The sequence below is a fragment of the Mytilus trossulus genome, chromosome 7 (genome assembly GCF_036588685.1).
Source record: "Mytilus trossulus isolate FHL-02 chromosome 7, PNRI_Mtr1.1.1.hap1, whole genome shotgun sequence".
Classification (NCBI taxonomy): Eukaryota; Metazoa; Mollusca; class Bivalvia; order Mytilida; family Mytilidae; genus Mytilus; species Mytilus trossulus.
Window position 1 is genome coordinate 56,133,782 of NC_086379.1, and position 67,698 is coordinate 56,201,479.

General features: G+C 32.1%; 1 protein-coding gene across 3 annotated transcripts; it reads left to right on the plus strand.

The window, feature by feature from the left end:
* Positions 1-20,736: 20,736 nt before the first annotated feature.
* On the plus strand, positions 20,737-59,339 carry LOC134725359 (activating transcription factor 7-interacting protein 1-like). Of its 3 annotated transcripts, XM_063589109.1 has the most exons (12): positions 20,737-20,899; positions 34,926-34,992; positions 45,561-46,158; positions 46,922-48,441; positions 49,682-49,894; positions 50,406-50,459; positions 51,023-51,052; positions 53,910-54,146; positions 55,520-56,302; positions 57,018-57,180; positions 57,752-57,870; positions 58,250-59,339. In XM_063589109.1, the coding sequence occupies exons 3-12, from the start codon at positions 45,573-45,575 to the stop codon at positions 58,406-58,408; spliced, it is 3,864 nt and encodes a 1,287-aa protein (XP_063445179.1). In that variant the 5' UTR covers positions 20,737-20,899; positions 34,926-34,992; positions 45,561-45,572; the 3' UTR covers positions 58,409-59,339. The 3 variants fall into 3 exon arrangements, with proteins under 3 accessions (XP_063445179.1, XP_063445181.1, XP_063445180.1); XM_063589111.1 differs by lacking the exon at positions 51,023-51,052; XM_063589110.1 differs by lacking the exon at positions 34,926-34,992 and having other exon boundaries at positions 20,797-20,899.
* The last annotated feature ends 8,359 nt before the right edge of the window (positions 59,340-67,698 follow it).

The window sequence follows — 67,698 nt, forward strand, 5'->3', positions numbered from 1 at the left end:
AAATTGCCGCCAACAGCATGAACAGTTGAACTTATTATATAATAGACTACTGACGTTGTACTACGTATTGATGACAAACAATATTCCTACGACTTTTGCAATTTGGGAAATCTTAACTACTTGTCTTTAGAGATGTTCGGCGATTAAATATTTCATAAATTTGTTCTTTGACATCTTAGCCAAAAGCTCAGGAGATAATAAACTACACAAGGATTCCTAATGTGCTCTACTTCCTATGTGCAACTTCAAAACTTTTGGGAAAATCGACGATCATTTAAGGTTTTTCTGGTCATATTTTTTTTTAATCCAGAATGTAAAGTATGAAAAAACAGTCCAATAAGTTATAAATAACATAGTAACCAGCTAGATGATAACAATGGAACGTATTTCAGCATTTATTGGGTAGGCCACAAATCCAGGGTGCTCGCATAAGGCAGCTTAACTGCCTAAAAATGTAATTATAATTATTGAATGCTTCTTTTTGTAACTTCATAGGGTTGTAAAAGCGTTGATCGTGCGCACATTTTTAGAATGAAGCGCTTCCGCGCTTCATACAAAATGTACTTCGGTCAACGCTTTTACACCCCAATGAATTTACAAAAAGAAGCATTCAATTCTTAATAACAGTTTCTGACTTTGTATGTGTATAGTTTTTTATGAGCGAACACACTGATATTGGTACACTCATTATCAAAGGGCAGTAACTCCTATGCTTATCATGTAATTTTTACTGTAAAATGACTAGCCTAGGCAAAATTAAGAGAAGTCGAAACATAAAAAGGCAACAACCTCTATAAAATAATAATAATAATTTCAAACAAACTATTTTTCACCTGGTCAGTTCGAACATGTAATCTAAACATAACTTCATGCTCAACATTTTGAGATATATGGTGTCAAAATGATAATCATTTACTTACCTTTCTGTGTCGGGGACATTTCTCTCCTTAGGATAGACTTATTTAACTTTTTGTTTCAAAATATAAACTCAGAAAGATTTTTAAAATCACATTTGCATATCTTCTTTACATTAGAATGCATTTATTCGAGTTTTATTTATTTAAAATAAATCAATTTCTATAAAAAAAAATTATTTGATTATCCTTAAGCGCATACGATACAGATCCCGTATTTACAGTTTGACGAAAATTTCCATATAGGCTATATTTTGTCTGGTTAAATCAAATATGTAATAAAAAAATATACCTTCATGTGCTACTTTTTGAGTTAAATGAGGTCGAAATTTTGTATATTTGATTTGTGGCTGTATTTTCCCTTTCGAAGGAAAGCCCTCTCTTTTTTGTTTTAAAAGATAAACACAAAACTGATGTTTTTTTGTTAAATGATTTGTAATTTGTATTTTATAAGTATCCTAAAAAAAATATGCATTTTTTATTCAGAAATAACTCATATTTATCAAATAGTCATGAATTAAGAAAACTAGAGGCTCTAAAGAGCCTATGTCGCTCACCTTGGTCTATGTGCATATTAAACAAAGGACACAAATGGATTGATGACAAAATTGTATTTTGGTGATGGTGATGTGTTTGAAGTTCTTACTTTACTGAACAATTTTGCTTCTTACAATTATATCTATTATGAACTTTGCCCATTAGTAACAGAGAACTATATTTGGTAAAAATTTACATAAATTTACCAAATTAATGAAAATTGTTAAAATTTACTATAAAGGGCAAAAACTCCTTAAGGGGTCAATTGACCATTTAGGTCATGTTGACTTATTTGTAGATCTTACTTTGCTGAACATTATTGCTGTTTACAGTTTATCGCTATCTATAATAGTATTCAAGATAACAAAAAAACGGCAAAATTTCTTTAAAAATTACCAATTGGAGGGCAGCAACCCAACAACCAGTTGTCCAATTCATCTGAAAAATTCAGGGCAGATAGATATTGACTTGATTAACAATTTAACTTCCTGTCAGATTTGCTCTAAATGCTTTGGTTTCATAGTTATAAGCCAAAAACTGCATTTTACCCCTATGTTCTATTTTTGGCTGTGGCGGCCATCTTGGTTGAATGGCCAGGTCATCGGACACATTTTTCAAACTAGTTACCCCAAAGATGATTGTGGCCTAGTAGTTTCAGTGGAGATTTTGTAAAAGATTACTTAGATTTATGAAAAATGGTTAAAAATTGACTATAAAGGGCAATAACTCCTAAAGGGGTCAACTGACCATTTTGGTCATGTTGATTTATTTGTAAATCTAACATTGCTGAACATTATTGCAGTTTACAGTTTATCTCTATCTATAATAATATTCAAGATAATAACCAAAAACAGCAAAATTTCCTCAAATTTACCAATTCAGGGGCAGCAACCCAACAACCGATTGACCGATTCATCTGAAAATTTCAGGGCAGATAGATCTTGACCTGATCAACAATTTTATCCCATTCAGATTTCCTCAAAATGCTTTGGTTTTTGAGTTATAAGCCAAAAACTGCATTTTACCCCTATGTTCTATTTTTAGCTGTGGCGGCCATCTTAGTTGGTTGACCAGGTCATGCCACACATTTTTTAAACTTGATACCCCAAAGATGATTGTGGCCAAGTTTGAATTAATTTGGCTTGGTAGTTTCAGAGAAGAAGATTTTTGTAAAAGATTACTTTAATTTACGAAAAATGGTTAAAAATTGACTATAAAGGACAATAACTCCAAAACGGGTCAACTGACCATTTTGGTCATGTTTGACTTATTTGTAGATCTTACTTTGCTGAACATTATTGCTGTTTACAGTTTATCTCTATCTATAATAATATTCAAGATAATAACCAAAAACAGCAAAATTTCCTCAAAATTACCAATTCAGGGGCAGCAACCCAACAAACGATTGACCGATTCATCTGAAAATTTCAGGGCAGATAGATCTTGACCTGATAAACATTATAACCCATGTCAGATTTGCTCTAAATGCTTTGGTTTTTGAGTTATAAGCCAAAAACTGCATTTGACCCCTACGTTCTATTTTTAGCCATGGCGGCCATCTTGGTTGGTTGACCGGGTCACGCCACACATTTTTTAAACTAGATACCCCAATGATGATTGTGGCCAAGTTTGGTTTGATTTGGCCCAGTAGTTTCAGAGGAGAAGATTTTTGTAAAAGTTAACGACGACGGACGACGACGGACGACGACGGACGACGGACGCAAAGTGATGGGAAAAGCTCACTTGGCCCTTCGGGCCAGGTGAGCTAAAAAAACGTATTTTTTTGCTGTATATTTATCAAAATAAAAAAAATGCACTATTTACAGTTTTATAAAATTTAGTCCACATAATCTCCCTGCTAATTGAATCAAAATGTCGTTTCAAAAATTAGAGTTCCATGCACTCGTTTTCAAATTAAATCAGTTTGAATGATAAAAATTAGTCGAAACATGCATCTTTTCCCCAATGTCATTTTACGTTAGCAACGTCATTATCTCCCCTGTAACTGTATCGTACTTTTTGGAATTTTGGTCCTCAATGCTCTTCAAATTTGTGTTTTATTTGGCCTTTTTAAAAATGTTGTATTCGAGCGTCACTGATGATTTGTTTTTATACAAAAAACGCGCGTCTGGCGTAAATACAAAATTTAATCCTGGTATCTATGATGAGGTATTTTTTTGCCACCACTGGATCGATGCCACTGCTGGTGGAGTTTCAATTCCCCCGACGTTATCACCAATACAGTAGTCAGCACGTATGTGCATGAATTATCATTGATATGGTCATATATACACATGGAAAAAAGTATTGCAACACCTTGATTTTTTAAAATTTGAAAAATCAGCCTCTTTTTTTGGATGAAATATAATAAAATATGTGTACAATATTATTGAAACATAGTTTATGATAACATTGGCATTGAAACGAACAAAAAAAGTTTGAAAAAAAATAATTTATAGAACCACAATTTTGATACCAAAATGGAGTGTTTTTTGTACAAAAAAATGCATTTTACAACTTTTACTGTAGTCGAACTTTACAATGTCAGACATTTCAAAAGTAATCCTTAGATGACTGTTCATATCATGGTTGATCGTTATACGCCAAAGAATTAGTACTTTGTGCGCAGCCTCCATTCAAACGGATAACCGCATCTAAACGTCTTCTGATTCCTGCCATAAATCGACTAATTAGTTGCTAAGGTAGCAGCAACCATTTCTGATGAGGTCATTGTTTATTTCATGATGTGTTTGAACTGGGGTGTCCTTTCGCGCACTTTCCGCCCAATAGTGTCTAAAATATGCTCGATATGGTTGAAATCCGGGCTACGATCGTGCCAAGGAAGATGAACCGAATTCCATTTGAACATTGATTCTTCCTCCACGATGCTAATTTCCAACTTTGGCGAGCTCTGCACTACATTGGATACGGAAAACTGTGTGTCTGTTCGTTAGCAAAGGTCTCCGAAATGGTCTTATCACACAATCACCAGTAGCGATGAGTCGATCTCGAACAGTTCTTGTTAAAAAGCTCCTATGTGGCTACCACTCTCTTTTTAGGATTGTCCTGTATGCAATGGGTTTCCTTCTGACCAACCTTCATTATGATTGATTTTCCTTAGCAAATGGTATAGGGGGTCTTCATTATCTCGGAATGTCTTTAACAGCGTTTATTGCCTGATTTATTCTCAAAACGACTTATAGTGAAATGGTGATGACCAACAATACGTGCAGTTTTTACATCGACATCCCTGCTACCCGTATGCTGATAATCTGCCATCTGGCTGCAGTTAAGAGTTGTCAAGGACCCATTATAAGGTGTCAATCACATAACTTTAAAAATTTGGTTATTTAAAGGCTTGAAAACAAAGAGGATAAAAACAACTGTTTTGCTGTTTACGGGTACAGTAGCTGCATGTGCAAATAAAAAATTATCGATTCGATATTTAGTGATTAAACTCAGGTGATACTTAAATAATGTTGAACTAGTTCTATTTTACCAATTATATCCCAAAAAAATGATAGTGTTTTTTTAATTTCAATTTCAATTTGGTGTTGCAATACTTTTTTCCAACTGTATATATAAATGAACTGTTTATAAAACTTTTGAATTTTTGAAATACTAAGGCTTTTCTGCTTTAGGAAGGATGACCTTAATTTGCTCTATTTGGCAAAACGTTTAAGGAATTTTGGTCCTCAATACTCTTCAACTTCGTGCTTTAGTGGGTCTTTTTACCTTTTGGGTATTCGAGCGTCACTGGTGAGTCTTTTTAGGACGTAACGCGCGTCTATAGATCTCTATAGATAATTAAAAAAATCAATCCAAACCATTTAGATAACCTGTCATATCTCTGAAACCAGAGCATTAAGAGCAAATGTGACGAATGTATTAAAAATTGTTCATTGAGTCTAGATCTATCTTCCCTGAAATTTCAGACCAATCAGACAACCCGTTGTTGGGTTTCTACCCCTGAATAGATAATTTTAAGACAATTTTGCCGTTTTTGGTTATAATCTTCAATAATATTATATAACTGTAAACAGCACTAATGCAAAGCAAATTAAGATCTACAAATAAGTCAACATGCCAAAAATGCCCTTTATAGTCCATTTTTAGCCATTTTTATAAATTTTGTAATTTTTTGTAAATTGTTACGAAATATTGTCCCCTGAAACTACAGGGCCAAGTGCGTTATAGATAAAAAAATAAATAAATGTAAGCACCAAGAGTGTTCAGTAAAGTAAGATCTACAAACACATCACCATCACCAAAACACAATTTTGCCATGAACCCATGCATCTATGTCCTTTGTTTGATATGCACATATACCAAGGTGGGAGACATAAGCACTTTGGATCATTGCATAAAGAGCTAAACAATTTAAAAATACATAAGTTAATGAACTGAAACATGAAAAATACAAGTGTTTTGCCCCTTTTTGGATCCTTACTCCTAATCAGTAAAGAACTTTACCTCCCAAAAACATTCGCAAGTCAACCTCTCTATCGTGGTATGGAACATTGTGGTACATTTTCACAAAGACATTTACTCAAGTCGACACTAAATGGTGACGACGAAGACGACGACACTGATAACTGTATGATGTATCTTTTTTTTTTAAATCATTCTAACAAGAAAATGATTATCATATTGTTTTTGAATAATTTTACATTTCGACCATTTTTTAAATCGTAAATGGTAACCCATTCCATACATTAACTGTGGAATAATAAACAAGAGTTTAAAAAAAAAGATTTGGTTTGGGCTGAGATAACTACGACACTACACATAGTTATAGAAGTCTCAAGTTTAGGTAAATCGTTAGAAGAAAATGATCATAAATTGTTATTTTGAACATCATTATAAGTTATAAGGTATATATCGTTTGACGATTTTGTCACAAGATACAAGCCAATTGTGGCGCACATTGCTTATCATAGTAATCCTCTAGAACAATAAAGGTGGCACGGTAGTATTTCCTGGCCCATAGGGGATAATGATAGCCTTTTTAGAATTTTCACCACTTTCTAACACTGCAAAAAATTCTACATTCACAGTTAACTGAAGTACTTTCATTTTACTATTCAGAAATGAATTTGAATATGTATCATGACCGTTTACTTTTTTTGCTATTTTTAAAAACCTAAGGCCACTAGTACTTTTAGGTCTTTTATGGTGCAGTGAATACAAAATTTAAAAAAATTCTCAAAAATTCATTTTCATCTGTATGTAAAATTATTTCATATTTTTCTACACCTGATTCATCCCTCAGTTTGGGAAAGTATGTTCAGTTGATACTGTACTTTTTGTCCAATCACACTGTTTAGATACATTTACCTAAGTAGGGTACACAAAAGAGCAACCTAAATTCTGGAAAGCAAATACTACCGTGCCACCTAAAGGCAACAATAGCATACCGTGTTCGAAAGTCATACTAACTCAAGAGAAAACAAATCCGGGTTACAAACTAAAACTGTGGTAAACACATTAAATATAAAAGGTAAGCAACGATAAAACAAAAACACTGAATTGCAAACAAATAAAACGACAATGAATGCAACACACACAGAAACGACCTTTAAGATAACAACTGCCATTTTCCTGACTTGGAACAGGACATTTTAAGTTGAAATCTGGTTTTGCGGATAGCCAAACCTCGCACATTTATGGCAATGTTAAATATAACATTAAAATGACAACACTACATCACAGGATTACAGTACAAACAAATGCAAGAACACTCAGTACAAATAAACACAAATTTTGAAAAGTCCTTGAACTATTGTTTAGTGTTTAAGTTAGCCTGTCTAGTAAATAAAACAATTGATTTTTTTTTTAATTGAAGTACCATATGACGTATATAGACAAAATAAAAATCTTTGATTAACAATTAGCAAGAATAAAATGACAAAATAATATGACAAAATGAAAACAAAATTTAAAACAATATTACGGCCCACCAAGGAGGGGGATATCCATAATTGTCAACTCTGCTAAGGGTTATTTTCCCGAGTGTTAATATCCAAAATTGTCAACCCGACTAAGATTATGCCTTGGAAGATGATGATTTTTTACAAGCCAATGATTTTTTTCAATTATACTGTGAGGTGTGATAATATCGAATTATTACTAACGATTTTTTTAAGATTTCAAGATTTTTTTTTAATACACTCTGACAGTTTACACTGTTACAAAAGGCAGATATACATAATATACAGCTCGAAAGTATAATATTTTTTTATTGTATTTCGGTATGTCTTTTTCTACATAAAAAAAGCATGAAATATTTTAACTGCTTCATTCCACAGACTATTTGCCAGTCTGATATAAATTGGTAATACAACATATATTAGCTATCAGAAGTCGCACTGCATAATACACCAGAATATATGCAACACTCCCAAACGTGTCCTCCCCCCCCCCCCCCCCCCCCCCCCAAACGTGTCCGATTCTCCCAAACGTGTCTTTTCTCCCTAAACGTGTCCGAAATTTACAATATTCCCCAAACGTGTCCGATTTCATAACCCCCAAACGTGTCCGATAATATTTATTCGCCAAAACGTGTCCAATATATAACGCCAAAACGTCACACGTCCTTTAGCGCTAATACATGTATCTCCTAAATAAAATCGCTGATAACGTTTACGGCAACTCTATGATGGGAGACACACGTGATGAAGTTGTCATTTATCTCAGATTAAGGCCGTGTTCACACCAAACGCCGTGTAGAGTAAACGTGTTTACAATTAGTTTAGTGTAGTGTACACTGGTTTCACATTACATTTGTTCACATCTATACACCTTGTTTAGCTACCTGTACATAAGATTTGTTCCCACTTGTAAACTATATGTCATTTAAATGTTCATTACGTAAACTGAATTCAAAATTTTTGGAGTATTTTTCTAGCGGTAAGGGAACAACCATTTGACATGAAAAAGGGGGGTGGGGGTGGAAATGGAAATATTCCGATCCCCAATTTGATAAAAACAAAAAAATGGTCATACAGATGATAAAAAAAAATATTATGAATCAAGAGTCTCCCCATACATTATAGTGTTAAATATTTAAAAAAAAAAAAGGATTTGATCACCAACATCGAAAAAAGGAATAAAAATGCGCGAAAAAAATCTGACTCAGATAAAAAAAATTAACTCTCCCCCTTTTTATAAGTTAAGTGGTTGCTACTTTATGAAAGCCATTTTTAAAATTTGCAGTAGTTTGAATATAATAATAATGATAATAATTTTATTTTCAAAATACTACAGATGTCTCGATTACGCATTAGAAAACGTTAGCTGCAGCAGCGTGCTACCAGCCGGAAAAAAGGATTAAATATATTAGGGATCACTAGTCCACATTTTTATCTTTTCTGTTTGTTTCAAATGATATTTCTTCTCCAAGGAGTATTTGGTAAAGATATAGGGTATTTTTTTTTAATTTATTTTAAGTGTTATTTAACGGATCTGAGAAACTAGACAAATATATCATTTACCTCACACTTTTTTTAGTCATGCATTTATGTGTAAATCGTTGTTTGAATAAAGACCAGTGGCGAATATTTCTGTGTACGTCAAGTCGATTCGGGAAGACCTTTTCAAATGAATTAGGCAGCCACAATTTACTTCATTTTTGTGGATGGGGAGGGGGGCGGTGGTAGGTAGCGTAGGCTATTGATTTTTTTCACAAATTTTGGTGACAATTCGAAATCAATTTAAACATTATATATAGTGGCAGCTGAGGGTGAAACAAACATTTTTTTTTCAGGGCCAAAAACTGGAAACATTTTTTGTTTCCAAAACAAAATCCATAGCTCGACACCCCACCCCCTTGCCTTTATATTTTATACTCAACTATAATAGCCCCCCCCCCCCCGAAAACCAATTGGTTGCTTCCTTGTGTGTTCGGCAAGGATGCTGCTTTGAGTCTTGATCAGGGGTTAATAAAGTACGTTATTTTTTTTTTTAACAAAAAAAAATCTGTAAAATTTAGACAACAATTTCTGTAAAGATCTATACTAATAATTATCAAAAATAATATCAATTTCACTCAAAATAGTTTCCTCCTTAAATATATACACGGTAAAACGTATGTCCTAAATGCCTAGTTTTGTGTACACTTAACCTACACAAGGCCAACATTGACTATCGACTGCGTGTAGATAAAACATGATTTAAACTACATGTAAACATTGAGTTTTATTAATGGGAACGCAATTGTGTTTAGTTTACGTGTGAGTTACACTAACACAACACCGAATTTAGGTCAATGTGAACACGGCCTAAGTTAGTTTGATGTAGGTTTTTAATGATTATGATAATTGCAAAATTAATCTGTTATTATTACGTAACTTTGACTGCAGATGCTTATTGTCCAGTAGCAAGTATTTTATATTCATTTAGAGCGAACATACACATAGTTCTGGAGTTGAATTAATCGTTAACTTTGTTAATTATTTTGTACTTATAAACTCCGATGATGCCTTTTATATTTATCCGAATATTGCATAGCGGGCTTTTAACAGCATTTCTCTCTCACTTTTTTCAAAAGTTTGTGTGTATTTCAAAAGCTCATCAAATTATAAACTTGTTATCCGGTTTTTTAAGGTTTCCACCATCACTAAAGACACACGATAAGAACCATAACGTCCACTGCCAAATATTTCATGCATAAGTTTTATAGATTCTTTTTTTTTATGAATATGACTGCATATATGTGATCAACGCCGGTTTTAATTAGGCTACCTTTTTTTTTTTTTTTTTACATTTGAACATAAATGTTTTAATATTTTTTACTGTTCTATTGTTAAGATAAATTTAGACTGCTGGTTGCGGATTGTCCAGTTGCAAGTATTTCATGCAAATTAGAGAAAACATACAAGTTTGAATGTTTTTTCCAGTTCTACTGAATAAATTAACTTTAGACTGTTGATTGCGAATCATGCATAATTAGAGAGAACATTTAAAGTTTAAACGCGCAGAGAAAGGGACACTTTGACCCGTTAACTGTACAGTTCAACTCAACATGTCTGCTTACAATTTACATACGATATAGTCGAAATGACGCCCCCACTTTAACCCAGTTTAATTCTTTCGGTTTGAAAAAGTACTAACGTGCCTTATGTATATTTTTAATGAAATGGCAAAATAAGTATACGTTAATGAAATAGCAATAACCAAATAAACGCTTGCATGATATCTGATATGGACACGTTTGGAGGTTAGTTGAGAAATGGACACGTTTGGGCGTTTATACAAATGACACGCTTTGGCGCAGTTTTCAACTAGACATGTTTGGGGGAATCGGACACGTTTGGGGAGAAAGACACGTTTCTGAGTGTTACATATGTATTTTGATACTTCTTTCGGATAATGAAAATTATTCCAAACTGTAAGAAGAAAACATAAAATTTGAATTGAAATGTAACGTTCAATATTATAATTATTCGTGTTGATCTTTTCTGGAATCATTTAAATCAAGGATTTTTTTTAGTATTAAAGTCCTATATAAACATGTTAAATCGATCCTTGTATGTATTAAATATTATATATACACAACATTTTGTACAAACATTTACGTTGAATTATTCAGAAAATGTGTCGTGTAAGTGTGTAATTTACATTTAACACGAATATTCTCATGCATGATAAATGATAATAAGAATACACACACAAAAAAATCATGTTAAAATCAAGGCATGTCACTCTTATGTGTTATGAAATCGTGTAACCATATTCGCTGTAACGATATTTTTTTCATTTAATACGATTAGTCGAGTCCGTAGAATGCAAAGACGTTGTCCATGCATGTTGTTGTGTCTTAGGACAATGAAACGTGTGTATATAAGTGTATAGATCCGATTACTATGAAATTGTACTCCATATCTGAAACGGATGGTTGGGAATGTTATGGTTATGACCCAAACTGTAAAGGAATTAGGGACAACAAATCTAGGACTTTCTGGTATACATGCAGACAATAACTTGAATATGAGTTTATGGATCTTTGTGAAATTGATCTGGAAGCTTCCATACCAAAAAAAAAGGGAAAGTTGGGATTGATTTTGGGGGTTATGACCGGAGTCATTTAGTAAAGGAATCAGAAACAATACTTTCTAATGCTTTTTATAAATTGTTTATTTCTTGGCCAAATGCAGGTCGCACTTCTGTAAAGATATAGATTTAGTAATAAGTTAAAAACTCCCTTAGCGGCTAAAACTGTTCCACTTTTACTTAAATTAAAGTTTCGTTAAAAAAAAGAGAGAGATCCTAATTAAGTTTTTATATGATGCAATTTTTTTGATTTGCTAACAACAATCTCGATCGGTCCTTTTGTAATTATCATTCATTACACAATGAAATGTAACATTCATGATGACACGACTTTCCACAAAAAACTAAAGGTAACTGAATCAAAGAAAAACTTTTCATGATTCCAGCTAAAAAATGTAATTATCAGTATTTTAAAATGCTTCTTTTTGTAATTTTATATGTTTGTAAAAGCGTTGACCGTGCGCACATTTTTAGAATGAAGCGCGAAAAAATGCACTTCGCTCTCTTTCAAGACGCTTTTACACCCCAATGAATTTACTATCAAAGAGCTGATAGTTCTGAGGTGGAAGAAGGTGAATAAAAGGTAACTTGAATTACCATAAAAGCAGCCCCACTAACCCAGGCTGCTTTGTTCCATAATCGTTTTGATGTATTTTTTTATGTATATATATGGCCGGCCCCTTATTCCTAAACTGTTGGGACCAAAACTCCCAAATCAATCCCCACCTTTCTTTTATGGTCATAAACCTTGTGTCAAATTTTCATAGATTTCTATGTTCTTAAACTAAAGTTATAGTGCGAAAACCAAATGTCTTCGGACGTGGACGACGCCAACGTGATACCAATTAATATACGACAAAAAAAATCAATTTTTGCGGTCGTATAAAAACACACGATAAGATAACACAATACGCACATACTTTTTTTCTGAAAAAAATCCTGTAATTTTTCCACATTTAAATGAAGTTCACTTTTTAGCTCATCTAGCCCAAAGGGTCAAGTGAGCTTTTCTCATCACTTGGCATCCGTCGTCGTCCGTCGTCGTTAACTTTTACAAAAATCTTCTCCTCTGAAACTACAGGGTCAAATTTAACCAAACTTGGCCACGATCATCATTGGTGTATCTATAGTTTAAAAATTGTGTCCGATGACCCGCCAAACCAACCAAGATGGCCGCCATGGCTAAAAATAGAACATAGGGGTAAAATGTATATTTTGGCTTATAACTCTGAAACCAAAGCATTTAGAGAAAATCTGACATGGGAGTTAATTGTTTATTAAGTCAACATCTATCTACCCTCAAATTTTCAGATGAATTGGAGAATATGTTGTTGGGTTGCTGCCCCTGAATTGGTAATTTTGAGGATTTGTTTCTGTTTTTTGTTATTATCTTGGAAATTATTATAGATAGAGGTAAACTGTAAGCAGCAATAATGTTTATCAAAATAAGGTCTTCAAAAAAGTCAAATTGACCTAAATGATTAGTTGACCCCTTAAGGAGTTGTTGCCCTTTATAGTCATTTTTTACCAATTTTTCGTAAATTTTTGGAATATTTTACAAAAATCTTCTTCTCTGAAACTACTGGACCAAATTAAACCAAATTTAGTCACAATCATTATTAGTGTATCTACTTAAAACAATGTGTGGGGTGACCCAGCCAACCAAACCAAGATGGCCGCCATGGCTAAAAATGGAGCATAGGGGTAAAATGTAGATTTTGGCGTATAACTTTGAAACCAAAATATTTAAAGCAAATCTTACAAGGGGTTTACTTGTTCATCAAGTAAATATCTATCTGCCCTGACATTTTCAGATGAATTGGACAACTGGTTGTTGGGTTGCTGCACCCCCCCCCCCCCCCCCCCCCCCCCCCCCAATTAGTAATTTTTAAGGAAGTTTTGCCGTTTTTTGTTATAATCTAGAATACCATTATAGATAGAGATAAACTATAAACAGCAATAATGTACAGCAAAGTAAGATCTACAAACAAGTCAACATGACCAAAATGGTCAGTTGACCCCTGAAGGATAATAGCTCTTTATAGTCAATTTTTAACAATTTTCATTAATTTGGTAAATTTTACTAAGTTTATACAAAATGTTTTCCTCTGTAAATAAAGGGTCAAGTTCATTAGAGATAGAGAAAATTGTAAGTAGCAAGAATGATCAGTAAAGTATGATCTACAAACACATCACCATCACCAAAACACAGTTTTGTCATGAATCTATCTGTTTCCTTTGTTTAATATGCACATAGACCAAGGTGAGCGACAAAGGCTCTTAAAAGCCTTAAGTTTTAATTGCTTGCTTCCAGGACCTTAGCGTGACCCTTCTCGTTAAAACCGGTGATCGCAATACGCATGTATCTATCACTGAAATAAATTACAATCTGATTGTATATGTTAAACACGTGCTCAATATCCATGTTTTTTTGTTGATTGTTTACAAACGGATGACAATCGTTAAACTTCGGCTTCAAAACACGATCTTTAATTACCTGCCATTTTTTCACAACAACACTGACCGATTAAAAAAAAGTTGACGATTATACGAAATTTATGCGAAAACAAATTATAAAATCGTGCACAGAAGACTTAGTTTATGTATGCATTGGTTCAAGAATTTACCATGATTAACATTATTTTTCACCGGTCGCTCGTTTCATGACTTTAAAATGCCTTGCGATTGCTTTTTGCCAATCAAAGTTACGGAATTTTATGAAAAATACATACATGTAAAGTAATTATACGTTACATTATTTTCATATGAATTATACATTACACATGTCGTGTAAATGTCATTATTTTGTGCACGTTATTATTTGTACAACCTGTACGATGATCATGTCATCAAACAAGTAAAATATGACTTGTACAAATATAATTGTTCAAATAATTACTTGTACAAATATGATTTTACAAGTAATTACTTGTACAATTTTTGTTGAGAAAAAGGTTATTACTTTAAAACTCACTATCTTTGAATTATATTTGTTCCTCCCTTCTGTTTTTAACTGTTTTATTCAAAAACTAATTTTTCTTTATTTGATTATTTTAGCTTTTTGCTCCTGATGCAAAGTATTTAAGAGGAACGATAATATAAAACCCTTCTACCATTTATTTTCAAACATAAATCGTGTTAAAAAGTTGCATACTGTATACATTTATGACATCATATATTGGAAAATCAAGCAAAAGTCAATCATTATAAATCAAATAAACCCAATTTTGTGCACAAGACATGAGAAGCTGGAATACCATCTTTTGGATTTACATATGCCTTTATTACAGCTGCAGTGAATATGACCTTGACCATCACTTAGAAAAAGCAATTGGAATTTTCGCGTGTGAGTACTGATGCAATGGCATCTCAAAATTTCATGTTTTCATCATGGAATATCTTTTTCTACACTGTTTTCTATTTCATTTCACCTATTATGCCTATTAAACTACATAGCTTAGCTCACATATTTTAGAACAAAAAGTTCTCACATGTTAAAAATGTATACCTGTTGACTTTGTATGAAATAAATAAGTTATTATAATTTTTCAATATTTTCTAACAATTACATACGGAATTACTTGTACAATTGTATTTGTTCAAAGTATTATACTTGTTTGGTGCCATCATACAAGTATTTTTTTGAACAAAATGTTTGTACAAGTAATAACTTGTACAAAATAAAAACATGTACACAACATATAAAAGAATTCATTTCTATGACAATCAGTCTATGGAAGAAGCGAAACGATAAAAACTTTTCTTATATCACATATAGCGATTTTGTCTAATATCAATTGTAAATATGCAGACATTCCATGCGGAAAATGTTGTTTTCGGCAACGAAAAATTAAGAAGATACTGACTTAAAAATTATTGTTCAAATATAAATAACAATTGAGTCTAAATATACATTCAGAAGTTATTAAGAAGCTAAAGTTTATGTCCGTGTAAAATTTGAAGTGCTGTGTTTTTCTTATATACATAAATAAACAAATGCTATTAGTTCTTATATCAATGCGATACTTTTAAAATATCATAGCAGTGTTTTTGTTATATCAATATTAGTACTTATTAGTAATTATATTAGACTGCTGTACCCATATTTTGACAATTTTACCTATTATGTCTGTCTTGTTCACGCATCGTTGTAAATTTGACAGAATTTGATGAGACTGTCATACACGTGAGAGGTTAACCGCTATAAAACCAGGTTCAATCCACCATTTTCAAAATTTGAAAATGCCAGTACCGAGTCAGAAATATGACCATTGTTATCAATTCGTTTGTTGTGTTTTATCATTTGAAGGGACTTACTGTTTTTAATTTTCCTCGGAGTTCATTATTTTTGTGATTTTACTTCTTAGTAGTATTGTATGTAAATAAACAGTTTAAGACCATTGCTTTAATTAAAATTGATGTTGGTAACATCTTACAAATTTGTCAATTGGTTTTGGAAGCAAAAGTAATCAAATAAGGGTCTAATAAACAATGTCGTAATCAAATAGCTAAGTATCAAAATGATTGTTCACATATATAACATTTAGCAAATTGTATAATGAACGCACCGAAATAGTATATATCCGATATGCTCGCAACGCACGCATGGAAGACTTTCTTAATTGATAACAATGAAACTAACTTGCGACAAAGATGAATCATACTGTCCTCGTTCAGATTGATTCGACAAAATCTGACCTGTACTTTTGAATCTTTTTTTTCATACAAATTATACCGTTGTTTTTCCTGTTTGAATGGTTCAATACTAGTATTGTTTTTGTTCCCATATATAGCGTTGTGTTCGCTGTGAGCCAAGGCTCCGTGTTTAAGACCCTACTTTGATTTATAATGGTTTACTTTATACAAATTATTACTTTGATGGAAAGTTGTCTCATTCGAACTCATGCACCATCTTCTTATATCTATAAATCTTTAAATTTTCCCCTTATAAAATAACTGCTTCCAAATCCTCCAACTAAACGATCTAAATTTATAAAATATAGAAAAGATATATACACATTTCTAACGTCAACAGACATTCACATCTTATTTATTTGTGTTCTAAACAATTTTTTTCGTACTTATTGAAGAAATGAATTTATAACAAGCGATACGGATTGTTATTTTTCAATAAGAAATGTTCGTATTTATACGATCGGTTACTAGTCAAAACTCTGTGGCAACAATACATTGGATGCCCTCACGGTCGTCGCTATGTAAAAGAGCGGCCAAGCGGCGAGCTGATTATGTTCATAGAGATATCGATTTACCAACGGGAAAAGTCTTTGATGTCCAAAAAGAACTGTTTTCCTTCTCAATATTTTGTTTTCTGTTAATAATTAATTAATTTTCTGTTTGACAAGATTTTTGATTTTCGTTGTATCTGAAGTTGTTCAATTTATAGTCTGAGTCTATTATTATAAATAGAATAACTATAGTCGGTTAATTCGCCGCGATATAGCCTTTTTGTGCTAATGCGGCGTAAAGCAACCAACAATCAATATAGTCGGTTAAACCATGTGATAGAAACAATAGATTGAACAGGTTGTTAACACTTTCAACTATCAATAGGGTCAAGCAACATTTTCGAAATGACAAGTTCATGTAAGCGTTAATTTTGTTACAGTTACGAAATTTAAGTGAAATTGATCCTAAAAATTAAACCGGTCATGATCTAAGTTTGTGAATTATGTTTGCAGTTTTTTTTACATGCATTGTGACGTGCTTCGTATTCCTTTTATATTAGAAAGCTATTGCAGTTATATCAGAAAAGTATCGCATTCATAAATTTTTGATATTAAAAAATCATCGCTATGATATAAGACAAATATTGCATTGATATAATAAAATATAGTAGTATCTTTGACTTATATTTACCGACCGTGCGAGGGCTGAAAAGCTAGTCAAGGTCGTTAAACACTTCCATATATATATTGACTTATAGGTGATTTTGGTTAGCAAACATTTGAATTCATCTCAATTGCATTCCACTGAATTTGCATCATGCTATTTATAGAATGTGTACATCTACAAATGATAAATCGTGCATTTATGTTTCATTTATTCAATAATTCAATTTTCTCGTTTAAATACACCTTGCTTGGTATTACATAAAATAATTCATGGAAATTATACACCAGACGTATGTCGTGTTAAATGTCACCCTGTTTAAAGAAAAGAGTCATTACTTTATACCGAGAAATCTGCCTTTCTCCGTACAAATGCTAACATTCGTGTAAAATTTCCCATAATGCAACTCGTTGATATAAGACAATATCGCTCGTTGATATAAGAAAAGTTTTTATCGAATCGCTTCTTCCACAAACTGACAATGTATGGTTAAAGAGCGTTGAACGAAGAATTTATATATCCGCGCTTCATATTAGAAATGTGCGCACGATCAGTGCTTTTCCTTCATATAAAACTATATAAAGAAGCATTAATGCTTATGAGCACATGTTTATTTTATTGCAAGACAACAAAACATGCAAATCCATAAACCATTCCTTTATAAAAGTAACATTATCGTAGTTTTCCCCCCTTACATGTCAAAGTTGAAAAACAAATTTAATCATTTATTTACACATATTTTGCATGAGTATCAGAAAGTAAAAAATATAACAAAACATATGTTTCTTTATTTAGATGAAATGCATCATTAATGAATAACATTCTCAACACAAAACTTTGCACTGTAAAGTAAGGATCTATATCGATTTTCTCAGTCTGCTTTCACAATCAAAGAAGGCGGAAGACTTCGCCATTATCAGCGTTTATAAATAAATTATTGTTAAAAACAATTGTATCCAATACCAATCAAGTTATAAATAGATCTCAGTCTGATATCGTTATGGTAATAGTGGTCTCCGTGCTTCTAAAGACGAGAATGAAAAAAAATATCTTACAGGTGGTAATTAGTTTGTTATTAAATTTCATTTATCATACATATATATTTATAGTTTGAGCCTTGTGAATAAATGTTGAAAGGCTGCATATACTTCATGACTTTTTAAATTGTACTGTCATTTTTAAATTGGCAAAACACTTTAATTTTTTTATTCATAATGAGAGGGGCAGAATTTTAAAATGCATACCGGCATTTGGTAGCATTATCTTGGAAATGAATACTTGTATCTAATCACACATTAAAATTGATATACAAAATATGTTTGGCTTGCTCTGCTAGTCAAATTTACAAGATGTAGTAAACAATAGTATTCATTGTCACTTAAAAATGAGAGAGAGAAAAATTGCGAGAAAAAAAAAACCACGTTAAAAAATCGTATGGAAGATGGCGAACTTTTTGTACGAGCAGAAAGTAAACTTCACAATTTCTGGTGCTGGGGTCAGAGTGCATAACGTAAACGAGTGATTCAAATTTCAGAATAAAATAGTTTTGTAGGTAATAGATCACTAGTCCAGATCAGGAACATAAATATTAACTTTAGATATACTTTTCCCAGTCAAGATATATCAATAGACCAATAGATCACCAGAATGAGATAGATCACTAGATAATATAACGCAACTTTATAGAATACTCTATGATATGTAAATGATTTATCTAACAGTTTTATTAGGTCCTATACGTGGTAACTGTTTATATTCTTTCGTGTAGGGTACTTGGGCTGGTATCTTGTGTTTTACGTACCCCATAGATGTAATACTATCTATGCGTACCCCGGGGAGTATATACATTTAAGTGTTGGGCGTGGTTAGATTTTGGGACGTAATTCTTTTTAGTAGAGGCTATAAAGTGCACTGTTCGAATCATTCACCTCATCATTTTCCCACGTCATATTAAAATAAAATGTGTTTTCTTTAATACAACAGACACATATTTATAAGTGATCAATACATTCTTGCATTTAAATCACTTCCCCAGTTAACAAGATTATACACTATAACAACTGACCCAAATATATTCTAAACGTGTTACTTCATGACATACACAATACACGTATGTGTTATGCACACGTACAAATGTAGCAGCGACAAGTACAAGTTGTATCTACTATTATAAAATTTACATGGCTTATCGCCTGTTGTGATTGTTTAAATTAGGTCCAATTTGTATATGATTTGATGATTTAGCTAACAAGATCGATATCTAATGTAAAATGTTAATAATCCCTCGGCTGCCTCTTACTGATGACTCATCATGTAGATAAATGTATTCCGACTTTTCAGTGATATTTTTTCTATCTCTGACATATATCTGCGTGTTTTATTAGTCGAATTGCTGGTCTTTATCGTAAAATTAACTTATACCTATTACACCCTACGTTATTATATTAGTATGACGGAGTACATGGAGACTTTTTGAGGTTGATTGGTTTATTATTGAATCGTTATTTTGATCAACTACATGGCCTATGAAATGGATCGACAGAATATAAAATGACTCATTTAAATGTTGTTTTTCGAGAGTTCAGTTGTAACTGTTACAACTCGGATGCACTATTAACTATGTTATTGACGTCTTTAAATTCCGGGTTTTGATCTATTTTTCAATGAATCGTGCCACGATAAATTCGGATTTACTGTCGGCTGCTCTACCATTAATATGAATTAAAACATACAATGAGAGTTATATTGATTTATGTGCATATAATACATTTTATATATAATTTTTTTTTTATAAACGTTACAGTACGGTACTCTTGAATTGAACTATAGTAACTAAAAAGTAAAAACACAAAAAGTGGTCGCATTTAATATACCAATGATGATAATGAAAAATGTTTGCATTGATACAATGACCTCGACCTTTAAACTGGTGTGTATTAATTAAGGTTTCAAACCAGATACACACGAATGTTTTGAACCTTGGGTAAAAATCAGTGTGGTGTCTCTTTTTGGGCCGATAGTAAATAAGTTTAACACTACAATTAATCAAAATATATGAAGATAGTAAATTTTAAAAAAAAAAGGGGGGGGGGGGGGCATTCCATAGAATATCATTACGAAACCTCCTTTATAAGAAATCTGCAAATGGCTGTTATTCAAAATTAAAGTATTCTTTACTCCCAGGAATTTGTAAGTCGACCCTACTCAAATCGCATAAATAAATTGATTTTGAAAGCCCATGTATCATTGTGTGTTGTATAGTCAACTGGGGCATGTTGTGAAACAGGTATGTCAATAAAGGCTCGGCCCCCCTTTTCTACAATATGTTAACTGCTTCGACAACCTCCGAGTACTGAGTACTGAGGAGGTAGAGTTGGACACTCCTTGAGCACTCGCACGTCACTGGATTCCATTGGTTGAGCAACAGATTTGCATATTGAATTTAGCGCATGCGCTTACTTATCAAATTGTAGCCATTTTGGACCTTTGAATCCGACCAGACCAACCAACCTGCAAAATGACAAAAGAAAATAAGCTATATTGACATGGTGAGTTATTATTTTATTACTATAATGATATTCATTTCAAAAGCGTCAATTATTGTGCGATCGTCTGCTGACACTTTCATCGTTTGCATTGTTTACACCAGCGACGTCGATAACATTACATGCCGACGATCGCCGACGCTGAAATTTGACGGTAGAAATGACAGAATACTTACAGTTACATGGGAAGGTATGAAAAATGAATGATATTTAACCAACCAATTCCACAAAAGAACAGCCATGTTGTTTTGATAACGAGCTTGTATGTTGTGAGTCGACCCCTTGTAAGCAGACCACGTGACCTTTGACGAACTAACACGGGCTACATGCAGGTTAAAATATTATTTATAAGACTAAATAAGAAATAGAAATATGTCCATATCAGACGCAAGACGGACCTTTTTATAAGGAGATTTGAAAATTGTAACAGTTGGACTATTTAATTTTCATTCCAAAAAGTGTTCTTTTAAGATATACTAACAGCCCCCCCTTTTTTTAATAAAAACAAAACATTTCTTGTTATATACTCATTTCAGGAGAGAGCTGTAAAATCTATTTGATAGAAATTTAATAAATAACTATTTCGGATATTTAAATCAATAAACGATGAAGATAGCTAAAATTTTGTTTTAATTATTATTGGCCAAAATAATGCATATTTAATATACATGATATAGGAGGGTGGTAATGCCCTTTGTCATCAGACGTCAAACTGTCAGCTTCGGCTACCGTAAGCATCAAATTAGTTAAAATGTTACTGTGATTCATCAAAATATCCTTACAGTGATTTGTCAGATGTCTCAAATAATTATCGTTACAAATTCAGCTGATTTTTTTATCGTCTAAAAGAAAGTATACATTTCATAGTCATGCACTGAAAATTATTGTCAACGTCATTTGGCAAGAATTTTTACCGTTATACGTCATGAAGGTACACCCATTACTACTGTAGTTAAAGTTATGAAAATGAGACTTTGTTAGTCATTTAAAGTCAGTAGAAAAAATTAATTCCAGGGAAAAGGTTCTCATTCGTTGATACAAATGTATTTCCTTATTTTAAAACTATTTCTCATTTTGGAAGTTATGTCTAATTTGATGAATATATAATCAACTAGAAAATTTCTAACACTAAAAATCATTATTTTCTGAAACCATTACAGTGGGGTAGCAGTGGTCTTATCCCAAGAAAATAAATGCCAATATTTTATTCGATAAAAAAAATGTGTCTGTTTCCCCATCACAATATTATTGAATCCATTTTTTGAAGATTTAAATGGCTGAATCCTGAATTTTCCAAAAAATCCTTCTGCCTCTAGCTGTCAAAATATGCAGAAATTAAAAAAAATAAATATACAATACAGCAGTTTCAAAACGACATATATATATATATACATTTGAGATAGATGGATCCTCATTGTTTTTACACACTTTTATGAACTTGCCGCTGTGTGATACAAATGTATTTTCATTTTAGACTATTTGAACTCGAAGCAAATAATAAAAGGTGTCTCCAAAGTAACCATCCTTGTTTAAATTTTCCTAATTTTTTTAGATTTCTCCCTTTTTTAAATTGGTAATACTACATGTAGTACTAGTACATGTATTTCCAATATTTAGTAGATTTTTTATTGAATGAAAGACATAGTCAGTTAACACCCTTTTCCTGCAAGGGAGGAGGAATAAAATATTTGTTTAAGTGTAAAAGACATTTATACATCATTTTACTTTACAGTCCGTGAGCTTAGGGAAGGCAAATACCCTAACAATATGTAAGGTAAGTATCTAACAATGGATTGTTGCTGGTTTGCTAACTAGACCATAATATCATATGTAATGTATATATATAAAATAGTGAAATAATAATTCAGCCAGAATGGTTCAATTTTGATAGAATAAGCTAAGAAACATGGCGGATGAATTATTCACTTGCAAGTGAATAATTCAACTTCATTGCATATATATTCATGTTACCTTTAATCTGACCCCTTAGCTAGAAATGGGCTACCCATGAATAAGGCTTGTTCTGTAATTTAAAGAAAAGAATGTCAAAATTGAAAGTGAAACAAGAGCAAACCATTTTAATATTGACAAACTCAATCTATAAAAACTGGTTTTTATACAGGTAATTTAAAATGATGATTAACCTAAAAAAAATCCAATGGCACAAGTTAGTTATCTATTTATAACTTATCTTTATGTTTATATCCGGTTATATGACCCCGTGATATGACCATCTGTAGTCTTCGGAGGACATCTTGATGGTAAATAGTTATCAAAGGTACCAGGATTATAATTGAGTACGCCAGACAAGCGTTTCATTTACATAAAACTCATCAGTGACGCTTATATCAAAATAATTATAAAGCCAAACAAGTATAAAGTTGAAGAGCATTAAGGATCCAAAATTAAGTTGTGCCAAATACGGCTTAGGTAATCTATGTCTGGGATAAGAAAATCCTTAGTTTGGTAAAAAAAAAAAAAGAAGATGTGGAATAATTACCAACAAGACAACTCTCCACAAGAGGCTTTCAATAATGAGCAAAGCCCATACCACAAAGTCAGCTATAAAAAGCCCTGAAATGAATAGACTGAATATACTCTTCAATATGAAAATTTGCATTTTAAATTGTTAATTTTAGACTTTTATAATAAGATATACATTTTAGTATGTTTCACAGTTTGTTACTATTAAATCAAATATGAGAATTTGAGACAAATTGGTGAACATGAATTTGACAGCTTATGCCCCTTTAAGATAGCCTTGATAGGTTTAAGTTTTTATTGTTAACACCCCTATCCAAATGTAATAATGTAATAACACAAGAAAAAATAATTGTTCATTTATATTTGCATATTGATTTAAAAAAAAACCACTATATAAATCAACAAATCAGAAAATTCTCTCTAGTTATTTAAACTTTCTTTATAAATCTACAATTATTTATTGTTGATCCCCCACACTACTCTCAGATGGACTTTCCATGAAATTTCTAAATAGAATACACTTTATGTTGCCATGAAAACCGTGCTTGAGCAACAAAGACATGTAGACATTTATAGGATTCAATTTGTCAAATTCAGTTTTTTACTTTATATGGTAGCTTTGATGATATTGCTAAGAAGTTTTAATTTATCAGGGTTAGAAGTGACCTATGTAGTTGTTAATTTCTAAGTAATTTGGTCTTTATGGGAGAGTTGTCTCCTTGGCACACAGCTTATTATATTTATATTAAGATAAATGTGAGGGTCGAAAAAAAGCTGAATTTAAACAAGCCATAGATATTAAATGGAATGAATTAATGTTTCAAACAGGCAAGGTATATCATATATGTTTGTCTTTGAAGAAGTCTTAGCAATACATGTATACATTTTTACCATAATTTATCTTAACTGAATTTTTGTAGCCCTTGACTGCTTCTGATACCCAGTCTTAAAAACCGATATAAGCCTATTATAAACTGGTCTTAAACCTTTACCAGAACTTGCCCTGCTTTCTTGTTAGCACTTCCTAACATTTTAATATTATAAATACTATTTTCAAGTCAGGCAAGCTTTTTATACGACCGCAAATTTTGAAAAAATTTTCGTCGTATATTGCTATCACGTTGGCGTCGTCATTGTCGTCGTCCGAATACTTTTAGTTTTCGCACTCTAACTTTAGTAAAAGTGAATAGAAATCTATGAAATTTTAACACAAGGTTTATGACCATAAAAGGAAGGTTGGTATTGATTTTGGGAGTTTTGGTCCCAACATTTTAGGAATTAGGGGCCAAAAAGGGCCCAAATAAGCATTTTCTTAGTTTTCGCACTATAACTTTAGTTTAATAAGTTAATAGAAATCTATGAAATTTTGACACAAGGTTTATGACCACGAAAGAAAGGTTGGGATTGATTTTGGGAGTTTTGGTTTCAACAGTTTAGGAATTAAGGGCCAAAAAAGGGCCCAAATAAGCATTATTCTTGGTTTTCGCACAATAACTTAAGTTTTAAGTAAATAGAAATCAATGAAATTTAAACACAATGTTTATGACCACAAAAGGAAGATTGGTATTGATTTTTGGAGTGTAGGTCCCAACAGTTTAGGAATTAGGTGCCAAAAAGGGACCCAAATAAGCATTTTTCTTGGTTTTCGCACCATAATGTTGGTATAAGTAAATAGAAATCTATGAAATTTAAACACAAGGTTTATGACCATAAAAGGAAGGTTGGTATTGATTTTGGGAGTTTTGGTCCCAACATTTTAGGAATTAGGGGCCAAAAAGGGCCCAAATAAGCATTTTCTTGGTTTTCGCACTATAACTTTAGTTTAATAAGTTAATAGAAATCTATGAAATTTTGACACAAGGTTTATGACCACGAAAGAAAGGTTGGGATTGATTTTGGGAGTTTTGGTTTCAACAGTTTAGGAATTAAGGGCCAAAAAAGGGCCCAAATAAGCATTATTCTTGGTTTTCGCACAATAACTTAAGTTTTAAGTAAATAGAAATCAATGAAATTTAAACACAATGTTTATGACCACAAATTGGTCTACATTAAGATCCAAAGGGTCCAAAATTAAACTTAGTTTGATTTTGACAAAAAATGAATCGGTTGGGTTCTTTGATATGTTGAATCTAAAAATGTACTTAGATTCTTGATTATTGGCCCAGTTTTCAAGTTGGTCCAAATCTGGGTCCAAAATTAAATTTCATCAAAAATTGAATAAATGGGGTTCTTTAATATGCCAAATCTAACTGTGTATGTAGATTCTTCATTTTTTGTCCCATTTTCAAATTGGCCTACATTAAGCCTAGTTTAATTTTAACAAAAATTAAATTCTTGGGCCTCTTTGATATGCTGAATCTAAACATGTACTTAGATTTTTGATTATGGGCCCAGTTTTCAAGTTAGTCCAAATCAAGATCTAAAATTATTATATTAAGTATTGTGCAATAGCAAGTCTTTTCAATTGCACAGTATTGTGCAATGGCAAGAAATATCTAATTTCACAATATTGTGAAATAGCAAATTTTGTTTTAATTAGAGTTATCTTTCTTTGTCCAGAATATTAAGCAAGAAATATCTTTTTGCACATTATTGTGCAATAGCAAGATTTTTTTTTAATTGGAGTTATCTTTCTTTGTCCAGAATCAACTTAAATCTTTGTTATATACAATATACAATGTATATTCACTTTTTACTACCAACTGATAAATTTAAAATAATCTTTACCATTCAGTGATAACACGCAGTTTTTTTACATCTTAATATTTTATGATGTATTTAAATGAGTATTTATTGTTGCAAACTCCAATAGAATATTTTAATTGAGATTAGTTTTGGAATAAGGGAAAGGGGGATGTGATTAAAAAATTGGGTTCAATTTTTCTCATTTGAAATTTCATAAATAAAAAGAAAATTTCTTCAAACTTTTTTGAGAGGATTTATATTCAACAGCATAGTGAATTGCTCTAAGAGAAAACAAAAAAAAATAAGTTCATTAGAACACATTCATTCTGTGTCAGAAACCTATGCTGTGTCAACTATTTAATCACAATCCAAATTTAGAGCTGAATGCAGCTTGAATGTTGTGTCCATACTTGCCCCAACCGTTCAGGGTTCAACCTGTGCGGTCGTATAAAGCTACGCCATGCCGAGCATCTGGTTAAAAAGCTTATACTTGTAATAATTGTATTAGTAAAGCAAAATCTGACAGATTAATTCTAATTAAATTAGTGTGGGTGCATTCTCAGCCAATGACAGGGGACAGTAATCTTATATTGATAGAAAAATATGCATGCATTCATCTGTCTTGAAGCAGGGAAGAAACTGAGAGTGGATACTATTTCTTTTCATCCAGTCCATATCATTTCTTGTTAAGACATACCCATGTTAAAAAAATAACACTTCATTAAATTTTTGTAAGCAAGGCCTAGGTGTGCTGTTTCTGGTGTATGCAGAGTGGAGTGAAAAATGAATGACCAGACCTATTATTGCTTACATCCTCTATATTTGAACTTTGATGGATATAGTTATGTCTCATTGGCAATCTTACCACATCACCTTATTTTCATTTTAGTTTATGATTATTTTATTTTCTTAGAACGACTAGCAGTAGGTCAATGATATTTGGTATGCAGTTGTATAAGCATTGACACATTTCATTTCCATGGGTAATATTTTGCCCCCACCTTAAGCAACTACCCTTACTTAGTCTATTGACCCTGAAACTTTTGCAATACGTAATTTAGTGATGTGATTAGGTCAGTGTAAGGGGAACTCATTTAGTAATTTTTTATGTTTGCATAATTTCTATTTAGGTGCAAAAAAAGAAGTTGTGGTGTTTTACATGTATGATTGTGAACTGTCCATCAAAGCTAAAAATATGAGAATCAAGGCTTCCTAAATCGTCATATAATCTGGACAATTTAAAAATGTTTGGACAGTGTAAATGTATGTTTGAGAAAAACATGAACCGCATCTACAATTTTTTTCAGGGCTTTCTAAATAAGAGATGGTCATTTTAACATAATTCATACATAAATTTTGAAGTTTATGTTTTATTTAATGTATAAATTGTTACCAAATATAATGAAAAGAGGATACACAAAGGACATGGTGATAGATGTAAAAAATTCTTAACAAACCTGTTCCAGACCAGAAGAAATACCTGTTTCAGGTCATTATAGAAAAAAATACCTGTTCCAGGCCGTAAACGAAGAAAATACCTGTTCCAGGCCATAAACAAAGAAAATACTTGTTCCAGGCCTTAATAGAAGAAAATACCTGTTTCAGGCCAGAATCGGAGAAAATACCTATGCCAGGTCATAATGGATGAAAATACCTGTTCCAGGTAATTTAGATGAAAATACCTGTTCCAGGTCATAATAGAAGAAACTACCTGTTCTAGGTCATAATAGAAGAAAATACTTGTTTCAGGCCATAATAGAAGAATTTACCTGTTTCAGGCAGCCAGGCCATAATAGAAAAAAATAGGTATTGCTTTAGGTCATACAAGAAGAAAATGCCTGTTCTCGGCACTAAGTATCAATAACAGAAAAATTCAATTGTAACAAATCAGCCATTAGGATAGTATTTGAATAATACAGGCTCTTTATAGCTTTAGACACTGAGACCATGGAAGTATTATATTCAATATAATACTTCAGAAGTTCCATGCTTAGACAATGCTTAGACATATATACATGTACATTCAGCGAAAGACAAGACACTCAATTTCCTACCCAATCTTTGACAATGGCATAACTGTAATAGCAAATTATGAAATCATCTTTATATGAAACCAGAAGGGCAAGGAAATCTGAAGAAAATAACAGGCCAGAAATAAGAATTACAGATTATAATTTGAATAACGGATTGTTCTGCACTTCACTATTTATATTTATGTTTCTGATACCAACACAGATTTTCAAATTGTTATCTGTATGAAGGACAAGAATACTTAAATAAGCACTGGACAAAAGAACAGCAGCACTTTTCACCAAGAAATATGACGATAAAAAATGTACTGAAATATTTATAAACATGAAATCCAAGAAATGAATGAACCGGTGCAATGTTCAATTTTTGCATTGGATACATGAATAAAGCTTCTTTTTTATATACCAGTGGCGGATCCAGGATTTTTCATAAGTGGGGGCCCGCGCCAGTCACGCTTCAGTGATTCCCTATATAAGCAACCAATTTTTTTCCCAAAAAGGCGTGCCCCCCCCCCTAAATCCACCCCTGTATACTGGTTGCAATCAACTAGACATTTAAGTTTTTTTAAGTGAGACCAATTTATTTAATGGGGCGCATTTCATTTGCGCCAATTTTAAAAAATCCAACCTTTCATTTGCGCCACAAGGTTATATATCATTTGCGCAAAAAAAAACAATCTTCATTTGCGCCATTTTACAGGTATGACAGGTAATATAACGGAAAAGTTAAATATTATTTTTACGATTTATTTTGTTTTTTGTTTGTACATATATGTGTGAGTTCATACTAATTTCTAATACAAAACTGAGAGGTCACTAGGGTTATAATTATATATATAGTGTTCACATGACCAGACCAGTGTGAGGTGTCAAGATGGACATAGTCAAATTAAGAAATAATTCCTTCATGTCATGCTCTATGCTCATTTTAACATGGGTAGGCATTATATTTGTCGATATTTTACACTGAGCGTTAGCGAGTTTTAAAATGTGGTCTAATATAATGCCTACCCATGTTAAAATGAGCATAGAGCATGACATGAAGGAATTATTTTGATTCTAATAGGACGAATATAGTATTTTTATAGGTCGAAGCGTACGAAATTACTGTAAAAATGTTTGGCTGTTCCCGTTTCCTTCTCGAGGAATCTGTGCATTGCATTTCATATTTGATAAGTTTAAAAACTACTAGCAGGATAAATATATGTTGTTTCATAAAAATATATAATAAAAGTTTATGTTAGCTGCCTAAATGTATATATTTTAAAGGATAACGATGGAAATAACGTTAATATAAGCAGTAAGTCCTTGCGCATGTGTCAAGCATATTTTTTGTGCTCATTAGAACACGGCTTTGTTAACAAAGCGTAATAAGGACGTCATATTAGAATCGGAGACAAACAGAAGAAATAATTTTAGTATTACTTGTATGATTTTATCGAGGTTTTAGCATAACTTGTATGATTTTATGATAACTTTCTTTATTATTAAAAGACTTTTTGAAATTTTTTATGTTTTATACTTCATTACCTGTATCTACATGTATTTACCTGTATTTACCTGTACTTACCTGTAATATTGGCGCAAATGAAAGATTTAGTTTTTGGCGCAAATGAAATATGGTTTGTGGCGCAAATGAAATGCCAATTGGCGCAGAAGCAAAGCACCGATTTAATGGGCCTAAGATTATCTTTTTAAATTGTCAGGTTTCAGACCAATTGGAAAAAAGTCTCAACTCAGAACCCAGGTATGTCTTATGAAAAAACTTCACAATACATCAAAGCATTAGCATGAAAGAAAACAAATCTTGATGAGGTCTTAGAGAAACAAAATCAGAGATCACTTCCTTAAAAATCTAATTTCCTAGTCACAAATTTGAAAAATTTACTTCTTCTCCTTGAAGAGATTTTATCTTATAAGAGATGCTAACTGTATATGTTTTATGAATTCATTTAAACATCCAAACAAACATAGCAAGAAGTTTATCAAAGGTTTGCTTTGCATGCTTTTATAAAAGAGCTGTAAAATTAAATTATCTTTAATATGTATATATATATAAAAAAAACATCTCGAAGTTGGTATATTTTGCTATATTAGAAATAAGAAAAGCAATGGCATGATTGTCTTTGCTAAAATTCATAAAAGGTAAAGAAATATGGAAGACAGAAACCAACAACAACATACTAGTATTATTTTATAGGATCACTAGTTCTCAAAATTCAATATTTTTCATTAAAATATAGATACAAAAAAATATTATAAAATATAAGAATATTGATTTTTATTTATTATCAATTTTTAAGAAAAACTAATTATTTTTCACTTTCCTTGTGAAAAAAAATCAATTAAAAAAAAATCATAATCAAACCTGTATTACACAAGAGCATCTCTCCCTTCAAATTATAGCTTGAGCTTCAAGGATGACAGGAAAGTTTTAACTTTTGTAGCTGGTCCATTAGTCTCGATGACACTGCAGATAAAAATTGTATGCTTGTTTTGAACCCCATGGCACACCTTTGTAACATACACTTCTGAACAGTTGTTTAGTTTTGAAGAAAGTTTTTTTTTTTTTTAAATATTCTAACCTCTTATCAAAACTTTTATACAAAATGTAGAAAATAGAGAGATACGTCTGCGACAAAACTCCTCTACGTCATTTACAGAAGGTGGTAAAGGTTTATTTTCGTGCAACGTGATCGCCGTTTTTTTTACGTTCAACGTGTTTTGCTTATTTAATTTTACGTGCATCATGATTTTCAAATGCTTGTTTTGCGTGCTCGGTATTTTTCAAATAAAATTCAAACACTTGGCAGGAATCGTCAAGAAATACTTTTTATATCAAGACAGTGACTCAGTCACAAAAGTTTATTTTCAAAGTCTACATTTCGTGCAACGTTCATGACAGAAATTATTTCACGTTCAACGTGAAATTATGTCTTATTTCACGTTTTTCCGTGAAAGCACACCCCTTTACCACCCTGTTTACAATATTTCTGCCAGATAATACGCAATGGAGGAGTATTCGGACTTAATTCGTACACCTCAAAATACTGTCACATTATTATCAGAATAAAACGGGATTGTGGACATAATGGGACCAGGAAGCTGGCGTCTGTTTTTGATATGTATGAAAACAAATAAATTAATGTTATACTATCATTGACTTCAGACATGACATTATCTTTAACGCTTCATTATAATATCGACACCGGAAGGTTAAAATGTAACCGATGTTTGGTATACGCATCAATATTGGACAGCAACCCTGTTTTCTCAATGACAACAATAAACAATATAATTAGAGTTACACAAGAAATTAAGGATCATTAAGCGTCTGCAGGAAATGTTTAGACAGAAAAATATCGAACGCAGTTTTAGATTATACTTGGGGTATATCTCCGTGTGAAGTTTTGTGCAATACTGTATGTGTGATAATGTAATACATCTATTTATTGTTAATTTGAATATTGATTCTCAGTCTGTTTCGCGTTGGAAATTCCATGCGATGTGCATGCTCAGTAGGTACGGTAATAAATGTCTGATATATATATATATATATATATATTGATCTCATTTATTTTTTTAATTTCTTCTCTACTGACAACCTTCATTAAACAACTTTGTAAGATTAAATGTCTATTACAGAGTTGAAATGATATGTTATTATGTATCCTAAGATCTATTGAGTTAAAGAAATAGGACTTTGTATTGTAAATAATGTAAAAAACTGATGTTATGTAAATAACTTTATAAACGTTGGAGAGAATTTTCAATAGCCAAACGTCTGATATACCTTGCTGGTACACACAAAATACAGATAACTTCACAAATAAACGTTTAGCAAGTTTATATGTTATATATACTACTTGGCATTTATAAATACGAGGGAAACGTCAGAAAAAAAATGCAGATTTGATATGATCTAAGTGGGTCATGACCTCGTTAACGTTTATTTTTAGCATGCAATATCGCCATTCGTCGACATATTTAAATGTTCAATGACCTAAAATGGAGATTTTATCATGTAAAAGCTGAATACAGCAAAAAACCGAAACTGTTTTAAAAAAGAATAGTGTACTGAATAATCTTATGAATATATATGTATCGTACACAATTATTTAAATTTTCATTTTTTTTTTGTTAAAGGTTTAAATTTCCGACATTAATTTTACGTGTGTTACGTATCTTTATTAATTATATATTCACGTGAAAATCTTGTCTAGTTTAAAGTCTTGGATCATTTTGAATTGTAGAAAAAAAGGCTTTCTCTAAAATCCCTGAACATTTGGCCACTCTTCCTGTTTGAGATTTCCCCCGCATTTTGCTGCCTAAATTGTCAATGCGATCCGCATGCGCAGACAAATGACCAATTAGAAGATCTGAAGCAACTGGCTTGGAAATTAAATAAAAAAACAGCTTTAATTAAAAAAGAAAAAATTAAGAACAAGAATTTTTATTTTGGTATGGTGTCAGTTTAGAACGAACCACAAAAAAAAATAAAAAATGTAAAAAAACGACTTATCTAAAATATCGCATACCGCAGTGTCATGTTTTATTATGAAACCTGAATTGAGAAATTTTGAAATGTGAGCAAATATCTCGCTTAAATGAGGACATATATTATATCTGAGACTACTATAACACATAGTAGTCTCAGATTATATTAATAATCTGAAGCATAAATCGGAAAGAAAATACGATTAAACAAAAAAAGAAATATCAAATAAATTGGATATCGATCAGATCGATGTAACAAATCACAGAAAATAACGAAGACTTGCATATCTTTAGAATTTGGTTTATTTGCGTATTGATTAACTGAAGCAGTTGTCAAGTTGGTCTTATATGGTCAGCACACAAACAAAAATATTTTATGAACCCGGTTTTATTGTGATTGTGTACATGTATGGTATGTTGATAAAAGTCTGATTTTTATTTTTGCAGTTACACGTCATCATATTATGTCTCTGTCGTTAATATAAATTAGTTGGTACATATCTGCGGTTATTTTACCATCATTATTTATTTTAATTCATCCCGTTGGTAGCCCCATTGAAAATCTTATTTCTCTTTGTGTATTTTATAGGTGTGCTATTATCAGCCGGGAAATCAATATGGCTCTGATGTCACGTGACATGCCTCTGTCGAGATTGACGAACAATTAATGAATAAATAGGGTTTTTTTTAAAACATGTTTTGTTTCAATTTTGCTCAAAAAAAGGATTTTGGTTGTCGTACGAACACCTTTGATGAAATTTTAACAAAATATTATGCTTGATAATTTTGGATGTAAGATCAAGAGTTACGACCCCTAGCGGCGACGGTGAACATTTTTAACAGACGAGGGAATTATGGAACTGACATCCCTTTGAATAATTTTACTATTTATTAAAAAAAAAGTAATTGTTTTCAATTAGTGTAAAATCCAAATAATCGGACTGTATTAAGTGTGTAACTAAACATGTTAAATGTATACACACACAAAAGTACACAGATATAGAAAAAAACAATTAATACAGAGGGGATAAATAAGCATGCGTAGCAATAAATGAAAATAAATGACTAATCCGGACAAATCCCCCCCTTTTTCCCTCTTCAAATAAACATTATTTTTAAGAGAGCTGCTTGTGATTAAGGTATGTATGAATTCTTGGTACTGGGATATCGTGCGCCACATCTTTATCAAAAACGGTAATATGTTTTCAAAGATGCCCATTTTGTCCGTTTAACGCTAATGGTAGCTCAAAATATGATGTGAGCGGCAAATGGCGGTATTGATATTCAGCTCTTTTGACGCTAACGGTCGAGGTTTTATTTTCGCTGGAGTGTGACGATATTGAGCTATCATACTCTGTTAAAAAAGATAAAACTTAGAAAAAAAATCATAAAAAAAGTAGTGACCTTTTTAAAAAACCTATTTTAAAGTCCGTGTGTCAAAATAGGGAATACAATTTGGGTTTAAACTATATTGGACGGCAATTGTATTCCATAATATACAAGAGTAAAACAAACGAAATATTTCACCAATTTTTATAAAATATTAAATATTCAGGAACATCAGTTTCCTAAGGAAATATTCTCAATTGGAGAGAGAGAAAAAATCTTGCTATATGAAATAAATTTGATCTCAAACGATAACAAGCGGTACCAACATCATGAACATGCGGTAAATAAAGTGACGGTCCGGGTTTATTGCGGTGACTACGAAGTACGCGGTTGAGTATTTTAACATTGTGGAAAGGGAGGCAACTCGTGCTTTTTTTAATTTAAATGTTGATATATAATCATGCCAAAAAAAATGAAATACACATATCAACAAGCACAAAAAAAGATGTTTTAGTCTTTATTTTATTGATAAATATTAAATTTTACGCTGACATAAGACACTGAGCAGGCGAGACACGGTTCCGAACAACCTTGTAATTTTTCTTGGAATCTATTGATGCAATTCCTTAATAACATCGAGTACCTAATTGTAGCGTGGAAGGTTGCATAGTTTGTTGGTATTAATGTTGTGTAATCTTCTACGTACAAACGGCACTCCCTCCCCAATTTTAAAACTAAAAAGGCAATTCTCTACTTCCACGTGCATTTTTAATGCAATGGGCCTCTTTGTATTATGCTTTGATAAAACTAATCATATTGTATTAAAAAAATGTAAGTTTATTGCGACATAAAAGAGAGACATATATATGCGTGCTGATTTCGTCAGCATCTACGATTGTAAACAAACAAAATTGATAAGAATTATTTTGTGAAAAGAACTTTTAAAAACGAACTATTGAGTGTTATATATAGTTTTTACCTAAAAGGATGTTTTTCTTTTACAGATATTGCAAAAAAAAAGGACATGGTTTTATAGAAGTACATGTGGACTTTGATTACTTTCAGTTGAAGGTACGTTACTGAAGTGTGTTTGCAGAATTAAACTAGGTCGCATGAATCAAATTTCGGAAGAAGAAATACGGCCGAAATAGATTTTTTGAAAATAAAAATAAATACTGATTTACAATTGTACTTAAGCAGATGTTGCTTAATACATATGTCATGCCATCTCACGTTCTATTGTATAACAGAGGGGGGATAAGACCTTTATCGGGACTCCGGTATCGGGTGTTTTTAAGCTCGGGATTTCGGGATTGACCCTTTCGGGATCCGCGAATTCTTGTTTTCGAATTTCGGGACGTCGGGATTTCGTGTTTTTAAGCCCGGGATTTCGGGATCAGGACCCCTCTTATCCCCCCTCATAACACTCCGTAGTTCGAGGAAGAAGTCAATAATCAGATCTACTCTTAACATCGGTTGATTTTCTAGTCGCTTTACACATTCTGTGCGGGTACTGGATATGTATCACATTTTTGGTGTTTTACTTCTTAGACAGAACAAATTATTTTAGTCAATTTATAAATAAAAATCGAAAACGCGAAAATAATTTCTTCCTTAGGAAAGAAAGGTCCAAGGGAAATGACCATAACAGATGAACAAGAAAGACCAAAAACGGATATTTTTACGACCATTGTGTTGAAGGTAATAGGCGACGGGCGAATCATGCACTCATGGCATAGCTCTTTATCAAATTTTAATATGTTGTTACTGGTGACGAAGTTTAGGTTAAGTTCGATATTGGTGATTTTCCCTTTAACCGTTCAGGAGTTTTTGTCCTTTGATAAATTTGACAATGCCACTTCGTATCCTCTCCACGGATTAACTTTTAATCGGATAATCAATGATCTTCAAATTTAATATGTTGATAGTGATTTCCACATTTACTTTTCCTGTTAATGAGTTATATTTCATTTAAACCTATGAACCGTTCAACCAATGTTTTTCACATTTTATTCTGTTATTCTGTTTTCATACTTATCGTTCAGGAGTTATAGTTCTTGATTGAATGGAAAGTAGTCGCATAACGTAGCAGGTCAAATAAACTGTCAATTTGATAGGTTATTTCTTGCTCTTATAGTAACTTAATTAATTTTTAATCAACATTTAGATAACTAACCCCTCCCCCCCCCAAAAAAAAAAAATGAGTTGCTGCATTTATTTATTAGGTCAAACAGTGTCCATCAACATGATAACGCTTTGACGATTTTTATCTTCAAATTTAGATATCTTGTATCCTGTGACTTAATGAAGGACAACTTCAATTTTAACGATTTAAGCGTTTCTCGTTGTTGAGTTGTCGTACTTTTTTGTAGCCAAAAGTGGTACTTATAATGTGAATGGATTATTTCCCTTTGCACAGAAATGGTTAATTATGTATAGTATCAAATGATGTTCAACTGTTATCAGATTATGATTACATTATATGTATGTTTCATTATAACACGTTATTCTGATTGGCTACACTGCAATCTCGCGTTATTCCTTAATCAACTTCATTACACAATAAAATTTACCATTCATGATGACACGAGGTCCCACAATAAAGTGCACAGGTAAATTAAAAAAATCATGTTTTCATGATCCTAGATGAAAATGTAATTATAAGTATTGAATGCTTCTTTTAGTAACTTCTTAGGGTTGTAAAAGCGTTGACCGTGCGCACATTTTTAGAATAAAGCGTAAAAGCATTTTGGTCAACACTTTTACACCCAAATGAAGTTACAAAAAGAAGCATTCAATTCTTAAGCAACACATGTGGTAAATATATTTTCATAAAATTAAAATTGGAGTCACATTTTTTTTTTTTAATTTTCTGTTTCCTAAGTGTTGATGATTAAAAGCTATGTATGACTGTATAAATATAGTTAGAAATTTACTGTCAATTATTAGACATTTTGAAGATAATTACAGATAAGATTTGTAGAGTTTTAAAAGACTTTGTAATGCAAATTTGGAGTTTTTTCCTGTTCTTGTGTAAATATTATGAAGAATTTTGTTGTAGTTTAATTGTTATTCGGTATAAACTAATTTCTGAATGCTATTTATGGTATGATTTTTTTATGAAGTGACTTTCTTTAAAAACAAGGCTGATATTGCTTTTTAAAAAACAAATATTTGTATTTCTCAAGGCATATATTTTCGTTCCCTTGATCTTTGATACAGAATTGAAAAGTTTATGGATTTGCTAGCTTAGGACATTTCATAGCGTCAATGGGAAATGAGTTCGAATATGCCCAGCGTATTTAGTAAACATCCAACATGTTTGATTATCATCTCTACACTTATCTGAATAACCATAACTTTACTCTATTTCCACATTTACCATACAGCTACACACACTGGAAGGAATAGTTTTAGTCCTAAAGTATATTTGGAATAAACGTATATTTATATTAGTCTGTCATGTCCCAATAATCATAGCAATCTATTGAAGCTATTCCAATATTGGCTGTGACTAAGTTTTGTCGTGAGAGTTATAATTAATTACCCACATTAGATTTCTGATCTGACATGTGCTATTATTCGGTCCAATTACCTGTTTCAGTAAGTGTGATCCGACTGAATAATGGTGATAAAGCGTGTACTGATCAGTCGGATACTAGGTTGAAATCGAAGCTCTTTGTTAGAGAAGGCGATAAATGTTAACTGTATTGTTAATATAGTGACAGAAATTTTAAAAGTTAATAGAATCAAACAAAATTACAATTTTCTTCTCAATTACGAGGTGTTTTATTTTAAAAACACCATTTGCATAAATTTTCAATTTACCTAGTACATAGTTAAGCAGAACAATTAGATATCAAGTCGACGACATGGGTATCTTTCAAGTTGGCGAAAGAAAATGCATAACCTCCGATTTTCTTGAAAAAATAACAACGGACGGAAAACATATCAATCTATTAGTTCAGTAATTTTCGTGTCTGCCCTTCCATTATGTGACTGAAGAAAAAATTCCCAAAAATGTGTATCAATTGCATCGAAAAGAGAAAATAGAGTGCTCCTTTTTATGTTACGGCGTGTTTGAGTTGAATATTTTGTCTTGATATCGTACAAAGTAAGAATATTTCAAACATCGTCTCGCTTCAGATTCTATCATTTTTATACGACCGCAAATTTAAAAAAAAATTTCGTCGTATATTGCTATCACGTTAGCGTCGTCGTCGTCGTCTGCGTCGTCGTCGTCGTCGTCGGCGTCCGAATACTTTTAGTTTTCGCACTCTAACTTTAGTGAAAGTGAATAGAAATCTATGAAATTTTAACACAAGGTATATGACCATAAAAGGAAGGTTGGTATTGATTTTGGGAGTTTTGGTCCCAACATTTAAGGAATTAGGGGCCAAAAAGGGCCCAAATAAGCATTTTCTTGGTTTTCGCACTATAACTTTAGTTTAAGTTAATAGAAATCTATGAAATTTTGACACAAGGTTTATGACCACAAAAGAAAGGTTGGGATTGATTTTGGGAGTTTTGGTTTCAACAGTTTAGGAATAAGGGGCCAAAAAAGGGCCCAAATAAGCATTATTCTTGGTTTTCGCACAATAACTTTGGTTTAAGTAAATAGAAATCAATGAAATTTAAACACAATGTTTATGACCACAAAAGGAAGGTTGGTATTGATTTTGGGAGTTTATGTCCCAACAGTTTAGGAATAAGGGGCAATAAAGGGACCCAAATAAGCATTTTTCTTGGTTTTCGCACCATAACGTTAGTATAAGTAAATAGAAATCTATGAAATTTAAACACAAGGTTTATGACCATAAAAGGAAGGTTGGTATTGATTTTGGGAGTTTTGGTCCCAACAGTTTAGGAAAAAGGGGCCCAAAGTGTCCAAAATTAAACTTTGTTTGATTTCATCAAAATTGAATAATTGGGGTTCTTTGATATGCTGAATCTAACTGTGTATGTAGATTCTTAACTTTTAGTCATGTTTTCAAATTGGTCTACATTAATGAATAAGGTCCAAAGGGTCCAAAATTAAACTTAGTTTGATTTTGACAAAAAATGAATCGGTTGGGTTCTTCGATATGTTGAAAATGTACTTAGATTCTTGATTATTGGCCCAGTTTTCAAGTTGGTCCAAATCTGGGTCCAAAATTAAACTTTGTTTGATTTCATCAAAAATTGAATAAATGGGGTTCGTTGATATGCCAAATCTAACTGTGTATGTAGATTCTTCATTTTTGGTCCCGTTTTCAAATTGGCCTACATTAAGGTCCAAAGGGTCCATAATTTAACTAAGTTTGATTTTAACAAAAATTAAATTCTTGGGCCTCTTTGATATGCTGAATCTAAACATGTACTTAGATTTTTGATTATGGGCCCAGTTTTCAAGTTGGTCCAAATCAGGATCTAAAATTATTATATTAAGTATTGTGCAATAGCAAGTCTTTTCAATTGCACAGTATTGTGCAATGGCAAGAAATATCTAATTTCACAATATTGTGAAATAGCAAATTTTTTAATTGGAGTTATCTTTCTTTGTCCAGAATAGTAAGCAAGAAATATCTTATTGAATGTATATTCACTTTTTACTACCAACTGATAAATTTAAATGATCTTTACCATTCAGTGATAACAAGCAGTTTTTTTTACATCTTAATATTTTATGATGTATTTAAATGAGTAGTTATTGTTGCAAACTCCATTAGAATATTTTAATTGAGATGAGTTTTGGAATAAGGGAAAGGGGGATGTGATTAAAAAATTGGGTTCAATTTTTCTCATTTGAAATTTCATGAATAAAAAGAAAATTTCTTCAAACATTTTTTTGAGAGGATTAATATTCAACAGCATAGTGAATTGCTCTAAGAGAAAACAAAAAATTTTAAGTTCATTAGAACACATTCATTCTGTGTCAGAAACCTATGCTGTGTCAACTATTTAATCACAATCCAAATTTAGAGCTGAATCCAGCTTGAATGTTGTGTCCATACTTGCCCCATTCGTTCAGGGTTCAACCTCTGCGGTCGTATAAAGCTACGCCCTGCGGAACATCTGGTTATGTATTAAAGTTACAGGTTGAGTTTATAACACAAAAAAATCACAGTACTTGTAAAAGATGAAATATACGGGTCAAGTGAATTACCTATCTAATGAGTCACAAAAACAGAGAAGGGGTGTTCGAATAGTTATTTTTTTTACTGAGAGTACTTGACGACAGTCTTTCAAGTTGGATGATGAAAATGCATATCTCGAAAAATTATAATTTTTCGTGTATGATAACTAGGGTTTATAGTCCTCATATACTAAAAAAAAATCTAGTCTGCCCTTCCACGAAATATTTAATTTGAATTTTTTTTTAAATGTTTATGAATTTTCGAAAATTTCACCTGACAACCGATCAGACAATAGTTTTAAGTTGAATCAATGCAGACAAGATCATAAACTGATGCTTATTAGCTATTTGATACATTTGTCTTTTAAAATACAACTGAAATATAAGGATCGTAACGGTGCAATGTAGATAAATTTATTGGTTTCCAAGAGCATAATTGGTAGCGCCTCTTCCCTACAATGGCTTCCATTTCTACGAATGTGAAAATGAACTGGCGTAATGGGGAGATAATTTTGACGAAGTAGTATCCTGACTGTGATGCAGCGGACTAGACAGGACTGTGATTGTCACGATATGTACTTCTGATGCAAGTTATATTTCCTCGGTCGAGGGGCGTGCCCTTCGAGGGAAACATAACATGTTGAGGGTGAACAAATTGTCATGTTTGGTTCATTGCAAGGGTCTTGGAATGCTTCTATCATATCGAAATTATCAGTCCTATTTGATACTTGTGCCAGACTAGTCGCTTTTTAATGTTTATTTACTGATCAAAGAATTGAGAATGGAAACAGAGAATGTATCAAATAAACATCAACTCTGCCAAAGATCAGAAGCACAAGACCCCCAATGGGTCTTCAACGCAACGAGAAAACCCGCAAATGAAACTGACATTATTTAAAAATAATTGAAATGTTAGCGCATTTTACAATGTGGTTTTAAAGTGTATGAAATCAGGGATGCGCATTGCTACTTCTGATGCATAACAAACATAAACTGATTTTGCCTCCAGATAAGTGCGTCCGATGTACTACATTTATAAAGCTTTTTTTTTGAAAATGAAAACTTGGAATGTGTCAAATAGACAGCAACTCGCCAAAAACCAGAAGCCCAAGACCTATTTTATCTTCATTAAATAGTGTTCTTTGAAATGCTGAATCTACAAAATCATACTTCGAAACGTTCATGGTGATTTCAAAGTCGGGCTCCTCATTTCCATTTGTGGCAACTACAATATCTAAGACGAAGATGACATCAGAGCACCACTAATTCGAGAATAAAAGCTCAAGGCACACTGTTATTTTCAAACCTCAACATCTAAGGAGAGATCTTGAGTATTTCATGAAAAATATTAATACGGCATTTGTGTGGATTTGAATTGAGATGGAAGTGTTTATGTGGAGTAAAAAGACGTTTATCAATTATTAAACTACTTGAACTCTCAAATGTTGAAAATATTCCGAGAAACAGTAATTGTAAGTAAGTGTGTAGTCTGCAACAATGGTTTTAAAAAAATAAGAGATTAGCGACCTACATTTCCTACTTGAACGATTGTGATTCATAGATACATATGATGCAACCGTCAGCCTAAGAAAAAACAGTTATATATAAAAATATGGATTGGTGGACACTTGGATCAACAGAATAGGAGATTTAGTGTAGATTACAAAATGTAGGTCTAATGCAAAATGATTTCCAAATAACCATTACACAAATAGAAAAGTAATGATATGTCGGGAATGTATATTTAAAACAGCAAGTACATTTACTGATTTCTTAAAATCATCATCAGTATATGTACCATTTTAAAAAAATCAAGAACATGGAATCAATATTAAGATTTATTATGAGCCGAAACGTCTTTGAAACTGTTCAATGGTAGGAAAATAATGCATTACGTAATATGTTAATTAACATATATTAACTGCCATTATTTGTATTTGGGATTGAATCTCTATTTTCTTCTTGTAACTTGTGTTTTTCTATAGACCCGTTACACACTGCCTGATGAAAGTTTAATTTGTTTCTTATATCAGTAAAGCTATGATCAAAGCCAATATATTCTCACAACTGCAAAACGTTCCTTCATAAAACAAGATTGAAACACTGAATAAAAACTACCAATCAGAAATATAAAATAAAATATACATCACAACCTTTGTTTTATGTCCCCGCTGTAGGGGCATTACAATTTACCCATGTCCGTCTGAACGGCCGCACGTACCGCAATGGGCTTCCGTGATATCTCTAAAGTTAGTTTGCTGCAACCAAATTTTATGAAACATATACTTTAAACAAATCATGTACATGGCATACACATATGAATTTAATGATACAATAATACTAAGGGATTCGGATATAATAATCCGTCTCCCTATGAAACATATATACTAGTATACAAAAAGCTAATAACAAAACACAGATAAAGTTTGAATTTTGGTGGCGTTACTTTGGCCTTTCCAGAGTAGTGTCTGTAATCAACTGAAAAAATGCTGATTTTTGTATTCCGTTCTTTCATCATATACTAGTATTGCCCGCAACCAAATGATATGGGAAAAAAATACTTTTACTGATTTGGATGCTGTTTAAAAATGGACAACTTAAGTATGACCCAACCAGATGTTATTAAACCTGTACTCAATGCTTACTTCTACAAAAAACAAAACAAGTAAGAATTAGGGTAGCTTCAGTTTTACAGTTCTTCAGTTATGTTCCTTTACAATGTTCAATGCAAGAGGGGACATAATCTGTGTTCCATGATCACATTCCCCATTTATTTAGATATAATTACGGTCAAAGAAAGATAATCCAATTTAAATGTAATTTCTTAAAGTTTATTTCCTTCGCACAATACAAAATGAATAATAAAAGCAATCTTTATCCTGTCGGTGCGTAATGATTAATGCAGTACATTTAAGACATGCAAGGAACCAGTCATTAAACATAATTAAAACTACATCTCAGTGTGTGAGATATTCATGAAATATTTTCAACTGCATCATAAACAATCAATAGCATTGGAGATAAAAAGATAACGATAGAGATAGTCTATGGTGAGAGTTTTAGAATTTCAAGTGCATTGAAAGAAAACAAAATGACGAAAAGAATAGTTTGTTATATAAGGTGAACGTTCGTCTGTAATCCCCACTATAGACATGCTAACTGTGGGTCGCCAAAGGTTCTAAACAGATAAGGTAATAGGTAACAGGAGAATATACTATTGGTATCGGTATCGGTTTCGACCCGGAACTTGTTAATTATTGGCAATATTAATTATGTGGAAAACAAAAGGGTCTGGAGTGGTGTAATTTTTAAACTACACCATTGTCCTATATTAGCTATATATAGAGTTGAATTCTGTGATTTGTCGTTTTTACCCGATAACGGCTGACAAATTGGACCTTGTTATTTTAGTATTATAGATATAGATGTGGTCAGGGATTAATATAAGTGCAATAGATTTTTAAAACGCATCATCGATAATCACATTGGAAAAATTCAAAACACAACATATAAATAAATAGCATGTTTGAGGCAAAGATCGAACAAAGTGCAATCGAATTCGTATTGTTATTGACTTGAACAATCAGGCCTCTTTTTTTACCTGTGTTTGTCAGTACACACAACAGTACAATGATTTGAACATATCCAATATAATGTCAATTTTAAACAATTGATGAATGATAGTGCAATGGATATATGCATATGACCAAATTACGTAACTTTACTAAAAACAATACAATAAGTTTATTTGGCCAATGAAATACAATGTACTACTATTTTGGTTCACTTTGATTTAGCTCATCTTTCAGATTATTTCTGAATTTCAATTTGATTTATGATGTTCTATATATGCCTTATAATATTGTTTAGTCATTGTAAATCGATTAGACAATGAATCTAACAAGTATTGATACACATGCTTAATCAAATTATTTGTAAATTATGAGATTTAAAAATTCCTCAAATCTAAAAAAAACCATCAAAAGTAAATGTCACCTTTTTACTTGGACAACCAAACAAAAAGGAAGGGTATGCATGTTTTGTTCAACCTTACTGTACTCGGCCTATAAAACACCTTGTAGCGGCTTGCAACAGTATCATGTCTTCCCTTGAAATATTACCAAACATCGGCACATGATACTCTTACATAACCAGGAACACAAACAGTATAATAGTATAGATTTGTCGGTCCTAGCCACTGAAAATGAAAATAAATAGGAAATTAGCTAAGTTACCGTTCTATAGTTATGCCCCTTTACAAATGGAAAAATACTGATTTTTTAGGTTCAGTTCACTCACTTGAGTTTGCCTCAACCAAATAGTATTAGACTTATCCACATTGCTAATTACCACAATGAACAGATCAAGTTTAAATTTCGGTGGCCACGGTCACTTCAACCGTTCTAAGATCTTCTAACGAATTATAGATCATTGTACCCCTTTACAATTGGAAAAAAAAATGATGAATTTTTGTTTCTGTTCTCGTACTTAAGTTTGCCTCAACCACATGATATAAAGTTTAAACACAATGCTTACTACCACAAAACACAGATCGAGTTTGAATTTCGGTGGCAAATTGTATGCTTGCAGGGGCATCACCTGTGTCCATGGGGACACATTTCTCATTTATCTATATAATATCATCTCGACAAACCACGAAATCAGTGAAGCATCCATCTTTATAGTGATTATCCTTATTAATGGGATGTTTTGTATCGCCTCAGCCCTGCGTTGAAAATTTCGAATGCATAGGGATTCCAATCACCAACGACGGCGCAAACAATTGATTTAAAGCTAAATATTTCTGTAGACAGTACTTGATGCTTCATACCTTGTTTGCTCTACCAGATATATTAAAATTTCCATTGTCCTCGATGGAATTTTTCTTGGTTCTCTCAAATATTTTATTCTTCCCTCGCCGGGATTCGAACCCATGCTCCTGAGATATCGTGACACCAAATCGCCTGCACCGTAACCGGCGCGCTAGATCTCACGACCACCTGGTTTTATGAAGCTTTTGGTGGCCGGGTGTTACCTTTCCTCGTCATTTATAAGGCATGAAGATGTTAATTTTTTGCAGATCAGATATATATACATATAGCTTTTTGGGGGGCTCGCTGAATTCGCCACTGAAATTTACATTAGACACAGTACATAATACATCACAAGAATAATATAAAGTTTAAAACGTTATATACATTTCATTTAGTTGCCGAGTCCACTCTCCTCAGTGCCCATGATTTTTTGTTAGATTTGAACGGCATGCTGCATAACTGACTGACGTGATAACAATGCATCAAAGTTATATAACTTATATATCTTATTACTGCTGGTTGAGTTTTGATTCATTGTGTTTATGGTCAGACTTGTTGTGGTTGGCAATTATGTCAATGTTCATAGTGGACGAATCGTCCAATCAGGATTTATTTTATGTGCACGTGATAATGCTCATTCAAGCTTAACGCGTATTTTACCGGAACGGCCGAGAAGAACGTGCCAATAAGCATTTCTTTTATATTTACAGGATGTCTAGTTAATGGCCATGCCAGCGTCGGATTCTACATGTGATTCAACTTCACAACCAAAAGATTGTATGCAGGCATTAGACGAAGCTGATCCAAACAACGAGTTTAATAGGAACTTTAATCAGAGTTTACTTGGGTTAAAGGCACTCAACAGTCAGACAGGGCACGACTTAGACTTTAGTGAATATCTAAGTCTAAAGATGGAAAAGAAAGATGATGATTTGGTCATACTAGACGACACACCAACTATTCTTCAGAAAAATGGAAACGACCTTGATCTACTCTCAATGCCGAAAAAATTCACAATTAACGATAGTATCAGGAATTCATTCAAGGATATCATGACAAATGTCAAAAACGTTAAATTGAAACCCCAAGATAATTCAAACGATGCAAACAGTCTGGGAAATCTCCTAGCTCAAACAAAATCTATAGGATTGGAATCCAGAAATAAGTGTAATATTATCAAGAACAGTAATTCACAAAATGGTATGACAGAGAAGCATTTAGGAAACAATTTATTTGAAAATTTAAAAGATATTCAGGGTACACCAGAAAACTTAGACAAAGTTCAAAATAATTCAAGCTTAAAAACAGGTATGTATAGTCTGACAAAACTGTTGTATTTAACATATTGATAGAATTTTAAACCTTCATTTGTCATAATAAACATCAATAAAATAAAAAAAGTTCAGACATTTTTATAACTGTTACACATTTAGAATGGTGGGTGTATAAAGCTACAATGTAAATATACATGTTTGATTTAGCAAAAACTTGCAAATACAACATTGTTAAAAAATGTAATTCCTTATAAAACTTGGCATAATACTTCAAGATTTAATATAATATGAACACACATATTAAATTTTAATCTTTATAAATGATGCAATGAACTTATTGAATGGTATTAAACATTAAGTGTTAATGATGTATTTAGACTTTTATTTTGAATCAGTGTTAATGATGTAATGTGACTTGAGTTTTGAATCAGAGTTAATGATGTAATATGACTTGAGTTTTGAATCAGTGTTAAAGATGCAATGAGACATTGAATTTGAATCAGTGTTAATGATGCAATTAGACAAATATAAAGATGGAAAATTGTTAACAGTGATTTTTTTTTTAAAGATTATCAACCCAATTTCAATAATTGTTCAGAAAACTATAAATCGTATATATAATAAGATTATCTACATGTATGTGTTTGTAAAAAATCTAGTGTTTTGAAAACGGTTTAAACCCCCTCCCCCCTAAAAAAAAGAAATTTATTTGTAAATTAGATAAAAAGATATTGTTATGTTGTTCAAAATATTCTTTAGAATAATATAACTTTAAACTTATTTTAAATGCTATACAGCGGATACAAACTCAAATCCAGATGTTATAGAACTTGACGACTCCATTGAAGATGAACTTCTAAAGTGTAATGGAGAATCGCAGTCACAAACCAAAAATTCTGAAGATGAGTTGGATAAGAAAGAGGAAGATAAACTTCTACAGATGGAAGCTGATATGGACTTAGATAGTAAGGGCAACACTGATGATCTCAAAGATGAAAATAAACTTTTAGAGTTAGACAATGAGAATTCTAACCATAGTGTGACTAGTGTGAAAAGTAATCACAGTATAACTAGTGTAAAAAGTAATCAAAGTGTGAAAAGTAATCACAGTATAAAAAGTAATCATAGTATGAAAAGTAATCATAGTGTGAAATCAGAAGCAAGTGTTAAGTCAATAGATAGTGATAAATCTGTAAAAAGTATTCATAGTGTGAAGTCTGAAAAAAGCAATCATAGTGTGAAGTCTGAAAAAAGTAATCATAGTGTGAAGTCTGTAAATAGTGATAAGTATGAGAAAAGTAATCATAGCATCATTTCAGAAACTAGTGTCCATAGCATAAGTTCAGTTCATAATAAAAAACAAGATGATATTTCAACTCAAAGTGATTCAAGTAATCATAGTCTTAACTCAGACATTAGTGAACCATCTAATACTAATCATAGTCTTAACTCAGAAATTAGTGTTAAATCTAATAGCAGTACAAAATCTGACATTAGCATTCATAATGGAAAGCCAAAATTTAATAATTCTAGTTCAAAATCAGACATTCACAATGAATGTAGTAGTCATAGCATTAAATCGGACTCAAATGACCAATCAACTTGTAAAGTTGGGGAACCTGAGTCAAAATGTGATAAATTTACAAAAGTTGACAATGATCTTACAAATGATGATGTCACAAAGTCTGTTAGTAGTGAAAAAGACACTGATAGTCAAGATGACACAAAAGAAATGGATATTTTGGAGGATCCTTCAGAAGATAGTCAGGATGCCAAGTCCATGGCAAGCTCCATATCTGATGATAAAGAGGAGAAGATGGATATTGATTCTGATGAAGAGAAAGATGATGCTAAATCTTCAGCAAAAAATTCATCTGATTCCAAAGATACAAGTGATAATGAACAATGCTCAATCAAATCAGAAAGCTGTGATTCAGACTTAAAATCAAATAATAAAGGGTCGGAAAAGTGCAAAATTGAAGAAAATGAAAATGACACTAAAAGCGATGGATCTGATAGAAAGAGACCTGCAGAGTCAGAAGACTCGGGGTCGCCAGAACCAAAAAAATCTCGTTTAGATGAAGTGATAGGTAAGCTAGGAACACAAATAGGTATTCCATTAGATAAAGTGAAAGCCATGGAGGAATTATCAGACACTGATGCAAGTCACCTTGACAGTGAAGTAACAGAGTCAAAGTCAGAGGAAACTGAAACTTCATCAGATACAGATGTAGATGAGGAAGATGATGATGATGATGTTGCTGAAATGAAAACACCTGTGAAATCTCCAAAGAAAAGCAGGAGAGTTTCTCGAAAGGTAATTGATATTACAAAAACTTCTCATCAATTTTATTTTAGATATTAATTATTTTTTATTTAAGGGGGTCTCCTAGGTATAAATAATTTTTTTTCCAATATAGGATTTTGCTATAATTTTTTATAAATGAACTTTATCATATACTTAAAAGAAAAATGAAATAAAATAATGGGGTCACCGTTCATTTTATATGCTCACAATCTGCCTCTGGAGGAAGCATACATTTTTGTTAATGTCCTTTTTTTCTGTTGAGCTAATAGGAGAAATAGAGGTAATATCGAAATAAAACAATAACCTAATTACAGAAATCGTTTTAATTTTACAATTATTAAGTTAATGTACAGCTTAATCGAAAACAATGATAAAAAGTAGAGTTAAAAAAGACATTTCAAATTTAATGCAAAAAAATGTCATTTTGGCTTCAAAGGGAGATCATTTGGAGCTTTTTCAATGATATAAACATTTTGAAAGTGTCTGGAGCCAAACCGAATCGATTTTTTGGGTTGATTTTTGTCGAGCTTTCGACTTTAGTCGAAAAAGCGAGACTAAGCGATCCTACATTCCGTTGGCGGCGGCGTCAACAAATATTCACTCTGTGGTTAAAGTTTTTGAAATTTTAATAACTTTCTTAAACTATACTGGATGTCTACCAAACTTTGACAGAAGCTTGTTTATGATCATAAGTTAGTATCCAGAAGTAAATTTTGTAAAAATTTAATTCCATTTTTTCCGTATTTTACTATAAATGGACTTAGTTTTTTCTGCGGGGAAACAAAACATTCACTCTGTGGTTAAAGTTTTTAGAATTTTAATAACTTTCTTAAACTATCCTGGGTTTGTACCAAACTTGGACAGAAGCTTGTTTATGATCATAAGATAGTATCCAGAAGTAAATTTTGTAAATAAATAAATCCATTTTTTCCATATTTTACTTTTAAATGGACTTAAGATTTTCTTACAATCATAAAATAGTAACAAGAGGAATATTTGTATTGATTTTTTTCCTCATTGTTGTTGAGCCTGCGATTTACAGCAAAAATAGGCGAGACACTGGGTTCCGCGGAACCCTTACAAATTTTTGTACCATATCATATAGTAATAACTAATAGTGTAAAAAATAAAATTTGTAATGAAAAAAAAGGTTTGATTTTTTGCTGAAATTTTTGTACCCACGAGCCACCTTAAGTTTTTTATGAATTATTTGACATGAGCATGTAACTGAAGCAAAACTGTGTTATAGGAACTATCAATGCTAGTGAAGGCCAAGGTCATGTTGTATTTGAGAACATACAGAGATGAAACTATCAAAGATCTCCACAGAAAGATTGATGACCTTCAAGGCAGCAATGAAATGTGGAAAAACAAAGCTAGAGATCTGGAAAGGAAAATGTTAGAACTAACTGTGCTACAACAAAAACATGAGAAACGGAAAGCAAAAACTGCAGCACTCAGGGTAAGTGTTTTTGGTTTGTATTAACACTTTTCATCTATTATGGTGAATCTGACCATGACCTCAATATTAGGGTTCATTGATTCAGCTTTTGTGATTAAGGCTGTTTCTCAGATTTTATAAGGTCATCTATTTTTAATGTGCTGAATGATTGTGAGAAGTCCATGTCTATCTGGCGTTGTTCATTTGACCTTGACCTTATTTTATTGTGAAGTGTGAAGTTTTGGTGGTTGGGTCTGTTTCTTGTGCAGTTCAGCTATAATGGTGTATGAAATGATTGTATAGTGTATATCTCTGTCTGTCACGGTTTATCAGTATATGTCCTCGACCTAATTTACATGGATCATCCATAGTGTTAAAAATTATATGAAACTTGTATTAAAACTTATCTTGAGAACTTTCAGCCATTGTTGTAGCAATATTATGTAGAACTAAGGAAAAAGTGGTACACAATTTTCTTCCAAATCTACAATGAGTTTTTGGCATGTAAAAAATATGTAAATTTCACTTTTAGCAAATAAGCACAAAATCCATTGGTGTACAGGTTGATGAAAACAAAGTGGAAAAGGTATGTTTATTTTTGTTTTATTTTTCACGCTTATATATTTTGCTAATTTATATCCATTGCTTTGTTACGTAAATGTATTTGTAATATAGAGCTTTATAAATTTAACTGTTACATGTATTAAGGGTTTCTAAAATTTTGTTGGGGTTATTGCTATATGTATAACATGAGTCCAATTATTAATATGGGTACTGGTATAATTTATAAGAGGAAAAGTCTAGATGGCTAATGTTGTTGTAAAGAATAATGTCAAATCTGTTGTAAAGTCCTTCATTAAAAGCAGTGTTATTCCTGTAAATTCCAATTGGGTGTTTGAAGCCCCTTTATAAGAAAGAATATTCAGGGTGCGGAGGCAATGTTTTAAATGAACATTTTCAGAATTGCTCCTTGTAACTTTTATCCCAGAAAAAAACTTAATTCTTGTAATCTCATTTATAGTTAATTTGTCAATACAAATATAAAAATGTGGGAAATTCAAAAATCAAGATTTTCAATGGGAATAAATTAGTTTTAATACCCATTCTATAGAAAAAAATATTATTGATGAGAACTTATTTGATTTCCAGCAACCAATAGCTTCTCCTACACACACCGTGGTAAGCTTGCATCAATAAGTTCTGATTGTTGGATGGTTTTATATTTATTCTGTGGTAAAATACCTGGATTACAACAACAAAAATATCAAAAAAACAATGAGGTCTTTCCTAATGTAGTGGAAAGACCTTAAAAATGTACAGACCATTAGTCATAATGTATGATAAAGTGGAGATTTTCTACTGTACACATTCTAACATAATGTTCAAATCTAGAGAAAAAAAACCACATATGTGTATAAAGGTAAAGATTAAGAAATCTGTTTTCATAGTGTGGCTTCAAATATAAACTTCTATATTTGTGAGAAAAAAAAAAGATATAGAAATCGTCTGTACACAACATTGAACATAGAAGTATGTAATCCAGATAGTTTACTTTTTGGTCATTTGAATGGTATTCAAGAATAGTCACATATATAGTTACTGTAAACTCAGAAATGTATCTTTTAATATTGCCATTGTTAAACAATGGAATTGGATATAAATTTGATATAAGTTATTACAATTTTTGAGATTGAGGCATAGGAAAAATTTAAAAAGATTTTGCAAAACCTATTCTTTTGCTTTATTTTAAAAAATAAAAATTTGGCAAAAGTTTCTGATTTTACAGTAGGTTGAGTTTCAGATTATCCAGTTTAAAGTCATACATGTCTATTTGTGTAAAAAATTAGAAAATCGTGCACAGAGAACCAAGTTTATGATATATACATGCATTGGTTCAAGAATTGGATATATATTATTTTTCACCACTCACTGGTTTCATATGACTTTCATTCATTAGAAAATAATCAGCCAAAATGGAAATTTGATTGTTTTTCTCACTGCTGCAGAGTACAGACAATGTTTTGTTGCTTTTTCTTCCTTCATCAATTCTAGAAGAAATTTTGGGAATCAGACTTTGCTTCAGCAGTAATAATACGTCTGACTTGGAACGTTAAAATTTTGTTTCTTTTCGAAAAGAAAATTCTGACCCAGAGTGACAAAAACAGATTTGATTAAAATTTTGGCCTATAACATATAAGTCTCAATATTATAATCTGATATATCCATAAAATAAAGCGTTGAACATACCGATTATACCATTAGCAGCTATAATTATAGCCATACTATGGAAGAAATTATTATATGTATAAAGCATATATCACTTGTTAACTCTCCTTACAAATGATTTTAGACATGTAGATAGTGTGTTTAATTTCCTATTCTGACTTCATATTACACATGTTACATGTGTGTGGACATTTTAGTCATAACATGCATGTTAAAGTATTGACACAATCTCAAAATGAAGCCATTATTAGAGCAATTTTGTTTTAAATGTAAGAAGTTTGAGGTTACAAGAGCGCAATTATTTGTTTACGTTTTACCGGCAAGTTTTTTACCCCAAGATGGTACTCAGAATAGAATCCTATACGGTTTCTGATTGGTTGATACAGGATTGGAATTACATTTAATCGAAAGCTTATTCAATTCGGTTTGAAAATTGCTGAAAATCATATTCACATTTTACGAAGTATAGAAAATATCTTCAATTTCTGCACGTCGGAGCCATTAAAAATATGCCTTTTTCATTAAGCGAAAAAAGTAGACAATTTTTTTTTAACTGCATTTTAGGTCAATTTGAGCCGCATGACCCTATATTTTTTTTTGGTTGTAATGCAAAACTGGCATTTCTAGTAACAGGAACTGCCACCCGTTTTTCCCTAGTTTGTGTAGTCTTCGAGAAAAAAAATACGGAACACTAGTGGTATCCTATGGAAAATGCATTACGAATAATTGCGCTCTTGTAACCTTGAGTCTTGTAGGATAAAAATCATAATATTATGTACTTATCTGACAAACCAATGACATATGAACATGTGATAGATTTAAAATCGCTTTGTTTAATATTGTGTTAGAAGTGAAAATAGGTATCACATTCAAATTTATCGTCAAATATTAACAGAAAAAATGTTCAGGATCTCATTTTTAGGCATTTATGATAAATTCTTTTAGAGGTAAAACTCTGCAGAATTCATTTCTATAAAATTTGGTGGGATTGTGCACCGGAAAAAGTTACTTTTGAATTAAGTCCAAAAAACATAGAATACTGAAAAGTATGAGAAATTTTGAGGTGTCCTTGAGTTTTACAGTTTTAATGCATGTACCAAACAAAACTAACATTATATATTATCTAACAGGTTGTTAACTTTATCTTTAAAACAATATTTAACCTTTTTAAATTATTCTTTCTGAAATTGGCTGATCAGGTATATTTTTCAAACAGAATTGTAGCTCACATATAGTGTAGCATGAAAAAAAATTGTTAACCTTATTTCATTCTTTTGTGTAAATTCATACATATTATATTAAGGCATTATTCCAAAATTTATAGGATCTAGATGTTGATCAAGCAACTTTCACTGAAAAATATTTAAACCGGTTGAAAAATTCTACCAGTCTTTACTCTAGTGGCATATATATAGTAATGATCCCTTGTGGAAAAATACAGTTGTTAATCAAACTGTTTTCAATAATGACCTATATTGTTACTAAAAAAGTAGATAGGTGTAGTCATAATGATGATCCCTACCTTAAATCATGGCTGTCAATATTACTTTATAAATAGAATTGAAAACTTAATAAGAAAATTTTCATTAAAAATAGAAGGGCTAATTGTTACCACACCTGAGGTTGATTAAAGGCTTAGAACTTGGGTATACTACACACTTTAAAAGTAAATTCATAATGTATGCATTGTAGGTATCTGCACTCTTCATTTGTTAATATTAAAGATTTTCAGTGTTTAATTAATTTCATGTCAATTATGCTTAGTAGCAATATTCAACCAGACAGAATATTATTAAAGTTTATCTTACAGATTAAAGGAATTGCTCAGCAGCAGAGTCAAAATCAGACAACACCAAATAAAAGTGGGACCAAAACACCACCAAGATCAAGTGCTCCAGTCGTCTGCCAGTCTCCACAAGGAACACAAGTGCCTGTCGTGATCCAGTCACCTCCAGCTGTGACAAGACAGTTAATACCAATCACCTCCAACCTTACAAGACCAACTTATAGTGTCACAACACAGTCACAAATAAAACAAGCTTTAAGTGTAAGTAACCAATCACCTCCAACCTTACAAGACCAACTTATAGTGTCACAACACAGTCACAAATAAAACAAGCTTTAAGTGTAAGTAGCCAATCACCCACAACCTTACAAGACTAACTTATAGTGTCACAACACAGTCACAAATAAAACAAGCTTTAAGTGTAAGTAACCAATCACCACCAACCTTACAAGACCAACTTATAATGTCACAACACAGTCACAAATAAAACAAGCTTTAAGTGTAAGTAGCCAATCACCTCCAACCTTACAAGACTAACTTATAGTGTCACAACACAGTCACAAATAAAACAAGCTTTAAGTGTAAGTAACCAATCACCACCAACCTTACAAGACCAACTTATAATGTCACAACACAGTCACAAATAAAACAAGCTTTAAGTGTAAGTAGCCAATCACCTCCAACCTTACAAGACCAACTTATAGTGTCACAACACAGTCACAAATAAAACAAGCTTTAAGTGTAAGTAGCCAATCACATCCAACCTTACAAGACCAACTTATAATGTCACAACTCAGTCACAAATAAAACAAGCTTTAAGTGTAAGTAGCCAATCACCTCCAACCTTACAAGACCAACTTATAGTGTCACAACACAGTCACAAATAAAACAAGCTTTAAGTGTAAGTAGCCAATCACCTCCAACCTTACTGTTACAAGACCAACTTATAGTGTCACAACACAGTCACAAATAAAACAAGCTTTAAGTGTAAGTAGCCAATCACCTCCAACCTTACAAGACCAACTTATAGTGTCACAACACAGTCACAAATAAAACAAGCTTTAAGTGTAAGTAGCCAATCACCTCCAACCTTACAAGACCAACTTATAGTGTCACAACACAGTCACAGATAAAACAAGCTTTAAGTGTAAGTAGCCAATCACCTCCAACCTTACAAGACCAACTTATAGTGTCACAACACAGTCACAAATAAAACAAGCTTTAAGTGTAAGTAGCCAATCACCTCCAACCTTACAAGACCAACTTATAGTGTCACAACACAGTCACAAATAAAACAAGCTTGTTTTCATAGTTATTTCATAATTTAAACATGAAAAACATCATTGGTCATAAATGTTATCTGCAAGGACAGAATTAAAAAGGGGAAAACATAAGGGTACCACTAGGGTTAGTAGGGTACCCTGCTTAAGTTGCATGGTACCATTGAAAAATGCCTCTTGTCTCTCTAAAAGTAAGGTTTTTGAAGGTTACTGATAATTTTATGTGAGACATCAATCAAAAGGTTGTTTCCAAATCCCCAAAGTCGCAGGTAGTTAATGATAATGTTTTATCCACATTATGGGTTGAAAGACTTGTAAAAATGTATATTAAGACTTCTCCAATTAATATTACAGTTACCTCCACAGAAGACACAGATTTTATTGTCACCTACACAAAAACCTCCGGAACCTCCAATTGGGCAATATCCTTGTAATAAAACTGTCAAAAGTTTACTGGATACATCTAGACAACAACAACAGATAATAGTGTCAAACAGTACAAAGGCTATGTTGTTTCCAACTTCTAATAATCCTAAAGTTGGACAGGTTCCACAACAGTTTATAATGGTCACATCTACTCCGTCCATGCCAACAAAAACAAATATGGTCACAGCCATTTCTAATGCTGCAAGGCCTTCAGCAAAGATTATTGATCTGACAGATGAAGAAGAAAAACAGATTGTGTCACATGTTGCCAGAACTCCTTCCATTCCTTCTGTTGTATCAAGTATTCAGTCTCAGGGAAATGTTCGTAACTTAACTCCTCAACAGGCAATGTTACCTCAACAGAATATCATATTTAATGGCCCAGCAGGAACTCGATTCGTTAGCCCTAATCAGCAGCCTTTACAGTTGGTATTTAATTCTGGTGCCCAGCAAATACGACCAGGAAGTCTGCTTACTGTTGTAACGACACCAACATCAGCAGGTGTTCGTCCTCCAGTGATATCCCAACAACCAAATGTTGGACCTCCGCAACTAAGAGCAGCACAACTGGTACCCCTGGCTTCACTTCCAAGAGGTACCTTACCAGGTACTACAATGGTAACTGGTGCCCAACAATATAATATGATGAGAACAGTAAGACCTCCACCACCATTACAATCAGCACCAAGTAACCAGAATCAGAACCAACAGGTAACTAAACTGTAGAAACTTCTTTAACAGATTTGTTAAGCAGCATTCCTTTAATGTAAATTACAATAAACAGCTTTCTTGGAATTTGAATAAAGGATTTATATAAAAAAAAAAAACGTATTACATGAATATGATATAAACAAATTTTATATATATATAGTCTTAGAAAGCTAATTTTACCAATTTCCTAGGTAATGCCAATAGTGGAAGCCATATTTCGATTACCAAAATGTCAATATCAGATACAAATACAAAATATTTAACTGCTGTTATGACAAATCTTTGATGAAATTTACATTTTGTATTAATTTACAGAACCCATTGTATATTAAGTTTCCAATAATATCCAGTCCAAAATTGAAATAAAAGAAAATTTCTGTATAAAACAAACCAAATGATAATAAAGAATTAGAGGTCAAACTAGTGACTATACAAATCCTTGGTCAAACCAGCACACTATACAAATCCTTGGTATACACTTATATTATATTGATAGTATTTAGATATTTCTTTGAATTATAAAGCCCCCAAACTTTCCATGTCTTTTCTATCATATATAAATTATTATATATTCATTTCTTTTCAAGTCTAATTTTGCTAAAAAATGAATTGTTTATTGTATACTTGACCACTTTTGAGATAAATCAGTGTTTATACTAAATGTTGCTTGTATAAAAGTTGATGTTACTTTAAGACTTGTCTTAATCTGTTTCAGAAGCAACAGCTACCTCAACTGTCATCACAGTTAGTCCACCCACCACCAACTCAGAAACAAAGCCATCCTGCTCCTTTACCTGTACAAGATCCACCACCCATCAAACCAGGAGAAAAACCATTAGCTCCTAAACCTACACTTAAAATTTCTAGGGTTAGTCAAGGTAGGTATCTATTCAGTTTTAATTTTACTTCTGTTCCAAAGGAAGGTGTGAAATTGTTTTTAGCTGTCTGTTCCCTAAGACATGTTATACGATAACAAGCTACATGGTGTTCCATTGTATTGGCATCTTTATAGGTCCAATTTCATGACAATAAATATGCTTCATGGACTAGGAAGTACTTACTCAGTTTAATAACAGCATGTGTTTTCCTAATATCATACTTGCACTAGAACATTGGTATTTGACATTCTCTTGTATTAGGATTTGTTCATTAATTTCTAAAAGAATATAATACAAGGTCATTGTAGTCTTCCTGAAGGGACTTTTTCTGAGTACATCTTTATATAAAAAGAAACACATGTTATACAATGATAGTAGGTTTGGTTTTATTTTGCCTTTGTTTAGTCATATGGCAGTTTATTTTTTTATTTTTTAGCTCCCTTAAGATAGTCAGAAACTCATTTTTTCTTTACTGTCATTCCATATTTAGGCCCAACCTGTGTTAAGGTAGTTTAACATGAGTTTTTCACATCATTTACAACTTTTCATCAGTATATTATGTTTCTTGTAGGCATTGTTTTATCATGGAATATGACCTATATTGCTAAAAATCATGCAGAAATTCAGTCATATCAACTATTTGCTTATCAAGAAACTGCAGCACCTTCTACTCCTAGTCTGTGGAAAAAGGTAAGTTCATTTGATGCAAGCCTGTTTAGGTAAGTTCATGATGCATCATCAGGGGCGGATCCAGCCATTTTAAAAAGGGGTGTTTCCAACTATATGCTCCCATTCAAATGCATTGATCGTCCAAAAAAAGGGGGGTTCCAACTCCCCCCCCCCCCCCCCTGGATCCGCCACTGATCATCATCATTAACAATATACTGAAGGAATAAACATTTTAAACAACAGCAGGTGAATGTATATACATGTAAAAATAATATCCTATCCAACAACTGTTCAAAGTTTTATATGTGCTAGCCGAAAGCTTAGCCATATAAATATTTTATTTGAGATAACATGGATATCTGGCTGATTGATTGATCTGACCTTTGTAATGTGATTACAGGTAGGAGATGTCAAAGCTTTACCTTTACCTATGGCTTGTACACTGACACAGTTCCAAGAAGGAAATCGTTACCATTTTGCTGTAAGGCCAGTTGATATTCATGGGCGACCTGGACCCTTCAGTGAACCAAGCTCTATACATCTGATGCCAATGAAGTAAAAGGGCAGAGATTCTTAGTCTCAATTTACTCCTAAATCTATTGAGACAATATAGGAATCAGGTTCAGTGTATAAAGAGTTCCACCAGGAATTCTATTGGACAATAAATATGAGAGAGTAAATAAGTTGTTCTGTGAGGAAATTTTCTATTTCTCTCGTCTTGTGAATGTATTGCATTCTAATCAGGGGTGCTAATGGCCAGAAATGATCTTAATGTTTTATTTGTGTATTTTATTTTTGTATGTTATAATTTTATTATGGAGGTAAATGTGATATTTTTTTATCATAAATAGTCCTGTCAAATTGTATGAAGTAAATACTATCAAGTACTTGCAGTGCTATTAAAGAGATGTTTATAAAGTAATAGTATTTGAAAAATAAAATTAAAAGGTAATAATTTCCTATAGACAACAATATTTGTTGTAAACTAACTTCTACTATTACATTTCAAAATACTTAGTACATTGTTTTGTACCGGTAATGTTGATCAGATGGACCTACATGAACTTCAAATAACATAGCCCTACATGTACTATTAATCTGATGTTTTTAACTTATTAGGTTAGTATACAATTTTGTATGCATGAAAATGGTGAAAATAAATTTTATTAAAATAAAAATACAACAAATACTTGTCCTAAATATATTCAAACTCTTCTTATTTTTTCAAGGGAAATGTCGATCTTTTGTCCTAATGCTATTAAATTCAGAATACCATTATGTGTATATGTGTTTTGTAGACATGCATTTAGAATGAAAATTTTTAAACTTTGAAGGAGTGATTGTGTTTTATGTTCTCTACAGTTGTGTCAGTATAAAGAATTGTTGTTTACAATTGGTCGATTTTAATGATTTTATTGTACATAGAAATTAGCATATATTTATGTCCAGTATTTAGATGTTAATTTACAAATAAATTTCTAAATACTTTAGTTCTGTCTCTTTTTAACAAGACCACAAAGTCATAAAACTTTGCTCAGTGCTCGGAGCACAAAACTCATGCGCGAAACATGAAATCCAGCATTTTGATTGGTTGATTCTTGAGTCCTGAGTACAAAAATCATGCTCGAAAGTTTTATGACCGCAAGGCCAGAAACAATTTGTTGCTGTCTAGTTTTTCAACAACGAAGTAAGTATTTGTTAAATTTAAAGTTTTGCTTTAAATCACATCAACATGTGAACCAAAATGGATAAACAAATCAAATTTTATGTGGAAATTCTTACCATGCAACATTGATACAATTGACTTGAAGAATGTTGCTGCACCATACTTTTGTTCTTTTAAAAAAAAAGATAGGAACATAGTGCATCATAAGTCTACTCTTGTTTATAAAGGATTTGATCAGCACACATGTCCTCTAACAGTATTTTTAAAAAAGTATCACACATTCCCAATAATAATGAAAAGCACCAAACATGCACTCTTAGTAATAAATTGCACCATCCATTGTGTCCTATGTAAATAAAAAATGTGCCACATATTTCGTATGCAAACAAACAGAGTGCAACAATTGTCCCCTGTTAATAAAAAATGCATCATATATGTTCCCTGTTGATCAAAAGTGCATCTCATATGTCTTATGTAAATATAAAGTGTGCCACATACTCCCCTGTTAATATTTATTTCAATCCATATGTCCGGTTCATGCCATATTTCGTATGTAAATGAAAAGTGTGTCAAATACTCCCCTGTAAATAAATGTTTCATCCCATATGTGAAGAGTCCTATGTCCTCTGTTAATTAAAAATGTGCCACATACTCCCCTGGTAATAAACATTATCATTTCATTCCAAATGTCCACTACTGATAAAGTCCTATGTAAATTAAAAATGTGCCACATACTCCCCTGTTAATAAACATTTCATCCCATATGTCCTTTGTTTATAAAATCATATGTTGATTAAACATGTGCCACATTCTCCCCTGTTAATAAACAATCATTGAATTCCAAATGTCCTCTATTTGATAAAGTCCTATGTAAACTAAAAATGTGCCACATACTACCCTGTTAATAAACATAATCATTTCATTCCAAATGTCCTCTATTCATAAAATCTTATGTAAATTCAAAATGTGCCACATTCTTCCCTATTAATAAACATGTCATCCCATATGTCTTCTGTAGATAAAAAAAAAGTCAATATAAAATGTGCCACACATGCCAGTCCTCTGTTGATAGAAAGAAAAAACAATCTTGCAAAGCTCATTTGTTGATAGAAAGAAAAAACAATCTTACAAAGCTCATTTTCTGTTCATGAGGAATGGAAACTTCTGCATTGAAAAAATAATAGCTTTGAAATATCACACACAAGTATGCACAATGTACAAGGTTTTCTGAATCGTGTATTGCTACGTACTATGTTTATCAGTTATTGCAAAAAACGGTGTGTGTTGACATAATTAGCATTAACCTACTGAAGAAGGTTTGTCAGGAACAAAAGAAAGTTTTGCTATATACGGAATGTGAGTTCTGTTCCATACAGTTGTTTCCTGGAAAAGAAGTTCCAGTGCTAACACAGACATATCTTCGGTAAGTGAGTTCATTTGATGTGATATTTTTTTTTAAAGGATGGTAAGAAAGATGAAACACAGCAAGTTTTTATAAAATCAATACCATGTTGTAGGTCAAACATTAAGCTTTAGAATTGCATGTCTTTGTGTAGTTATTTAACCTTTACAAGAATCAGAGACATATTGTGTGCATGCATGTTGTATTATATGTCTCTGGTTATATGAACTATGAAATTTTTACAAGAAACACGTCCAATTTCTTGAATAATGTTTCAGCTTTATGATAGCAAATCCATGAATTTTATCAGGATTTTCGGGTCCTACCAAAAAGCGCCCAGGGAAAGAAAAACCTTAGTTATTGATTTGGGCATGTATAGGGATAACTGTTATAAAGTGTGTTCATTTACATGAAAACGCTTTGACGGCATCTTTTCAAATTTAGATTTGTTAGTTCCTGTGACTAAATGTAGGTCAGGTTCAATTTTTACGGGTTTATCTGTTATCGTTGTTGAGTTGTGGACCTTGCAGTAGCAAAAGTGATGGTTATTTTATTTCTCTTTGAACAGAAATGGTGTAATGTTTATGTCAATTGATCTCTTGTTTATTTTGAGTTATTTCCCTTAGAACAGAAATGGTATACATAAAAAAGTGAGTTCTTTTGGTTATTTGATATGCTGATCCATTGTATTTAGATCTTGAATAGTGGACCATAATAATTTTAAAATACGTAAATGTCCAAATTCAAATTTTTCAGTTCTTAGACCATATCCAATGTATGTGAAAAAACCTATGCTGTGTCCAATATTCAATCACAATCCAACTTCAGTGCATTTTAAGCTCAAATGTTGTGTCCATACTTGCCTAAGTGTTTATGGTTTAACCACTGTAGGAAAATATGGTTTGCTGTCAATCTAACCGCTCCTTGTTAGATTATAATCCGGATGAAACTCGCGTAAATTCAACGACAGGGTTTACTTTAACTGGGACTATTATACTGTACTAATATTACGTTAAGTATAATAGTCCCAGATTTAAATAAGAATTTTTATTAAAAGGCCATAGATTGAAGTCATTAAAATGATCAGTGGTTGAAGATTAAAAAGCCTATTTATCACACACAACAATTATATTTTGTAGAAGATATGCATTTTCATCATCCAACTTATAAGACCGTCGTCAAGTTCTTTCATTGTAAAGATAGATATTCGAACACACCTACTCTGTTATTGTGATTCATAAGATATATATTTCACTTGGCCCATTAATTTCATCTCTTCGTACTGTAACTTTTTTATGTTATAAAGCCAACCTGTAGCTTTGATTAATAAAATGATAGATTCTGAAGCGAGATGATATACCAAATGCTATGCTTTGTACGTTTTAAAGACAAAATATACACCTGAAACACGCCCTAACATAAAAAGGTGCACTTGATTTTCCCTTTTCGATACAATTGTTTATTTTTGATTTTTTCTTGAGTCACAAAATGGAAGGGCAGACAGTAAAATTACTGAGCTAATAGATTACTTTGTTCTCTGTCTGTGGTAAAAATATATATAAAAAATCTGGGGTTATGCATTTTCTACATCAAACTTGATAGTTACCCACGTCGTCGTCTTGATATTTAATTGTATTAACTTAAAAAAAATTGTTAGTAAACATTACAGTAAGCATTTATCGCCTTCTCTAACAAAGGGTTCCGATTCTTTTGTTCTATTTCAATTGGGTTTCTGCCTGGCTCAAGTAAGATAAAACAAGGAATTTTTAAAAAGTACTTATTATAATAACAGAAACATGGATTTTCGCACCGCGGGAGTCCCGATTGACCCCCGAACCGCCTTTCCTTTCTTTTTAAATATACAATTCCTCTATCCCCGCACACATATCCTTTATAATTATTCTTATTGTATTATGGAGAAGACTTCATAAGAATGAATTGCTCGTCTCATTCGTTTTTCTTTAATTTAGCCACCAAAAAAACCCACAATATGCAACATGCACTTTAAGTTTTATTGAATTAATTAAATTAATAATTGGAAGGCATCACTCAAGTAAAATATGAATGGAATTATTTGGTGTATCCTTAAACAAGTATTATCGTTGGTGAATGGAAATCCAGTCAAATATACACTAAAGATATGGAACGCACTATTCTATTAAATGCACAACGATGAAAGGGCCTGTACCTTTAATATCCAGTTGAAAATAAACAACTGAAATAGAACCTTCTGTTTTAAGTAAACAAAGATTTTTCATATCGGTTGAGAATAAGATTATCTTATTGGATAAAAAGGGGTCACATGACATTCATTTATCTTCAGTAATAAATTCCATCGGTCATTAACAGAATAAAACGGACCAGAAAACCGGTCGTTAAAGAAATTTTACATGATAATGACCGGTGGGGCGTGGTTTCCGTCTGATATTGACTGTTGGGGCGTGGTTTTCGTCTAATAATGACCGTTGGGGCGTGGTTCCTCTGTTAATGACCGATGGGGCGTGGTTTCTCTGTTTAGAGAGATGTACCTTTAATAACACATGTTCCTGTTTTTTAATATTATATTTAAGTTGTTGAATTGTTTATTGTATTTTTTCGTTAATTATAAAATTAAAGAGAACTTGATTAAATATTTATATACTGAGAAGTTGCACTAAAATGAATGGCAGTATTTCTACGACTGATCTTCACTCTTTGTCATAGAAATCGTACAACTACTCGAGTTCGCTTGAGGCGTTTTGAATTTATGAGAATTTTCCAAAACATGGTTTCTCAATGAAATAAACATAATAGTTCTTGAAAAACTGGTAATTATCGTGATACATGGACTGCCCGTAGGACAGTGGTATTGACTGCGACAGCGATAATGACATCGCCTTCGGCTCAGTCATTATCACTATCTCGGTCAATACCACTGTCCTGTGGGCAGTCCATATATCACGATAATGACCATTTTTTCAAGAACTATTATATAAGTATATAATCTATCTGGCGTGTGATATCCAGTTGAAAATAAACAACAGCCATTGAACGCTCAGATTGTAGAAAGTAAGGAGAAGACATCACTAATGTTGGTGTTTGTTTGTTTGTTTGTTTGGTTTTTTTTTTTGGGGGGGGGGGTCCTATCCCTTTAGCTGCAAATATAATTTGTTTTAACTAAACTAAGAAAGAAGGCAACGATAAAAGTGGCATTGGTGGATCATTTACATCTGCGTAGTATCATGTATGTTCATTAAAAGTGTATTGCTGTCATATTCAATACCTCAAAAGGAAGGTTGGGGATGATGATCCCAACCGTTTAGAAATAAGGGGCCCAAACAAGCATTATCTGCTAACAGGTTAATAACTTGTATATAAGTGTTTCAATTGATTTGAAATTGTACCATACTGGTAAATACCACAAGTAAAAGGTAGGATTCATTTTGGGGGTTATGGTGTCAACAGCAAGTTAAGAAATTAAGGGCCAAACACCAGCATTTTTGATGTATGAAAAAAGGGAAAGCTCCAATTTAAACATGTTCTTTACTTTGCAAAATAACAGAAATTGCGATCTCTCTGCTCACAAGCACTTTGAGTTTCTTGCTGTAGTCAAAAATAGAACAGATAAAAAAATACTTAACGAGACATTTCAGCGTGTGCACTCTTGTTTTAGATAGCAGACATAATTGAAATAATGAAATGATCTTAAAAAATGAACGCCTTCTTTACTAATCGTTGATATTATGTTGACAATGACTGACCCGAGTTAATAGAGAGCCATATCTCTTGCACGTAAAATACACCCTTGTAGATTTCGAAAAAGAGTAGGCTTATGCCGCTACAAAGCAGCAGTGGAAAGGGATTAATATAAGTTGTAAAAACTTGTTTCCCAATCCACTATAAATAAATATGTTTAAACTAAGTATAAAGCTTTATTACAACTGTTACATAAACATTAACCAAGCCTTGAAAACTAAACATTACCCAATGAACCGTGAAAATGAGGTCGATGTCAGATGAACCACGACAGGCAGACATGTAGGGCTAACAATTCTTCCATACAACAAATATAGTTTACCTTATGTTTATAGTTTAGAAAAACAGACAAAAACACAAACAACTCAAGGAAGTTCGCTCGTAATGTTTTGAAATTGTCAGATTTTTCGGAATCCTCTGGTTTTATACATTCGAATGCCTTAAAAAATGCCCATTGACCCCCATTTTCTATTCATAAATCTTTTACATGTATAATTATAAACCGTCTGTAAAATTCTTAAAATTTTAATAGTTTTTGAGAACTTTTAAACCTGTCAATGATAAAGCTATGAGAAGTCGAGAGAAAACGTTTTCACGCCAAAATTTCAATGGCTAATATCTCATAAACAAGCACATTGGCCTATATATTTTTTTGCTCTTTTGGTTCCTTTAGCTTATCAATATATACTTGTGTTATGAAAAGTTTATTATTTTGAAACGTAGAAGCAAACTCCCTTAACACTTAGCAATAAACCATGAAACTGAGGTCAAGGTAAAATGAAACTTGCGCGACTGACATAGATCATAAAATATTTCCATAAACCAAAAATAGGTGACATATGGCATATAGTATTAAAAAAAGACCAAAACTCAAAAACTGAACTTTGACCACTGAACCATGAAAATGAGGTCAAGGTCAGATGACACCTGCCAGTTGGTCATGTACACCTTACAGTCCTCCCATACACAAAAAATACTACAGCTTTTGATTATAGTATCTGATATATGAACTTGTCCACCAAAACTTAACCTTGTTCACTGATCCATGAAATGAGGTCGAGGTCAAGTGAAAATTGTCTGACGGCCATGAGGACATTGCAAGGTACGCACATTCCAAATATAGTTATCCTATTACTTATAGTAGAGAGAATTTTACATTATAAAAAAATCTTAACTTTTTTTGAAGTAGTCACTGAACCATGAAAATGAGGTAAAGAACATTGCACATGTGACTGACGGAAACTTCTTAACATAAGACATTTATATACAAAGTATGAAGCATTCAGGTCTTCCACCTTCTAAAATATAAAGCTTTAAAGAAGTTAGCTTACGCCGCCGCTGGATCACTATCCCTATGTCGAGCTTTCTGCAAATGTCGCAGGCTCGACAAAAATCTAGTAATTAAAAAATATTCTGTATTTGCTAAGACAATGATATTTCACAATTTACTTCCTTTAAATTGAAGTCTGACAATTAGATTTCATTCCTTTCTCATAATTTGCTTATTTTTCATTTAAATCTAGACTGAGTGTTTTCTGGGGATGTTCAGTAGCAAACATAAGCATAGAGAGAATCATGTACGGTAATTATTATTTGGTACGCTATAAGTACGAGTTTTACTACACAAAATTCAGCAGTGACAATGAAGAATTACAACAAGAAAGCCTATATATACATGTACTTTTAAAACTACTCAATTTCTGTCCAAAGGGAAATAACTCAAATGAATATATAATAAAAAATCATTTTTCATGTTTAGATGTTTACCTTTGAACAGATACGGTGTAATTCAATTGATAAGTATTATAAAGATAGTCAAGTTTTAAGTTCAATAGTTTATTGAATAAATGCACATTTATACCCCAAATAATGGGGTTGAAGGCATATATAAATGAACACAATACATCATACAAAAATAACAACAAAAGAACAAACATTATATACATATAAGTATCTATCATGCAGTTGTTGAGTCCACTCTCCTCAGTGACCATGACTTTTTAACAAATGGAGCCGTATACTGCATAATCGACGGACACGAAAGACATAAAACCAATTTAAGGATATACAAAATAAAATCAACACTATTAAAACCTCGTGTGTTTGTATCGCATTTCTAGTCCAATCTGCATAAGGAATGCCGAAAGACAAAAACCTGAACTTATTAAATAGTTATCAAATGTACCACGATTATAATTTAATATACCAGACGCGCGATTCGTCTACATACGACTCATATGACACTCAGATCAAAATAGTTTTAAAGTCAAACAAGAACAAAGTTGAAGAGCATTGGATACCCAAAACTCCAAAAGGTTGTGCCAAATACGGCTAAGGTAACTATTCCTGGGATAAGAAAATCATTAGTTTTTCAAAAAATGTTATAACTGGAAAATTATAAACATGACCATATCATTGATATTCATTTCAACACCGAGGTGTCGACTTCTGGGCTGGTGATACCCTCGGGGACGAAACGTCCACCATAATTGTCATCGACTACTCAATTTATGTCCAAAGGGAAATAACTCGAATGTATTTACACAGCTACTTTTGCATAGGTACAATTTCTGAACTAAAAATGTGTAGTACTTGAAATCTACTTTTGAAATTCAGTACTTTTTTGTTACTCTAAAATTATTGTAATATTTAGGTACCTGTATTGTACAGTACTTTATTTGTACTTGAAATCTAGGTACTACAGAGTTTTGGTTACTACCGTTACATTTTCAGCATTTTGAAAGTTTTTCTATTTCAAATCGCTTAAAGTTATGATTTTCAAACATGGAATATTGTATTATTTCTGTACCAAAATATTTAGTACAAAACAAGTACTGTAAATTACAAGTACCTAAATGTTACAATAGTTTTAAAATAAAGAAATAGTACTAAATATTAAAAGTAAATTTACAGTACTGCTTTTTTTAGTACAGAAATTGTACCTATGCAAAAGTAGCTGTGTATAACAAAAATCATTTTTCAAAATTTGCCAAAAGCCGAATGCACATATATCACATATTTTATATGATGTCACTCAGGCCTACAT

Excerpts from the sequence above, each read along its gene's own strand:
- LOC134725359 (XM_063589109.1), top strand. The coding sequence starts at position 45,573 with ATGGCCATGCCAGCGTCGGATTCTACATGTGATTCAACTTCACAACCA. Across the intron at positions 51,053-53,909 it reads CTTCTCCTACACACACCGTG|ATTAAAGGAATTGCTCAGCA; the intron begins GTAAGCTTGCAT and ends TTTATCTTACAG. Across the intron at positions 54,147-55,519 it reads AAATAAAACAAGCTTTAAGT|TTACCTCCACAGAAGACACA; the intron begins GTAAGTAACCAA and ends TTAATATTACAG.